Here is a 68077-nt window from a genome sequence, read left to right as displayed (position 1 = left end):
TGTTTCCTGTCTGCAGGCAGGTAACTCTAGTGACAGGAGTCAAAGTTCCCAGGAGCTCGGTGTCCTCCTCCCAGGTATCAAGCACACAGTCTCTCTCCACGTCTCACGCTCATTTCTTCAGTACGGAACCGAAACTCACTTCAAAATCTATTTTAACCGTCTTTGTTGTTTTTCTGTATTTCTCATTGCTATTCTTTTGTGTTATATATCTGTTTATTTGTTGCATCTTTTGTTGTCGTTGCGTTTTCACCCCCCACCGCCCTGCTGCAGACATTAAACCTGGTCCTTGTCCAAACGGCGGCGTCCCTGCGGAGGACGCCGTTCGCTTCACGTGGCGTGACAGATTAAACCACCGGCTTTATTTGTGCCATAAATCTCAGCGGCGGGGGTGTGCGACTGCAGATAGCTGAGACGGCTCACGTTTTACCCTTCACACACGTCAGAGAAAACCCGACAAAGGTTTTCTTATCGCTCAGGAGTAAACAGACCCGCCACACAACAACGCCTGCCCGCAGTGTTTTTACCGGTCAGAAAAGCGTTGCCTTTACACGGCAACGGTTTGAAAACCGTTTCTGTTTTGTGATGTTGTCAACATTAATAATGGGAGGACACGGAGAAGTGATGTTCAAGAAGATGAAACAACGAGCCATCCACACCAGAGGTTAACGAGGGTTTATATAACCCCCGAAGAGCTCCGTCATGTGCCAGGTCACGTTCCTGGAAGAGCCGAACCGTCACAGCGACTCGCCTCACCAGACGACCAGCCAGGGAGTTCTACACCTCAGAGAACCGCATGAGAACCTGGAGAACAGAGACGGGACGTTCACACTATCACCGCTTCCTTTCTTGCTCTTAATAGAACTGTTCCTCTGGTCAGCCTTTCAGAACAGTTGTTTTCCTGGTTTCCATGGAGATGGAGTCAAAGTGTTTTCAAAAAGTTCCACCTTGGGAGCAGTTTTCAGACTCTGAGCACAGTGTTGTGTGTTCTGTTGATTGTGAATTGTGTGTGTTCAGTTTTCCCCGGGAGGTGCAGTCTGGACTGCTGGAGGTCGTCTCCCCCTCAGCGCATTACTACCCCGACTTCTCCACGCTCAGGGAAACCTTCGGCGACTCCAAGGACAGAGTCAAGTAGGAACCCCTCCCGCCTTCACGCCGCCGCGGCGGGGCGAGCTCTGGGTGACGGCGGTGCGTTTGATTCGTTCACAGGTGGCGCACAAAACAGAACCTGGACTTCAGCTTCCTCATGCTGTACGCTCAGGACAAAGGGACCTATTATGTTCAGGCAGGTGTCTGACGATTCTACCGCGTGTTTACCAACATTCTACTAATCACTTCCTCCAGCCATGATGCCCTAGACGCCCCTTGACCTTTAACCCTTCAACCTTTACAGCCTGTGTATTGTGTTTGTGCATGTGGGCAATCGTGTAGAATGGCTTTTGAGGATTTCGTTGGCATCGTCCTTGCAGACCTTGAAGCGTGAATTTGGATTTCTGTCTTGCAGCTGGAGGACGACGTGGTGGCGAAGGCCGACTACTACAGCAGCATGAAGACGTACGCGAGCCAGGAGGAGTCCAAGCAGTGGCTCTTCCTGGAGTTCTCCCTGCTGGGGTTTATAGGTGAGGAACCCAACGCCCTCATTCCGTCCGCCGCCGCCGCCACCACCACCTGACAGCCTCTCTCTGGGTGTGTGCGTGTGGTTCTTCCAGGGAAGATGTTCCGCACGCGTGACCTTCCCATGATCGCGGAGTTCTTCCTCATGTTCCACAGGGACAAGCCCATCGACTGGCTGCTGGATCACATCCTGTGGGTCAAAGTGTGCAACCCGGAGAGAGATGTGGTGAGTCAGGCGTAGCAACATCCCCATTCTTCCTGAGAACTCACAGATCTGAAGTCTTTCTAACTCTCAGACCCGAACCGTGGTCTAATCTTTAGAAAGTGGACCAGGAGGGCTGCAACAAACTGGAACGGGAACAAAAAATGTAGGACATTGTGGAGGAAAACCTTGTTCTGATCGCCTTATTGACAGTGTCTTAAATCCAGAATCAGTGAATTGTTTTTCAAATCAGACTTCTCTTCGAGCTTTCCTTTTCAGATTGCTGTCTCTCGGCAGTGCCTGCTATGATTTGTTCACATGTGGCGATGAATCAGATCTAACGAGTCCTGATCAACTCTCCCCGTCTCCAGAAAGACTGTGCCCGGCAGAAGGCGTCCATGAAGCGGACGTACAAACCTTCCCTCTTCCAGCATGTGGGCCTTCACTCCTCCCTGCCCGGGAAGGTGCAGCAACTCAAGGTGAGAGAGACCGAAGGTACAGCCTGGACTGCTCCGGGTCAGCTGAACAATAACGGACGTTTCACCACTCTTTCATAAAACAGGAACCAAGTTCAGCTAAAGACGGTTCAGTCTTAATTCTTACTGGTTCCTGGTCTGGATCTAATCAGATTACAGGGTTTACATGCTGCAGGTTTAATCAGTTTTCTCTTGGTCCATTAAACCACGGCTTCAAACAGCTGCAGGAAGTCTTCATAACACACACCTGAACTTACGGCTGTGTGTGTGTGTGTGTGTGTGTGTGTGTGTGTGTGTGTGTGTGCAGGATAAAGACTTTGGGAAGCAGACCCTGCACGTGCCTCACTCCAACCCTCCGGCCGCCGTCAGCAGCAGTCTGAAGCACTACCAGCAGCACAGCCTGCAGAGGCTCTACGCCGGGGACGACTTCTTCTGGGCGCTGACGCCCATTCAGGGAGACCACGTGCTCATCAGCTTCAGCCAGGACACACACGTCACCGGGTCCGACACACACACACACACACATACACACACACACACACTGTGGATCATTGTCAGGTGTGAAGACGGTTGTTTGAGGTGTGTGGTGTGGAGGTATTTGCTCATACATATTAATACACACACACACACACCCACACCCACACACACACACACACACACACACACACACACACACACACACACACACACACACACACAGAGTTATATTAAATACACACAAACACCCAAATCTTTCACGCTGAAGACAGACACACTTCTGAATATCAGCTCCTCCTTAGACATACTGCAGTGTTTAGTTTAGTGTGTGTGTGTGTGTGTGTGTGTGTGTGTGTGTGTGTGTGTGTGTGTGTGTGTGTGTGTGTGTGTGTGTGTGTGTGTGTGTGTTAGGAGTGCTTCATATTTCAGATAACATCAGAAACATTGCATGGCTCTGACCTGTTAATTTCATATGAAGTTAGTTTCTTTCCCCATCCATTGTTGAAGTTTTTCTTGTTTTTTGTTTTGTATTTCCATTTTAATTAGACGAAGTGCCGTAATTGGCTGCCTGGGCGTCTTTAAACCCCAATAATTTCGGGTATGGGCGACTGTACTTGACAATAAAGAGTATTCTGATTCTGATTAAAACGTTCACTCTCAGTCGGTGCAGAGAAGCGTTATGGATTTCAAGTTTTCCTGTGTTTTTAGAATCAACCTTTTCAGTTTAAAATTATTTGAAAGTTGCTTTCAGTCCATGTTTGCAGTGTCCAAATTTGCTTTGTTAAAGGCCCCTAAATGTACTTCTGGCTCTGGACCAGTGGTGGTAAACATAAGACCTGTGGGCCAAAACCAGCCCACAAGAGGCTTCAATCTGGCCCGCAAAACCACCAAGCAAAGAGTAAAAATGCCCGACAAAACACTGATCTTTAAAGAAATTGAGAATCAATGATGCTTCTATAAAAGCTAGATAACTAGCATTAGCCTCGAAGCCATGCTGTCAGGGGGAGTTTGAAATAAAAATAAAGACAAAAAACAGACTGTTTCAAATGTTTGACACAGGCTCAGCGATCATGTTTGGTTGCACTCTGACTGTCGTCCTTCTCACCGCAGGTTTCTGTTCCGCAGTGGAAACATCGAGACCAGCGGAGATAAATTCTACAACACGACTGTGGAAGTCCTGCCGAGCAACGTGAGTCAGCAGTGTGGGTTTCAGGCAGTAAACGTCAAGTCCTGATGGTTTCAGAAAGCGCTTGGCATGCGGTGGACTTTTGAGCTTCCTGCTGATGGGAGATGACACGTTTTTCTTTACCAGAACTTTTATCTGGGTGTTGACGGGCACAAGGCCAGGGAGCGGCCGGGAAGGACAGCTGCTGATTAAAGTCTGCTCCCAAGAACTCACAGGAGGAGGTCCTGCTCTCTGAGAGGGAATTTAATGTTAGCCGGTAGCTACTGGTTTAGCGTTAGCCGGTAGCTACCTGTTTAGCATTAGCCAGTGGCTACATGTTTAGAGTTAGCTGGTGCCCACTAGGGATGGGAATTGTTAAGAATCCCATTATTGATGCTGCTTATCGATACGATTCCTTATCGATTCTCACTGAGTGAGAAATAAAATACTGAACTATAAATGGGTGTTTGCTTTAACTCTTTAATATCTTCATCCTGAACAGAGGTGCATGTTCGGACCTGGCTCCGGTACGGAATTACTGTCACACTGTCTCCAGTGTGTCTGCGGTCCACCGGAGGAGGTTGCCAGATCTGTCGCTCTTTCAGAGTCTGGGCCCCAGGCATAATCTTAAAACCGTCCAACAATAGAAAGCAGCCCAAATCTCCACCTCTGTAGAAAAATGCATTTTAAAAACATAAAAACCAGATTTGCATAATAGAAAACACGTCACAAGCACAGAACCATTTCATCAACCTGCCTGACGTGTTCAAAAGAAGCCCGATTGTGCAGAAACCCGTCCAATCTGGCAACACAGAGCCTGTTACGCTCTGCACACGTTACGTCATCACGCACACAGCCGATAAGCGGAATCATCAAGGAGACAGACCATTCCTTGGAATCGAGTCACTGGGAACCGGTTCTACAAAAGAATCGGTTCTCGAGTCTCATAGTGGCGACACGTTGTCACTGAGCTGATGCAGATACACTGGTGTTTGCTGGTGATGTGCCAGAACAAAGCTAGGCGGTCGAGCCACTACGTACCGTCATGTTCTACACTTGGCTCTCACTATAAACCCATTTAGACCGCCTGCTGGATCATCATCAAGAACATTTAACATCTGACTGAAACATTTGCAGCATGATCAGTATGTAGAGGAACTTAAAGGGACTTTCTCCGGGGAACATGCTGGAGTGAAAAACTAAAGGGCAGATAAATGAATGATCTTACTTCCCTGGAAGCACTCGAGTCCCAGCACTGGTTCTGATGGTGCCAAAGCTAATTCCTCTCCCATGCTCCACCTCACATCCACTGTTGCTCACATCCGTTTTTCCTGTCCTTTCACAGTAAGACATCAGTGGAGGTTGGCGTTTGTTTACAGGCGCCAGTCAAAAGTGAAAGGAGCGTCTGCTTGAACTGTTACCGGTTACACCGATTCCTTATTTCAGTTACTCCGTCGTGTGTTGTTGGAGGATTTACAAGGCTCTGAATTAAAATGGCTTTGTTGGTTCAGGTCTTCAGAATCCAGATGTTTCAGCTGTTTGATCTGTTCTTTCACTGTCACTCAGTGTCAGTCTGAAAACACAAACCTGCTTCTCAACGCGTCATTTAAAAACCTGTCTGTCTGCTTCTGACACCATCAGAGGGTGATGAGTGGAGGGAGGGGGGAGACACACACACACTCACACACACACACACACACACACACACACACACACACACACACACACACACACACACACACTTCTCCCCTTCCTGTGGTCCTTTGAACAGACCTAACATGTTTCAGTTTTTTACAGACGGCTGGTTAGTCGGATTAGAAATGTGTCTGATTGACCTGCTGGAGCCCAGATCGGTTTTTAACTGGTGAGACGACAAAGAGCCTGATCTGATCTGATCTGATCTGATCTGATCTGATCTGATCTGACACCCGTCGTCTTCTCACGCTGAGGTTTCCAGTCAAGCGGCTGAAAGATCAGATGATGACAGTTAACTGTCTGGTTTCTAGAAGCCGTGAAGGTCGAGGAGGGTCGTCCAGACCGAGCGGTAGGTCAGAGCCTGTTCCTGCGACATGACGCTAATCCTCTATCTGCTTCCTTTTCTCAGGCGGTGGCAAAAGAACAGATCCCTTCGCGGTACAAACAGTCAGACGACGGCTTCATCGTTATCGGTGAGTGTGTGAGATTAACAGAGGAGCGCGCATGTCGGGTAATAGAGCTTCAGCGTCCACACCCGGCTGTTCTCAGTGCGCTGGCTGGACTAGATGAGGGTCTTTTGAAACAGGTGGGAAGTGAAGCAGGGACTGTCCACCTGTGCAGAGTGTTGGACAAAGAATCTGGATCCCCTCCTCGTGGAACTTAAGATGCATGTTCAATTTTTATAATAAAACTGAATTTATGATTAATGAACTAAATAAAGACTTGACAGAATAAATTACAAACAGGAATCACTACATTAATTCAAATTGTTCAAATGTTACTTTGTGATAATATGAGACGTCAATCAAATTTCATCTATAACTGCAGACAACATTTCTTCATTTGTGAAAGATTCATAAAACAGTATAGATATAGATGCTCGCCAGTAGAATCTGGACTTCCATTTAAAGCTGCCTTTGAATGATCAGAGCTCTCTATGGCTGTATCTCTATTGTTACATATGGGAGCTTCTCTGCCTGCCGATGGGTTGACGGGTTACCAGGTGTGTGTGTGTGTCAGCCGGAAACGGATCGAGCAGAATGAGTCACTCGTTCCAGGAACACACCGAGAGGCTCATCGGAAGAGGAGCTGGAATGTTACACATGGGAAAATCCCATTTCCCCGTTTTCATGACAACACACAACTTTGAGTTCAGCTTCCTGCTGACCTTCTCCACATGCTAAGCTAATGTTAAGCTAATGGAGCTTTCCCAGGATGCCCGAGTTGTGACCTGCCGCTCTCCGCTGTTTTTCAGGGGCGTTTGAGAACGGCGTGGCTGAAGGCCCGGTGGACGAGGCCCTGCTCCCCCTCTCCGCCCTGCGCCTGGTGGTTCACTCCGACTCCGACGTCTGGGCGCTGCTGAGCGAGGTCTGGACGCTCCCAAACGTGTCATCCAAACGTTTAGAAGAGCATAAACTGATAGAAGCAGCCTCAAATGGAACGATGGACGAGCTCAACAACCCTCCGCTGATTTAGCCTGAGTTTCTACCCAGGCTGAGATTGGCTCTGCTTTTACTGAGGCGGTTTGTCGCTGTGTTCAGACTTGAAACAGTGAGTCAGATAGACTGCGGTTCATTACCTCGCTCTAATGCTCACAGTGGATTTATGGCTCTGGCTCGAGGGAACGCTGTCCTTATAGTTTGTTCGTTCGTAGGTGTTAAACTGCTGTTGTAGCTCCGGCTGACTGTAGAGCTGAGGGTTTCTCATTGTCCTGAGTTCATCTCCAGGGGGAGGGGCTATCGAACCGGTCCGACGTGACGGTTTCTGCACCACATCGACATCAGTGACAGGTTTTCATCCCTGCTCGGGAAGGCAGGGTTTCAGGTGCATGATGGGAGGAGGTGGGGAAGCTGTGGCACGCTGCAGAGAGAAAGTAACTCAAGCCCATCTTTTGTTGTGTTTTTACTGGATAGAAAGTCTTTATTGTCATTGTAGACGGGGTATACAGTGAAATCGGGAGCGCTGCTCCATTTGGTGCTTAGAAACATATATAAATAAAAACAATGCCATAAGGAAGTGAATACAGCTTGAAAAGAATTACTATAATAAAAAGAATGTCAGTTTAGAAAGAGAGGAGCTTTAAATTGCTCATACTAGTAAAGTGACTTGAATATTGCACAAGATTCCAGGTGTAGAGCGAGATCCCAGTGATGGTATTGTTATTGTGTCCATGTTGTCTTCTTATTCAGAGCACTGGCGGCTCTGGGGAAGAAACTGTCCCCGAGTCTGTTAGTTCTTGTTTTGTGTGCTCTGTAGCGCCGACTGGAGGCCAGAAGGATAAACAGATTGTGACTGGGATGGGATAGGCGGCGAGAGCGATATAGATATAGGAACGGTGTCGAACAAGCTCAGAGAAGCTGGACGTTGACTTGAACCACTGCATCCTCCTCTCAGACGACGAGCAGCCAGGATCCGTCCTCTGAACGTCTCTGAGGTGGTCCAGAACCAGAACCGGAGCCAGAACCAGAACCAGAACCAGAACCCAGGCTCCTGCTGCTTTCTGTCTCCACTCTGAACTCTGTTTCCTGTCCTGCAGGTGCACATCAAGCTGTGAGGACTGGTGCCAGACATCAGAGCCCCCCCTGCTGCACACAGGCTGCCACTGCAATCACCTCCTCCTCCACACTGAGGCGCTAGACACTTTTTGTTTTTCTGTTTTGTTGTTTTTGATAAAGTAAAATTGTGTTCGGTAAAACCACTGTTTCCTTTTATTGATTGGGAATTTATTTTGATATCAGACCTCTCTCAATGAAAAACACAGGAAACAATCGTCTTTAATATGGTTCTGTCAGACTGGCCACAAACAGCCTGCTCTCTTCTTGAAATTACAGCCTTAGTAACCTTTAAGTTCAAACTTTAAAGGTTTTCTTTAATGTAGTTCAGATTATTCTATAAAACTGATTACTACAAAAAAGGGTTGGTCCAGTCTGCTCATACAGCTGACTTTAATGAAACCTTCAGGTGTAAAATACAGTGAAAACTCAGTAAGTTCTCCAGCTGTTGTACTGTGCATGATTTGAGCCTAATGCTAGTGAGCTAGCTTTCACAGCAGCATCGCCGAGACCTCAGCTCAGCTCAGTCACATGGTTTCTTTGAAACTGTCACCATTGCTTTAGTGGTTTTGCCACATTTAAAGCTAGGGTTGGCGATCTTGGAAAACTAGCATGTAGCACGAATGTAGCATCTCCCCAAGGCTCCACCTAACTCCGCCCAGCTCCCACCCCATTGGAGGAGCTCCCGTTGGGAGCGGAGACGCGGAGACGTTCACGGCGCTTCCACGTCCAGTGCGTTCCTGGCGTAACCTGTCCTCAGCGCTTCGTTTCTTCGTTTTTCTTTATTTGCACTACGCCAAGTTATGGCGCACTCACCGGTAAGTAAAGCCCCAAACATTCTTCTCCACCATTCTGCAACGACGCTCCGTCCTTCTACACGTGCACTGAACCAGGGTCCGTGCACGCCATTGACATGTACGTGCAGGGGGCAGGTCGAACGGCGAAGGGATTTGATTGGTTTAAAAAAAGGTGTCCCGGCAAGACTGTTGGTTGCTGTTTTTCCCGTTTTCCTCCTGCTGTAGATAGCGGATATTTTCCAAACTACTTTAAAAACACACTATGAATTGCTTCCCATCGGGTCATAAAGATTATTTTAACCAGTATTTAAAAAAATGTATCTCATTCAGATCGCCAACCTGAGCTTTAAGCGTTCTGGTTCTCGTTCCGGTTTTGGTCCACAGACCTGATGTTGGACACCACTGGTTTAAGCATCACCTGAGGTGACAGATGGGAGCACTGATCTTTTTTTAAAGGTTGATGAGTTTATAAAATGTGTCACATTAACAGATAACGACACAACGGAGGGGGCGGGGCTTAGGAACGAAACACTTCTATTGGCTGCAGAGTGACAGGAAGGGAAACTAATAAATGAAGCATGTTTTATGTACTTTGGATGTTTCTCACATGAACAGATGTTTTCATTTCAGATCCACAGACCGTGAAAAGCACGACCATTTTCGTGCCTTTATTTTGAAAACAGACACTCCTCTGGCTTTGTTCTCCATAATTATCCATCTTTAGAATGAATCCAGTGATATTTAGAGTCTCTAGGAGGAACATTAGAGGCCATTAAATGTCCTGCAGGTGTGATGCAGCTCTGTGGTTTTACAAAAGTTGTACAGAGGAAAGAAAAGAAGCTGAATGCTGCTTTTCTTCCCTCCAGACTCAAACACAGGAGGAGGAACGTCGGTTTGAGGCGACCGCAGGAGGTCTGCAGTCGCCTCAATCCGTCTGCTCTACGTCACGACATGAACTACACACAGAGTTTTATCTGCAGGCCGGACAGCTTCACTTCTCCCTGCGAGACGCCTTACTCCCCCTGCGAGCGTGGAAACAACGAGACACAGCGTCAAACTACAGACTTTATTCAGCCCAGAGTTCAAACATGTAAACAAGAAATAACACTCCTCCTTCCTCTCACCGGGATCTACTTCAGGTTCAGAAAACCTCCAGCGGCTCCGTCAGGCCTCCGTTAAATCATTTACAAAGACAGGCTTTTATTTTTTTATTTCATTAGCATTTCACATTGATTTTCAGATATGGTCTCATGTCCACGATGAAGGAAAACAGAAGCAATGGAATGACTCAGAAACAAGGATAACAATCAAAAAATAAATTAAATATTGTTTCTTTTGTTTGCTAAGGAAAAGAAAAAAAGTGGGAAAAAGACATTTTCTTTCTGCTCAGTATGTAGCATCGCTGAATGGCTCTAAAGCAGGAAAATCCATCAAAAAATAGAAAACAAAAGACTAGAAATGTAATAAAGCAGATCCAAAATGCAGTGATGGCACTTTATAAACTCCCTCATGTGGTCTTGACCCTTGACCTTCTGAAGTGAGTCCTGTCACTGACAGCTGCAGTACCAGAGAGGACCACAGGGGGCGCCTGCTGGCCAGGCAGCAACCAGCTTCACTTCACTTTGCCACATTGGATTCTTTTGACAAATTGTTGCTGTTGAACCATTTTAGTGTCTTCTGACGAAAAAAGACCCGAGCTGAAGGCTGAAACACTGAAGGAGGCCGATCCAGAGCAGCAGGGATCCCAGGAGCTCCTCCTGCACCGGTGTCATGAACATCCTGGTACCCGAGCCATTTAGTGTGGCTCTACTGCAGTTTACTCCATGTGACCTTCGATCGATCGTTTCCAGTCCGAGTCCAGGTTCATGGAGGGATTCTGGTCTTTGAGGGCCAGGTCCTGGTCCGGATGGGGTCAGGCTGAGCGTACAGGTGTGTGTGTGTGTGCGTGCGTGCATGTGTGTGCGCTCCCTCCTTACTTTCTCTTGCTCTTGGTGTCGGTGGTCTGAAACACGCTGGAGGCCGACATCAGGTTCTCGATGTACTGACCCAGGACCTGGTTCTCCGACTTCAGCTTCAGGTTCTCCTCCTTGACGGCGTCCACCCGGGCCGACAGGTCTGCAGGGGGGAGGAAGAGCAGCGTCATCCACCCGGATGGAGGATGGAGGAGGGGGAGGGGGAGGGGCACTACACAGCTCATTCCTCTACAGCTGACTGGAAAAGAACAACTTTGAACAATCTAACGAATTTCAAAGGAAATCTCTTCAACAAACAACCAAAAGCTGATGTGTGTGTGTGTGTGTGTGTGTGTGTGTGTGTGTGTGTGTTACCTTCTAAGGTGTGCTGAAGCTCCAGCACCTGGTTGATGAGCCTGGTCTTCTCCTCCAGCTCAGCCCGGTTCTCCATGTCACCTGCAAACCACCGTCGGTCAAGGAAACCCCAAGTCTGTGTGTGTGTGTGTGTGTGTGTGTGTGTGTGTGTGTGTGTGTGTGTGTGTGTGTGTGTGAGGTTCTCACCATCGTCTGAGTTCATGGTGAAGTACTCGTCTTCCTTTTTGGAATGCAGGGCTGCGACTCTTCAGGACCCTGAATCACAACATTGAACATCAGTACAAAACGAGACATAATCCCAGACTGAGCGGCTCGTGTTGTTGAAAGTGGTGAGTTTAGTAGTCTGCAGATCATCAGAACTGTACCACCCAGGAGAAATGTTAGTAAAGCTAGACATCTTCACACAGACCTCAGCAAACACTGTGAGGTTGAAATGGACTGTAAATCAGGACTGATTTAATAAACTGTAACAATATATAAGCCGAATTTGTCTGAAGCATACTTTTCTTTAAAATAAATGTCCAAAATACTTCTGTGTTTGAAAAGTTTCCAACAAAAACATAAATCATATATTTTCCTAACGGAGTTCTGACAATGATGCGAACCTGCAGGTGATGCGTCGTAGATAAACACTGGAATTCCGCACAAAAACTCAAGGAACTGTTTATAATTTGAATATAGCGAGTAAATACGAATCAAAGGCCTGAAATAGTAACAACGGCGCGGTTTTCTGGTCTTCAAGGTTTCCTGCTAAGCAAAGAAAAACAGAGAAGCAAGCTAGCGGAGGGCTATGTTCAGAGCTAACTAGCATGCCGACATGCTAACCCAACATTCAAAATGAGCCAGCTGCTATATAGCATGCTAACTAGCATGCTAACATGGTATGGGATGTTGTTTAGCTTCAGCACAGAGCTAATTTATAATCGCAGTAACAATTCAGCTGGGAACAAAATAAAGGGACACTTACCTTACGAGGTGAGAAAGAATGATTTTCCCCCTGGAATTGAATGGAACTCTGGATAAAGTTTAAAGGTTAGCGGTATTTAACTGTGATTGAACCGAGCTGTGGTCATAGTGATCTCCACTGCGGCTACTGGTCATTACAGCGAGCAGCCACCAGGCGGCGCAAGAGTACAACAATAAGACTCAGTGAGGACGGGTAAAAGAAATAAAAACTAACTGCCTTTATTTTCGTATTCACATTGAAACTGAGAAATTTTGAACCATTATAGTAATTATTTTTTGTACATGTGTAATGCAAACATTATTAGAATGTGTTATGATTACCTCGCTATTTCAGAAAAATCAAAGAGCTGAAACATTTTAAACAGTTAAAGAAACAACATGATGCAATCAGTCCACATTTAGATAGAATTAGAACAAATGAAAAAGACCTGAGAGGTTTATTTTTATTATTATTATTCAAAAAATCTAATAGTCAGCACTTGCATCAAATTATATTGAGATCACCTGGAGCGTCAGGTGAGGAAGATCAGCTTCAAAACAGGAGCAGATTTAAAAAGCAAAGAGGTTTGTGGGAACATGGAGGAACCTTGTAAATGGAATAAAGGACAGAGGCGGGTCTGTCTTCTCAGACGTTTTTGCAGATTATTTGACGTCTTCTGTTTTTTCTGTTTCTATTAAAACTTGAAGAGACGAATGTGGAAGTACTCGTGCAGGATTCCACGCGTTACTCCCAGAACAGCCAGAGAAGCCAGAGAGAAGAGGACGGCCAGAGTCAGATAGAAGCCAGGCAACCTGCAGAGCAGAGAGCAGACCATCACACACACTCACACACTCATGTCATGGACCACAGGAACCCGATGCACACCTGTTCTTGGCGGCCTTGACGTAGCCGTTGAAGTAAAGGTGCCGCGCGAACATATATAGCAGTCCTCCTGCGACCGCAGTTGGCTCGTGAAAGAAGAGGCCAGAGGTCCACAAGTTCACCAGGAAGAGTGGGTAAAACTCCACACAGTTCTGACTGCACACACACACACACACACACACAGTTTGTTGGTCAGTGGAGCCTGGAGGTTCAGTCGGACTTAAGTCTTCGTTGACGCCACAACATTTCAAGAAAAAATGCATTGTTTTGAAAAAGATGTCTGTTAACACGGAAATGACAGGAAAGCTGAAAACGGTGTAGTTCTCCTGTAGGTCCACTGGGTGGTGGTATGCCACGCCGTGGAGTTTCTTCCAGGAGGCGTCCTCCTATAAACAGGACAGGTTTTGTGTTTTGTCTTGAAGACGCTGTGCGGACGAGGCCTTACTGCGCTCGGAAAGCCCGTTCGAACTCCGGCGGTCCGGTGACGGCGGGAGGCAGAATCTTGTGGGCCATCCGGGACCACCCCACCCGCCGGGCCAGGTACCCTGAGAGGACCAGACCACACGGCGGAGGCAGCGTCACACGTCAGTGAAGACACAGTTCAAGAGTTTCAAATTCAAATCACCGCGCCAAACTTACAAAATCATTTCTGGGTAAGAGGAAGAGAAGTGGGACGAGAATAGATCCCTGAGGGACACCAGCCAAAGCCTCAAACTTCCACCTCTCATGCAGTAATGTCACTTTCTGTTCATTTTAAATAGAGCTCCTGACCGAACATATTGCTCGGTGTGAGTTTAGAGTTCATCCAGTCTGCTTTTAACAGCTTGGATTTCCTTCTTTTTAAAATATTGCTGATATTTTTGGTTCAGTTTGCTCATAAAGTTGCCAAAAATACGAATGTAAACAATATGAAAGCACTCTCGTCTCATACAGCCTGACTGAGCATGAGCATAGAGTCCGGAAATGGAATAGGAAGAGTTTAACTCTTTAATAGCCAACAACTTCCGGAGTTCCGTCAGTCCCAAACAATAAACCCAGTCCTAATGTAGACGCTTTGGTTTTGGAATGAGCACATCATGCTGTTTGGTAGTCGAACTTAACAGTGTTCAATAAATCTTTCAAAGAAATCCAGGACCTCTTTTCTCAAATTCACAGATTATTTCCCTGAATAAAGAGTTTTGGATCAGTTTCAGACTTTAAAACAGTCTTCCACTGAGATCAGTAACATCTGAGGACCTCCACTGAATCCTCGCTTTAAGAGATGATATGAGTGTCTGATGGAGGACTACCTGTGTCTCTGAATGAACCGTCCTGTGTGGAGTTTGCACCTTCTCCCTGTGGGTCAGATCTGCACAAACTAAAAACATGCACACAGGGTGGAATACTGAGCTGGAGAAGTGAAATCTGAAGCTTCAGCTGTCATTCTGCCCGGTGTGGCGTGTCCCTCGAGCGGGAGTGGAGACATTCCCACAGTCAGTGAACGCAGCACGGCCAGAAAAAGACGTTTAAACCGGCGAGCAGCTATGAAGGCCTGGCCGCTCCGAAGGCCTGGCCGCTCCGAAGGCCTCGCCGCTCCGTCTACTCACCCATCTGAAGAGCAGACAGAAGAGACACGGCAGCCAGCAGCAGGCCCGTCTCGTCTGCCATCTTTCATCTGCTTTAGCCTTGCATAACCAGCCGGGGGAGTTTCCTGGAGTCCAACCCACAACCTGCAGAGTCCTGAAGGAGTCCAACCCACATCCTGAAGAGTCCTGGAGTCCAACCCACATCCTGAAGAGTCCTGGAGTCCAACCCACAACCTGCAGAATCCTGTCTGACCTGAGAGCTCCACGCTTCCTCCTCACATTCAACGGAATCTAAATCAATCCATCAGTGTATTTCTGTCTTTAGTCTGTTAAAATTCTTTAAAACTATAAGTCATTCTGACTTTTTTAAAAGGTCAATAAAAACTCCAGGTTCAATGATGCACTCACTCTAGTTTGCACAAAGGTCATGTCGGTATTGATCTGCAGGCCAGCCCCAGTTTAAAGTTCCAGAGTTGAACTCAGAGATCATTAATTCAACATTTCTGTCATTCCAAACACTCACTGACACTTTATCTCTGTGAAAACTCGCGTCAGGTATAAGCTCTCAGCTAGTTTTTGTTTTTAGAGAAGGAAATTTATTTATTTCAATTTTGCAGTTTTTCAGAATTGTATATCATTATAAATCAATTAAAATAAAAGTTCCAAGTTTTTTCTTCAAAGAATTGTAACTTTAAACTCAAACTTCTGACTCTTCCCCCAGGATTTGAAGATTAAAGTCATTCTTTCAACTTTTCAAGAGAATTTTGATCATCATAACTTTCATTTTCAGAATTAGAACTTGTTTCCCAGAGTCACATGAAATCAAGATTCAGACTGTTTTTCTCTAAATGTTTACTTCTTTACAAACATGATTGAGTTCAGATTTATTCCTCTTTATCAGAAAAAATATGACTTTTTCGTAATTAAGATTTTTTTCTTTTTTCAAAATAATCAGTCAGAGCTGAGTTCTTCCTCAGAATGCTGAGAGCCTGTTGACACCACCAAGTTCTAGGAAAAACACAAATCTTTTGTTTCACTGTGACATGACAGCTTTACTGGAAACTCCTGGTCCTGGGCCCGGTCCAGATTCTCCTGGTCCTGGTCCCGGTCCAGATTCTCCTGGTCCTGGTTGTTCTAGAGCTGACAGTCACCATAGTAAGAATCCAGCCTGGTGTTCTGTCCATACGAATGTTTGTGTTCTCTTTTGTTAATTTTTAGTGTATTGTTGTGTGGTTTCAGTTTATACACAGCGCCCACTAGTGGACATACATGGAAACTACATGCTTCGTTTTTGTTTTAGAACAGTTTTTTAATACATTTTTTTTATTTAATTGTACACTTTTTAAAAACAAAAGACATATTAGTCAGAATGATGTTTTTCTCAGAAATGTTGGTTTTTGGTGAATATGTTGAGGCACATTAATTTGTGACTTTTTTCACATCATTGCCTTACATCATTACATCATTTTGTATGAATCTGATTAAAATTTGAAGTGTGACGTTATCCTCATATTTTTTTTAAACTTTTCCTAACAAAAAGACAATGGCAGTTTTATAATACAGTTTTTCTATTTATGTTTTCATAATAATGGCCGTTCTCTAAAACAGATAAACAGATGTGAACTTTTTTGTGGGTGTCTTGGTTCAGCCTCCGGGTCGGGGCTCGGCTCAGCGGGGTCAGCTGCTCCGCTCAGCCGGCTACCTGCGCCCCTCTCCGGCTGCTGACGCCCAGGCGGCTGCTCGGTGGTGCTGCGGCGGCCTCCCCGCACAGACCGCAGGATGGACAGCGACGATGAAAACATGGAGGAGGCGGTGGAAGGTATGGACGCCTCGGAGGTACCGGGTGCTGGACGTTTCTGTCCCGGTTCTCAATCACCGCGAACCAGTCCCGGCAGGCCTGAAAGACCGGGGCCTTGATTTGAGAGCGAAGCCGCCTGGGAGGCGGCTGAGGACGGCCTCGTGCGCTCCGCACCCCCCTGAAAGCCACACTGTAGTTAGCATTAGCTTCATGCTAACACATGACAGCTGTTACTCATGAAAACATGTGGTGTGTTTTAGACCCCGCAGCTCCTTAAACACTCTCACTGCACATCTTTACACAGCTGTAAACTAATGTTTTCTCCTTTTGTGTATTCTTTGCACTTATTTTCAGCCCTGAATGTATTTATTTTGATTGTCTTTAAAATGTTGAAGAGATTTTACATTATGTCCATTGATTCTGACGTTTACTGCGTAAATTCACTCAAAATAGTCAAATCACCAGGTTAAACCAATAACAACTTTGTTTTAGATTACATCAACATTTAGAAAAGACACGTAAAATACACACACAATATGTTTTTAGTTACAACACTTTAAAAAGAAATCAAACTGAGCTTGTTGTGAAACTTTTCCATACTGTGACCTCCTGTGGTGGGGCTACCTGCCTCATCTTGACTGGTCCAGATGTTCATTGTAAAAATGCTAAGAGGCCTTGATTGGCCATAGGCGAACGGGGCCGATACGTTGTGACCCGGTACTGTGTGTGTGTGTGTGTGTGTGTGTGTGTGTGTGTGTGTGTGTGTGTGTGTGTGTGTGTGTGTGTGTGTGTGTGTGTTCAGGCCCGCTGGATGACGACGGCCAGCCTCACGGTTTCTGCACCGTCACGTACTCGTCCAGCGATCGCTTCGAAGGACACTTTGTACACGGAGAGAAGAACGGAAAGGGCAAGTTCTTCTTCTTTGATGGAAGGTACCACGACCCCACCCCCCCCCCCCCCCTCCCCCCCCCCCGATGTCAGTGAGCATTAAAGATCCGTATGGATTAATCCAGAAAACCAGTCATCTGTCTCGCAGCTAACTTCCTGTCCATTAGCGAGCTCTGCGTCTCAGACGAAGCGGGTTTTGACTGTCGCTCTGGGTCCCGGCAGCACTCTGGAGGGCTTCTACGTGGACGACGCCCTCCAGGGACAGGGCGTGTACACGTACGAGGACGGCGCCGTCCTCACCGGGACGTACGTGGAGGGCGAGCTGAACGGCCCGGCGCAGGAGTTCGACAGCGAGGGCCGTTTGACGTTCAAGGGCCAGTACCGGGACAACAGCCGCTGTGGGGAGTGCTGGATCTACTACCCGGTGAGCGCCGCTGCGCCGCGCTGCGCCGCGCCGTAGTGTGTGTGTGTGTGTGTGTGTGGACTGACGGCGTGCGCCCTGCAGGACGGGGGCTGCCTGTTCGGGAAGGTGAACGAGGACGGGGAGATGAGCGGGGATTCTGTGGCGTACGTCTACCCGGACGGACGCACGGCGCTCTACGGGACGTTCGTGGATGGCGAGCTGATCGAGGCTCGACTGGCAGATCTGATCTCCAACCAGAGCGGGAGGCCGCACTTCCAAACCGCCGCCAACAGTAAGAGGAGATGTCTTTCCACTCCGCTTCGGCAGGGCAGAGACCGTCCTGCAGGGGTCACAGTCGGCGGCCATGACGCCCCTCTCTCCCTCTGTCATGTCAAGGTCCCGTGTACTCGTACGATAAGTCCACGTCGAGCTGCATCGCCACCCACGCGCTGCTCCCGGACCCGTACGAGAGCCAGAGGTGAGTGCCCGCCCCCCCCTCCCTCCGTCCCGACATGGCGGCCGTGCTCCTGAACCCCGTGGTGACCGCCTCCGACCTGACGCCGTTCCAGGGTGTTGGTGGCGGACTCCGTCATCAGAGGAGCGGGACAGGGCCTGTTCGCCAAAACGCAGGCCGACGCCGGCACCGTCATGGCGTTCTACAACGGAGTGCGCATCACACACTCAGAGGTACGGCGTATCGGGACAGCGTGACCTTTGACCTGAAATCCAAAGTACTGATGAGCTCTCCTCCCCAGAGAGGCTGGAGGCACCATAAGCTCTTCTGCAGGAGGTGACAGTGTGAGGACTAACAGTGAATAGTGAGCAACGCTTTCAATTCAAACACACTTTGATCAACAAATTAAGAAATTTGCATGTTTTCCCAAAATCACATTTATTCTGTTCATTTTTGTGCAGGTTGTTTTATTTCTACCGTAGGAATCACTTCAGCATTAGCTGGTGGCTACATTTTTGGAGCTAACCGGTGTGGTGATGTGTAAATTCTTGTCCACACTTCCATCTCACTTAGTGAACTGAAACTTTCCCCTGCATCATCCTCACATCCGTTAGCTACTAGTGTTAGCTTAGCAATACTGATACTCAGCTACATGGGTGTTGTAGCTGATAGAAGGAGCAGAAATTGTCTTTGAACGGCGAACACTTCATGAACTGAAAGAAATGCAGCACTTTAAATCCTTTGTGGAGGTTTAGATATTCATGTTCTGTTGTGTAATCAGTGAAAAGTCCCGTGAGCTTGGCTGTCTCTCCTCAGGTGGACGCCAGAGACTGGGCTCTGAACGGGAACACCATCTCTCTGGACGAGGACACGGTGATCGACGTCCCCCCGCCGTTCGACCAGACGGACAGATACTGCGCCTCTCTGGGCCACAAGGCCAACCACTCCTTCACCCCCAACTGCAAATACGACCCGTGAGTGCAAGCTAGCTGCTAACGGCGTATCAGCTGACGTTCTGAATCTGCATCCCGTCTCATTTCCTGTGTGCCGCAGCTTCCTCCACCCTCGGTTTGGACCCATCAAGTGCATCCGGACCCTCCACGCCGTGCAGAAAGGCGAGGAGCTCACGGTCGCCTATGGTTACGACGCATCGGGAACCGACGGCCCGGAGGCTCCGGACTGGTACAAGCGAGAGCTGGAAGCGTTCCAGCACAAAGGATGAGAACGCAGACTAACCCCGACGCTGCTGGAAACTCCAGGAAACTCAAGAACTATGCAAAGCCGACTATGAGACGTGCTGCTCCGTCTGACTCTTCATCACGTTCACTGAAATCAGGATTCTCATCGTCACTACTGGTGCTTTTGGAAGGTCAACGTGGAGGAAAACTCATTTCTCACCGTTTGATACAGATCCTCTAACAGGGCTCTCACTGGACTGATCCTGAACCTCCTGGAACCCACATATCACATGATCAGCTAGTCCTCCAGGAGGAGTGTAACGCCAGATCACTGACTGATAGAAAATAGATTAGTTACAAACTACTTCCTATTATAAACCACTTCCTGTTACAAACCATTTCCTGTTATAACTCACTTCCTGTTACAAACCATTTCCTATTATAATCCACTTCCTCTTACAAACTACTTCCTGTTACAAACCATTTCCTGTTATATCCCTGTTCCTGTTACAAGCTACATTCTGTCATACTCTTCCTGTTACAATCCACTGTCTGTTACAGACTATACTCTTTCGGTTTTATACAGAACTCTGACAGAATCAGGACGATCTACCTTTGAAGAAAGAGCCTCAGAGCCTTTTCCACGTTTCTGAATCAATCATCGGCGACCATGCTCTCTCAGAAATAAACTTTAGATCAAGAGCTGGTTTACATTCATCTTTTCTTGTGGTGGGAATAAATGAATAATTCTTGTATCTCAAACTTAACAGTCTACTTGCACTTCAATAAGGATCAACAACCACATGACCACCTGAAGGGACTCGGAGCTTCAGGATTTCACCTAATGAAAGAAAACTGTGATGTCTGTGTCGTGCTGAGGCTGAGTTAGCTGTAACCTCACAGGTCCTGGAACTCATGATAGCTAAATAACTTTTAGAACCTCAAACAGTGACTTGGAGACTTCAGTATACACTATTCAGACTTCAATGGGAAAGTTTATTTAAATGAGGGGGCGGAGCTTATGCTTGTATTACACCACTCCCTCCACTTGCCATGGTGGGTGGAGCTTGCATGCAGACTAGGCCCCGCCCCCTCCACCTGCTGGTCAGCTCTAATACTATAGAAAGAATTCACTGTGGGCGGGGCTTCCATGCAGCGTAGGCCCCGCCCCCTCCAGGAGCCCACATGCAGGTTAGGCCTCCACCTAATATGGTGAGTCAAGCTCCTGTGCAGCCCCCACCCATCCTGTTAACATTGGCCCCACCTCCCACAGGACATGACGGAGGGATGACGTGGGAATGAGAGTGTTTGGGTTAGGGTTGACTGGCTGTGTGTATGTGTGTGTGTGTGTGTGTGTGTGTGTATGTGTGTGTGTGTGTGTGTGTTGTGGGGGGGATGGATGGGGGGGTAGGGGGCTTAGGCTGGTGGGGTTGGGGGGGAGTGAGGAGGAGGTTGGTGGGTTTCGGGGGGGTGGGGGTAGGTGGATGGGTGGTGGGGGGCAGGTAGTTGGTTGGGGGGGTGGTGATACCCTGGATCTCGGGGTACGTGGTTCAGGCGCTGGGGGGTACTGGCCTGGGACGGGTAGCCGCCCGTGTGGGCCGGTTCTCCTGGGTATGGTCATGGCCCTCCGCCTCAGTGGGGGGGTTGGCGCTTGGGCTCTTGGGCCCTGGGCTCTTGGCTCTGCCCGCCCCGGGCCTCTGGTGCCCGGAGGGGGCCGGCTCCTGCCAGTCTCGGCTCTCTGGGGCCCAGGCCCCGGGGCAGCCGGGGCTTTCCTCTACCTTCTTCGGGACCGGGAGTGGGCGTCTGCCTGGGGGAGCGGCTCGGATCTGGACTCTGGGATGGCCGCCGGTTATCTGGGCCCTGTGGGCCTCTCTGGCCTGCTTCTGGTCTTCTCAGGGGTCCCTGAATCCTCAGCTGCACGCCCCAGTTTTCTACCTGCTATATTCTCCAACAAAAAGTCTGTAAGATGCCCTCTGTCATATCTTTATGTAGGTGCAGTAGCAGATCGTCTGAAGCATATATATATATATATATATATATATATATATATATATATATATGTATATTTATATATATATATGTATATATATATATTTGTATCCTTGCACTCCCCTTTTCCTTCTTTTCACCCCCTTTTGTTGGTGTTGGCTTGTGTGTTTATTTGTTGTTTCTTTCACTTTGTGTCCCCCTGCCAGGTGGAGCCATATCATGTATCAGTGCTCAAAGTAAATAAAATAAAGAGCATGTTAACAAGAGGAGCTTCACGCTCTTAAGCTCTGCTTGAAAAAGCAAATCTGTAAGGCATATAACAGACTCCCATTCTGCTGCTTCCATGCTGGACAGGACAAAGTAAAAAGAAGGAAAAACAAAACATTGGTCCCGCCCACTCCACCTGCCTGGTTGTCATAAGCCCCGCCCCCTCCACCTGCCCCGGCCCCGCCCCCTCCACCTGCCCCCAGCCTCAGGTTAATGATGAACGACCTGCCGACAGCAGACAGCAGCAGCCGCCGGAGAGTCCGCCTTTCAGCCGCACTTCCTGCTGTCTCTACAGGGTAACCGCTTCAGACACTACTCTTCCACGCGGGACTCATGTTTTAGTGGCGGGAAATCTACTGACCCGCGCGGAGCTTCTCCCCCCCCCCCCCCCCCCCACTCCCGCTGAAGTGTCGCCTGAGGCGGGTCGGACGCAGCGGGACCCGGGGGCCGGCGGGGCTCGGCGGGGCTGGGCTCCGGGACATGGACCGCCACCGGTACTTCATCTTCAACCAGAAGGGCGTGCTGAGCCTGGGCATCGTGCAGCTGGCCTGCGCCTCCATCTGCGTCATCTGCGGCTTCATGGACGCCGCTTTCCGGAAGAACACCCCGCTGAGCAGCACCAGGACGCCGGTGTGGGGGGGCCTGGTGAGCCGGACGCTTTCCTTCCTCATGTTAGAACAAAAACAACAACAACAACAGCAACAACAAAAACTGTCTGGTGTCAAACATAGGGCCCGCGGGTCGACACTGGCCGCCGGACACTCCAGTCTGGTCCTCCATACAGGAAGAGTTTTCATTGTTTGACCAACTTTCCACAGACAAGTAACGTTTGACATGGTGAAACTGATGTAATTCATAACGTTCAGCATCCACCCCCTCAAGAAAATCTGTTTAATGTTGAGTCTTCAGCTGATATTAAGTTTATCGTCATGTAAGTTTCAAGATCTTTGTAAAAAATACTGTATTATTAGTATAGTAATACATTTAATTTTATTGGTGTGTTTATTATTTCTACAGTAGTGACTGAGTTATATGGTTTTTCAAAAAATAGATAACATAATAAATCATTTCTTTAAAGATAGATCAGCAAAACTACCTAAAACTTCACCTCATAACAAACCTGTGTAATCTTGATTAGAAAAAAAAAGTATATATAAAACCGTCTCAGTTGGCTGTTTTTGAAAGAAAGAGAACACCCTGTTGTTTGTGAGTTTGAGGATCATTTCCTCCAGAATATACTGGAGAACATCTGAACTGTTTATCAGCAGTATGGATGTTTTTAAGCCTCAATAAAAGGAGAAAGTCACTGAGCATTTTTCACTGCAGCCCAGCAGAGAGACAGACTGGAGATGGTCTTCATATCTGTTTCATGGGGCTTGTGAATTTCACCTGCTCTGACCTCTCAGGGAGGGGATGCGATTCCGTGTCACGTCTCGGTCTGACTCAGTCTGACTGAGAGCTGGTGGACTGTTTGCCTGCGGTGCACCGTTATCAGGCTGAAACTGAACTTTGACCCCGCTGCTCTCTTCGTGGTCTCATACTGTTTAACAAGTCGAGTAAAGAGCAGCCGCTCCCCGGGCCCCTGCCTCTGCTAGAAACCTGAAAACTAAAGCCGCTTCGCTCCAGTTCAAGACGTGAAGCCCCGCAGTGACCGCAGCATGGCCGAGAGCCCCACCTGGGTTTATTTAAAGGGGCTGAATCATGCAAAATTCACTTTTTGTATGTTTTAACCTTGTTATATAGTTATGTACTCACCTAAAACACCCCCAAAGCGTTTTTTTCCTTCGTGCCTGTGTGTTTGAGCTTCCCTCATGTTTGTGCTGCTCAGAGAGGCAGCCCCTCCCACACCGTGAAAACGCTCTGTTTTCCCACGTTCACGTCACACTGTGAAGATGGCTCCCCTGAGCCCCCCTCCCGCAGGCCCTCGGAAATCAGCGTTGCTGCTTTTTGTATCTCTGATTACGGAGATAAACTTTAACCATCGTCTGAAAGCAACAGTCAAGCAAGAGCAAGAGTCTGAAGGGTCTGGAGGGTCTGAAGGGTCTGCTCTTGGTGAGTTTCTAACAGGAAAAGATGTTTTCGCGTGTCTTTGCACGTGGAGAAGCTAGAGCTAAAGAGCTAAAGCTAGCCAGCGTATTTGTTTTGAAGCTCCGATTGGTTGAAGTAGCTGTCAGTCAAAGTCCACAGGGGGAGAGGCGGGATTTTCAGTGAAACGGAGCGTTTTCTCTTCCGGGTTTCAGAATTAGCCCCAGAAAATCTTTTATTTCACACAAAATGACTTTTCCTTAGCGCCAAAAATAAATTATTACCATGTTAATGCCATTTCTAGGGTTTGGACTAGCTAAAAAAGCAGGATACAGCCCCTTTAAACGTAGAGCTTCCTGCTGCCTCAGGTTGATGGTGGATTCGTCCTGTCTTTCAGCTCATGGCCTCTCCGGCGGTTTTGAGCTTATTCGCCTCTCAGAAGAAACACTCGGTCCTGGTACGTCCTCAGTTTCTTCACTCGTTCTTTAAAAATCCTCAAACCTCTGAACTGAAGCTGAAGTCGGAGCGTTTGCCGTACTTCCTGTGCTGCCTCTGACCGATCGCTGTGTCCAGGTGAGCGCCATGGTGGCGGCGGCAGGCCTTTCCTGTGTGGCGGCCGTCTTCACCGCCTCCTACGCCTGTCTCACCCTCACCTACGGAGAGGAGGACGAGGAGGTTTTCTTCCACGACCACCACCCTGACGTGGTAAGGCGCACGCTCCGCCCGGCAGAGATCCACTGACCCTCCAGCCGACCCCCGTCTCTCCGCAGAGGTTTGTGCTCCACCGCATGGTGAAGGGGGCCAACGCCACCGTGCTGCTGTGCTGCGGCGTGGGCCTGCTGCTGTCCGGCCTCATCGCCTACACCGGCTGCCGCAGCCTGCCGCTCTGCGCCTGCTACGACTCCAGGACCGGACTGGTAGGAGCGGCGCCGTCGCCGGAACGCCGGGGGTGGAGGAACGCCATCTCAGGATGGCTGTGTGGCGGTGCTGTGGTTGACTGGGCGGAGGCGGAGTGATCCTGGAGTGACAGGGCGGAGCTGAGTGCTGGTTGTTGTAGTGATCGGGTGTCGACCATATCCTGATCTCATGGTGAAGTGATCCTGTGGGGATCGGGTGGAGTTGGAGTGAGCCTGTGAAGAGCAGGTGGAGGGTGGAGGATTTGTGATCCTGGGGGATCGGGTGGAGGTTCTTCAGTGATTGTTTGAGCTTTTATGTCTTCTGCAGGAGACTCTGGTTCCTCAGAGTGACCCCGGGGACACGGAGATGGTGTGCACATATCGAGGTAAGTCTGACCTTTGACCTCTAAACTGGATCCAGTGAATACAGAAGACGACGACCCCGTATCGTTCTGAAACCCCGTAGAGTTGATTTGCGCAGGACGTCTCCGTATTGAATACGGTAACCCAGATGCGAATGTGATTGGTCCAGCCTGTCATGTGACCGCACCACGAGGACAGAGGAGGACCTGTGATAGGGCGATTTCAAAAACTTTAACTCCTATAGTCAAATCATCAGATGATCAATGTGAAAATCAGAGTCTGGTCCAGACGACTTGGTTGTAGAAACTAGAGATAAAGACCAGAAGATGTTCTGAAACCAGGAGCTTTGTTTTTATTTGTACTCTGAAAATCAGCATTTTTTGAATGGGTTCCAATGAAACCTGGGCTCTTTTTCAAACCAAAATTACCGCCCCCTGCTGGAATTTCCCCAGAATTACAGCTTTTCTGCACTTCACATTTTACCTGCGGTGGTTGGTGCTTGGTTCTGGCCCACAAACCATATGTTTGATACCCTACATGAAAGGATGCAAATAAAAGCTGAAGATGACTGATCAGTAACCTGGGCGGGGTTTGATGGTCCAGCAGGAGGAGACGAGCGGCTCTTCAACTCCCCACCCTCCACCCACAGACGGAGCTCCCAGGAGGAGGACGGCGCTCCGTCCAGACCGCCTCCCTACGCCCGCATGAGCTGACCCCCCCACCACACACACACACACACACACACACACACCCTGACACACCTCCTCACATCTGCCTTTTTATACTCAATTGTTCAAGTTCTGTGATTTTTATTTAATAAAGGTGAATTAAACTGTGGCGGGGAGAAGACTTTTTTATTGTGAAGGGCAGAAGATTCGGAGCATTTTATTTTGAAGCAGAGAAGACTCGGAGCGTTCTGGTGTTCAGGATGTTTTATTGCAGGCTCGTGTTTGTCACTCGGTCACATTTCCCTGGAAAGTTGTTCTCAGGAGCGCCGACCTCCTCAGTGGACTGAAGTAAGGCAAAGAAACAGAACCAAGGACACTTGAAGACAAAGCAACCCCCACCCACCCCCACCCACCCCCACGGTGTCCCTCTTCTGCACCTGGATGCTCGGTAACATGCAAACAGCAGAGTCCGATTCCTGCTGTCTCGGTTCAGCCACACACAAAAGATTTCACATTTAAAAAAAAGTGTATTTTAACTCATTTTAAGGCTGCAGGACTGTTTTTGGCCACTAGGTGGGTTTTTGATTTTACACAGTAGGCGTTTGTTGGCGATTAGCTCGTGTTCCTTTAAGATTACACCCAAGTGAGTAGTTAAGAACATTTCCCTTTATGATGGACTGTGACCAGCTGCATCACAGCCTCTGTTCTGTAGTGTCGACATGATCAAAACATTCCACATCTTGATTTTTGCTTCAGACATCCATTAATTTTTAAATTCTGGAATGAGAGTGTAGAACCGTTTAATATATACATATACAGGTATTTTTTGTTCATTGTAGCTGAAGCTCACATCACTATTGTTGCTAACAAGCGAGCCTACAATCTGTCTTTTCTCTTATTCACAATCACGTTGGTTCATTGTAATTCACTAAATGAAATGGACAGTTAGCGGTTATGCTGCCACTGACTTTAGTGGGACTGCTGCAGTTTGACCTTTAGCATCGTGAACTTTCTATGAACTAAAAGTTTTGGCATTTCAAGACTCCTGAGTAAAATGCTTTCAATGTTCCAACTTTATTTTCTTCCTGAAAACACTGAACGGTGAATCGAGCAGGTAAACTTCAAACCCCCACCCCCCACATTTTTCCACACTTTAAGTTCAGCTTTTATGTGTTTGATTTGTGCAAAATGATTTAGATTTTTCTTTGTTCCCACAACATTTAAAAAAAAAAGAATCTAAAAGTTCTCGTTTTCCTTTCTTCTAAAATTGACATTATGTGATTTTACCTTCTGAATATGAGAATGTTCTGGATGTGAAGCGTTGCGACTCCTCAGGAGGTCTCTGGTGTGAAACCCCCCGGATCAGAGCAGGGGGCAGACAAAAAATCACCAAACACCTTCAGATGATCTGAAGAAAAAAAACTAAAAAATGCCTTCCAGCGTCTCCCTCTCTCGCTTTAATAAATAAAGTGTTTTATTCACAGTGGCTCCGCCGTTTTAGGAGGATTAGTGGACTCAACACGACGGAGACGAGACATGGCAGATCCGTTGAAGTTAGCGTAAATTTATAAAGCGTAATTTATAAAAACAAAATTTGTATTTTATCTGGCCCAAGCAATTTTAAATTATTCTGGCTGTGGAAAAATTAACTAAGTTTGACATTAGTGTTTCAGACAGTGCATTAGCATTAGCATAAATGTTAGCTGTCACAAAATATAGTTACAGCAGCAGTATTATTGACTAAGTTATATTAACATAACTGAACTCCGTCTCAGCTGCTCCTGAAGCGAGTTACGCTCAGAAAATGACTTCTGAAAAGAGTCTGTTACATGCAGAAGGCGTCCAGGGAGGTTAGCGCGCTATATAACAGCTAGCCTGCAATAACAGCTAGTGTGCTAAATTCCAGCCAGTGTGCTTTAACAGCTAGCGTGCTATATAAAAACCAGCATGCTATATGATGGCTAAGTTGCTATATAACAGCTAGCGTCTTGCTGAATCAGTGAATGATTGCTGATGACTCCCAGCTTCACATTCAGACACAGAACTATTAAATGTTGTTTCCTGAAACAGTGAAGATTGTTCTTGTTGGAGTCACAGACTGCAGTGATGGAGGTTTTCTGTGACACCTAGTGGTCACAGGTGGTATCACAGCTCTATCTCCATATTCAACTTCATGAGCTAACAGTAAGGCTGAATCCCATTTCACCCCTTAGCCCTTCCCCTTGGCCCTACCCTCGTTTTGCGCGTTCACATGTAGGGGTAGGAGTGTCCCAATTGTCATTATGACGGAGGGGTAGGGCCAAGAAAGAGGGCCAGTCACCCCTCCAAAAGGAGATTCTCGAGAGGCACACTCCAAACGGAGGGGTATCGGCCGATGGCGAGGGGCGCTTGTTCTTTCAGCCTAGATCATGCCTGGCGGGCGGGGTTAATTCACTTCCGCATTGACTGGAGTGATCGTTTCCACACCCGCGCATTCCAGGCGCATTCCAAACACAACAGATAGACGATTATTTTCAATAAACTGGTTTCTTCAACACGGCCCGCCTGGAATGCGCGGGTGGGAAACGAGCGCCCCCGCCAATGCGGAAGTGAACTAACCCCACGGTCCAGGCGAACAAAACAAGCGCCCCTCGCCACCATCGCCACTGGATGACAGATTTCTCAGAAAGCCTTCCAAGATCGGCAAGATGGCGGCGTCCGCAACGAAAGACGTTCATAAATGTCAGTATTTTGTCAATTAATAAAGTTTTAAAATGTAAGAAAAACATTCTTCTTCGGCAGATAATTGTCGCATCTGCCTACGTCATCGGCAGCGGCGACTACTGATGACGTACGCGATTGTCGGAGGGGTGTCCCAATTCGGAGGGGTTGACTTTCTCCCCTACCCCTTAGCACTCCGTTTCATAGGCGGAGGGCTAAGGGGAAGGGCCAAGGGGAAGGGCTAAGGGGTGAAATGGGATTCAGCCTAAGTGTGTGTGTGTTGTGGTGTTTGCCTGCCCCCTGCAGGTGTGTGTTGTTCAGGATCATCGGCGGTTGGTGGAAATGATTCTGCGTCAGTTCTAATCCTCCCATCGGATTAGAAGTAGTCTCATATAAAGTCGAGCACAAGCGTGAGTAACAGGCTCCGCCCCCTCCTCAGCAGCTGCTGCAGCCCCAGCCCCTGGCCCCGCCTCCTCCATCCTCCCGCCCCCTGCTCAGGTTGACGGCGCCCGCCGCCGCCGTCTCGGCCGGCTGGCTGAGCACCAGGGGCTTCTGGGACTTCAGCTTGTGGGCCACCGTCATGAAGATGGCCTCCACGTGGTCGCTGCTGCCGCGGCCGTCCTCCCCCCCGCCGCCGGGGCTCTTGGCCGACGTCTCAAACAGCGGCATGGAGTGCGAGTCGGCGAACTGCTGCGCCACGTCCGTGCCCACCTGCACCGAGTCCCGGAGGTCGCACTTGTTGCCCACCAGGATGCGCGGCACCTCGGAGCCGAGGGCGTGCTGCCGGCACTCCTCGATCCAGGCGGGGAGGCCGCGGAAGCTGGACGCGTTGGTCACGTCGTACACGAACACCACGGCGTGCACGTTCCGGTAGTAGTGCTGCACCATGGACTTCCTGAAGCGCTCCTGGCCCGCCGTGTCCCACAGCTGGATCTGAGGGGCAGAAAGGAGGGGGGGGAGGGGTCACATCTGGAGGAAAAACCAGGATCAGCTATTCGGGTGAAAATGATGCCCGTTTCCAGGGAAACAACAAAAACATGGAAAAAGAACAGGTAAAAAAATGTCTGATGACACTGTTTACATCCTGCTGGTTGGAAAATCTTCTTCTTGAGAGCAATAAGAACAAACAGTGTCCTTCTGTACTCATGATTTTAATTGATTATTAAACAACAAACACCTGATCTGCTGCCTGTCAAAGGAGTGTGTTTCCTGCAGGTGTGTGTGTGTCTCCTGCTGGTGTGTGTGTGTCCCCTGCTGGACCCACCTTGATGGTCTCTCCGTCGATGTCCACCAGCCTCTCCCTGAAGTCCACTCCGATCGTGGCCTCGGTCTTGTCGGGGAACTTTCCTGCGCAGAAGCGGAACGTCAGGCAGGTCTTTCCCACCCCGGAGTCGCCGATCACGATGATCTTGAAGATGCGGGTCCTCGGCGGGGGCAGGGTGGAGCTGGGGAGGGGGGCGGAGGGCTCGCCGGGGGGGCCGCTCTCCGACATCTCTGCCCCGGGGAGTCAGTGACAGCAGGGATCGATCTCAGGTGCTTTTATTCCCTCCTCTGTCCGCCATCAGGATCCTCCGCCAACACTTCCGGTCCAACAAGTCTCGTACAATCACGTACACAAAACCAACTCTGTTCTCGCGAGATGTGACATTCACGGTCCGCCGGAGAAACTACGTAAATTCAAGAACTCCTCGAAACAATCCCGTTTTTCAAAGTTTGTGCGTTTTCAATTTTCATTTCACATAAAGTGATAAAAACATTCGCTTGAACTGATTTTTTTCTGGTATATTTTACATGTAGTGCAGAAGGGGTCAAGCACACGTTCATAGATTATTAGGAGATAATCAGGGTGGTGTTTGGGTTGTTGTTTTGTTGTTATTGTTGTCATCAAACTGTTTCTTTAAAATTGCATCCATCCACTTTATTCAATGTATTAAAATCAGACCTATTCAAACTTTGAAAACCTAAATGAAACCTAATTTATTACAAAATATTAAATTGGTCCGATTCCATTTAGTTGTCATAAATTACTGTTTAGATTGTGTTTCATAGGGACTGAATTTCTTGAATTTTAAACGATGACTCTGAGTTTCAAGACACAAACTATGTTGAAGAAGACTATTTGTTCCTCTGTTATAGTGTTAGAATGAATACATGAATTGGTCTCCCATTAAAATTCTTCATGCAGAGAATTAAAGTTGGATGGTGGATGAACTTGTTTGATAGATGAGTATAGTTAGACATTTTAAACGGCCGTACTTTAGTTTTGAAGTGAGATGGATATTGCATCCCTATTTTTCACACCTACACATTTAAACAGACAGAATACATTTTTCTTTTCATAAAATTACATATGGGTAATGCAACCATGAAAATGTAAACATGGTCTGCTATATGAGGAAATCTGGGATAAGATTACATCAGTTTGTTTAAATTAAAATGGAGCATTCATTTACAGCTGACTGAACTTTTCCTTCATTTCTCTGGGTTCAATGTGAACATCCAGCACTGTGGCGCTAATGTGATCAGGTACATAAAGCCTACAACACTCCGGTAAGTTCACATAAACAGCTGCCAGAGTGCGTAATAACGCACAGGTAAGTTCATTCAGTAACATCACTGATGTAACGCACGTGAAACCTCGTTCGCCCCGTTACATCATGACCTTCACATGCCCACTGCGTGCGTCTGCCCGATCACCGCCAACATCTAAAATACGCAGAAAAGGAACACATTTTACATACATACAAAATAAACTATTTTGTTTCTGTGTTCTTGGACTATAAATAGCGTAATAATAATATTTGTTCCATAAATTGCAATATTTCTCATTTTAATCAGAGCGGAACTTTCAGGCAGTGACTGGACAGCTCATTTCAGGGGTCCTCGAGCTGCGCATGGAGCTACATGTGTTGGAGAATTCCAGAAGAAGCTCCGCAGTTCTCCGCTCTTCTCGGACTTTCAGCCGGTCAGCTGCTGCAGACTAAATCCCGTCACCCCCCCGGAGACTGTCCAGAGACCCCCGCCGCTCCGCTCCGCTCCAGGCCCCGCTCTCCTGCTCTCACCGCGGCTTTTCTCGTCACGAAGCTTCCCTTCGCTTGTTCGTGATTTTTCGTCTGTACTCGGGTTAGCTTGTTAGCTCGTTAGCTCACCGGTCAACATGTTGAGTGTCGCAAGAAACGTTTCAAGGACTCTCCAGACCAGGACCTGCGCCAGAAGCGTGTCCTCCCTGGTGAAGAAGGTAAGTTCAAACGAATCGTGCTTTGATTGTTTTTAATCATTGTTTCAACGCGCTGCGTGTCACGTTTTTTAACAGACGTGACAGCTAGCCGGCTAGCACATTAGCATGTTAGCATGAGGCCGAGTGATTTAAACTTCACATGTCCGGAGACTTCATGTCATGGAGAGAAACACTGGTGATGTTCATTTTCCGCTCATTCCTGTCGTTTGCTTCTTTATAAACAGTGTCTTGAGTTTGCTTCTTGCATAATGTCATGTGTTCGCTGGCTCAGCTAACGTGACGCAGGTTTCCCTCTCACGCGCGTGTCCTCTTCTCCCTGAGAAATTCCCTTTAAACATGGTGCTTTCTTCATATTTCCACTCGTTCCTGAGAGTTCCGTGAGGTTTGAGGACAGTGTGTAGAGATCGGCTCTGTGACCTTCATTGAGGTGTCCCCACCCCCAACATGCTGCTCACCTCACACACTGTTCCCAAGTTCAGATCACACACACACACACACACACACACACACACACACACACACACTCCGCTGTGGGTTCTCTTCTGCAAGAGACTTTATTTACGTTCACACGTGTCTGATGAGGCAGACCCTCATCCACTCCTTAAACCAGACATGTTTGTATCAGATTCCTCACATGTTCAGAGATCATTCTTACTGAGTGATCTGCGGTCTGTTCAAAGAATTCATGAAGAATATGAACACATTCTGCTCAAACCAGGTATTATCGTTTGTTTTAAATAAAGTAATGGAGAGAGCTTGCACGAGTATTTCTTGAATATGTCTTTGTAACAGTCATCTTCAGCTGATAATGTTTACATTTGACTGAGAGTTTCTCTCTTGATCTCGGCTTTAAATGAATGTGTGTGTGCGGTCAAACAGTTCAGTACAGTCCCATTTGATGTGCTGTATTGAAATAATAAAGAAATTAACTTCCTGAACAAAGTGTCATCCACCTAAAAGTAAAGCAAGTTTTCAAACTCATGCTCCAATCTTTCACTGAGATAATCCAGTAAACAATGAGCCACTGATGCTGCTACAGCCCAGTTTAAATCTCCTGTCAGGATATCTGGGCTGAGCAGTTTCTGAGGGAAGTGGTGAAGAGTGTGTGTTCTGATCAGTGTCATGAGGAGGCTGTGTGTTGAATTGATGCTCTGTAAAGCGTTGGTCCTCAGTCTTGGAGCTGCTGCTCTCTTGTTTTCCTGCTTGTTCGTCACACTGAGCCCCTCTCTGCAGTTCGGTGTGAAGATACAGGACTGGAGCTGAAGCCTTTGAGATGAACACATCTGCATCTCTGATCTGTTGCTGTGACTTTAGATTAAGATATCTTCACATAGCTGCAGATTGAACTGAACAATGTAGACATTTCTTTCCAATCAGTAGCTCTAAAATCAGACATGAAGCAATACCTTTGTCTTTTATAGTTTCATGATGGTGTTTTTGACTCATCTTTAAAATCAGTGCCAGTCTTGACTCCTTTCTGTGCTCCTCTTATCGACTCCTCTGTCTGACCAACTGTTACCTTATGAAACGACACGGTGAGTTTGGACAGACGCGGTTCGTCTGGCTGAAGCTGGACGGGTTGACTGGCTCGGTGACGGGAAGCACCCTGAAGTCGCTCCCTTGCTGCGTCACTGACGTGTGTGTCTGTGTGTGTGTGTGTGTGTGTGTGTGTTTCCAGGCCTGCTGGGGCGGCGTCCAGCCGGAAGCTCTGCGCGCTCTGTCCAGGAGGGACTATGCGTGAGTATTGAGGGTGAGGTGTGTTTCCTGTGAGGTGAGTCGCCGTGGTGACGAGGCCTGGCGTGTGTTTCAGCTCTGAAGCCATCAAAGGAGCCGTGATCGGCATCGACCTGGGAACCACCAACTCCTGCGTGGCCGTGATGGAGGGCAAGCAGGCCAAGGTGAGCGCCGCCATTATGACTCTGTTTTCCTGCTTTGACCCTGTGAGGGTGAAATGAGCTGGATGGGCTCCTGAGAGACGATGAGTTTGACTCCCTGCTGCTGTTGGTTTGCTCAGTAACACTTTCTGTACAGCCTGGTTTGACCCCGTGACCTCTCCTCACTTCTGTTTTGACCTGATGAAACAGCTGGACTCCTCTGAGTGAGACGTCCTTGCTGCTCCTCCATGTCTGTCCCAGCTTATCCTTACTGTGTTTTTAGCTGATCAGTATCACATGTTGGGAGGTTTGAAGCTCCAGCCTTGTTACTGACGACGCCTTTCTTCTCTGGAGACATTTGATCCCGAGCTCAATCAGTTCATCTTCAATGTTGAAATTCTGATCGAGTTTCCTCTGGTGTTCTGGTGATGGAGCTTCCTCTGGCGGTGTTCTGGTGATGGAGGTTCCTCTGGCGGTGTTCTGGTGATGGAGGTTCCTCTGGTGGTGTCTGGTTTTGGGGGTTCACCTGGTTCCTCGCTGGGACCACTGCTCTTTCAGTCAATTCATTCTGGAATCCTTAAAGGTTTTGTTGTGCCTATAATTTATTTCAGCTTTCAGACTGTTTTTTATTTGACCTTTTTTTGGAGGACAGGTTCTCCTGAACAGACCTAGCCAAGACGCCAGTATCTCCAGTTATCAGAACAACATGCGTGATATTTGTCTGAGTTGACAGATAAGACCTCACAGGATATAAATCCAGAACAAAGATATTTTTATTGTCACCTAATTAATGTTTTCATGTTAAACAGTGGAAGAGCCTATGATATCAGTGAAACTATTGATAAAGATGCTGCTGACTACACCTTTACCAAGTGACATGAGAACGACACCGAGAACGTAGAGTTTCAAAACTCTTCCAGTAGCAGGAGAACTCTTCAGACAGGAGGAAACCCAACATGTGCTGAATGGGTTTCTCCTCTTTGAGGTCAATCTGGTGATAAAATACTTTAAACTTCCACTTACAGGAGTCTGTTTGACCAACATGACCTTTGACCCTGGTATTTAGTCACTATATTATCACTTCCATTGTGCACAGTGAAGTACACTGAACTGGAGCATTTAGTTTGCAATTGAAATATCTTTATTTCGTTCAGGTGGAACGTATCATTTGAAATCGTGAGCTGTAGAATGTTAAAAACTTTATTTAAATTTCTAAGATTGACAAAGTGAACTAGATGGCCACGAGAGGCAGCAGATGAAATGGCGTCTTTTTGATATTCCAGAGGATTCTGCCATGGAGTTTGTCCAGAGTAGCGTTGGTGGACAGGAAATGTCCAAACGGTGAGGACAGAGGTTCTGCTGCTGCTGGTGAGAACCGGTCTGGGATCGGGTGAAGTGGTGACATGTGGAGGTTGAGGAGGTCGGATCAGAATATTCAGCTTGGCTTCATGTGGAGGCGGAGCGGTTGTAGCTTCGTGGTTCCTGCTGTGTGGAGGTGGAGAACATGGATCTGGTTCCAGATGTTCCAGGTGTCAGTGTTTTAAACGCTCACGGCGAGGGCTGGGCGGTATGGCAAAAATTTCATATCACGGTTTTTTTTTTTTAAAATTCATACCGGTTTCATGGTATTTTTTTTTCATGCAAGAGTGTTGTTACACACATTTTTATTCTAAGAAAATCATTACAGCAGTTGATTGGCTTTAAATAGCCCATTTTGGCTATTTAAGTCATAAGGACTGTATCATGTTTCTTTTTCATATCCAGATTGCGTGATTGCGATCGTTATCTCGACCCGCTGCTTGTTTTTTTTTCCCTCATAGTCGGTCCCTTTAGCGAACGCATCTTGAATGGACGTCTGACTGCTACTGCAGGCTGAGCTGTGGATGTGGAGGGTGTGGATCTTAGTTTATGACATTCCTGTGTTTTCGGCTAAGGTGGTGACGCTAATTGCTAGTGTTAGCACCGCCGGCTAACACTTCTGCTCGACAGCATTTGTAAAAGACAGTTGTTTGATCCACGTCAGACCTTTTAAAGCCGAAAAACTTCCAAACCACAGACGTGGCTCCTCTTTTTGGTATTAGTTCCTCTGGGTAAACAGGTGGGCTTCACTGTGAGCTCTCGCTGGCAGCCAACAACACGCTGTGTTGTTGGTGTGCAGCAGTGAAATGGGTCCCTACTGAAACACTTTACCACTGCGCATGTTCCGGACGTTGTTTGGGCTGTTCACTGGTATTACGGTATATAAAAAATTCATATCTTAAGAAAAATAAAAACCAAAAAAATCGCGGCTCAGAGCGGCTCTCACCCGGGGCTCCGTGTCGTCCAGGTCCTGGAGAACGCCGAGGGGGCCCGCACCACCCCCTCCGTGGTGGCCTTCACGGCGGAGGGCGAGCGCCTGGTGGGCATGCCGGCCAAGCGCCAGTCCGTCACCAACCCCCAGAACACGCTGTACGCCACCAAGAGGCTGATCGGCCGCCGCTTCGACGACGCCGAGGTCCAGAAAGACCTGTGAGTGTTCGAGACCGGGGTGGAGACGCTCTCCCCGTGACCTCTGACCCCTGACCAATCCGACCCGTCTGTCCCCCGCAGGAAGAACGTCCCCTACAAGATCGTGCGAGCATCCAACGGCGACGCCTGGGTGGAGGCCCACGGGAAGATGTACTCCCCCAGCCAGGCGGGGGCCTTCGTCCTGATGAAGATGAAGGAGACGGCAGGTGGGGGTCTTCGGCCTCGCGTCGGCCTTCTCACTTTGTGGAGGGAAGCGGTTCGATTTCCGGTGTTGTGTTGCAGAGAGCTACCTGGGAACCAGCGTGAAGAACGCCGTCATCACCGTACCCGCCTACTTCAACGACTCCCAGAGACAGGTGAGCCGGCGCCGCCGTCCGTCCCCCCACCGCCTCGCCGCCGAACGCTCTCCCAACGCCTGACGCCCGCTCTCTGCCCTCCAGGCCACCAAGGACGCCGGGCAGATCGCCGGACTCAACGTCCTGCGTGTGATCAACGAGCCGACGGCCGCCGCCCTGGCCTACGGTCTGGACAAGACCCAGGACAAGATGTGAGTGGACGGGGGACTCGGACGCCAGAGGGGGGGTCAGGACGGAGCTACAGGCTTCTCTTCCTGTGCGCAGCATCGCCGTGTACGACCTGGGGGGCGGGACCTTCGACATCTCCGTCCTGGAGATCCAGAAGGGCGTCTTCGAGGTCAAGTCCACCAACGGGGACACCTTCCTGGGAGGAGAGGACTTCGACCAGCACCTGCTGCAGTACATCGTCAAGGAGTTCAAGAGAGAGGTGTGTGTGTGTGAGAGGGTGGAGCTGTGTGTGAGTGTGTGTGTGTGTGTGTGTGTGTGTTTGACATGGTGTGTTTGTGTGTGTGTCCAGTCCGGTGTGGATCTGATGAAGGACAACATGGCGGTCCAGAGGGTTCGAGAAGCTGCAGAGAAAGCCAAGTGTGAGCTGTCGTCGTCCCTGCAGGTAGAGAGCTCAGTTCACCGTCCACACACACACACACACACACACTCACTCACTCACTCACTCACTCACTCACTGTGAACTTGCCGTTCCCCTCCCCCGCAGACCGACATCAACCTGCCGTACCTCACCATGGACGCCTCGGGGCCCAAGCACCTGAACATGAAGCTGACCCGCTCCCAGTTCGAGGGCATCGTGGCCGACCTGATCCGCCGCACCGTGGCGCCGTGCCAGAAGGCCATGCAGGACGCCGAGGTGTCCAAGGGGGACATCGGGGAGGTGCTGCTGGTGGGGGGCATGAGCCGCATGCCCAAGGTGAGCAGGGGCGCTGGGGAGGGAGGGGGGGGGGGGGGGCGTCCAGAGACCCCCCAGCAGGACTGAACCTGAGCTCGCCATCAGGAAGTGTTTATAGTCAGCGGCGCCCTCTGGTGGCAGTAGATGGGATAAAGTGGTGTTGGGTTCAGGTCCAGCAGGATTCAGAACCTTTTGGCTCCTCCCGCCGTGCGCAGGTCCAGCAGACGGTCCAGGACCTGTTCGGCCGCGCCCCCAGCAAGTCGGTGAACCCCGACGAGGCGGTGGCCATCGGCGCCGCCATCCAGGGCGGCGTGCTGGCCGGAGACGTGACGGACGTGCTGCTGCTGGACGTCACGCCGCTGTCGCTGGGCATCGAGACGCTGGGCGGCGTCTTCACCAAGCTCATCAACCGCAACACCACCATCCCCACCAAGAAGAGTCAGGTAGGAGCCCCGCCCCCGCCCCCTCCCCCGCCGGGACGGCGCCGGGCAGCGCTCAAGCCGGCCGTCCGCCCCGCAGGTGTTCTCCACGGCGGCCGACGGACAGACCCAGGTGGAGATCAAGGTGTGCCAGGGCGAGAGGGAGATGGCCGCTGACAACAAGGTGCTGGGCCAGTTCACGCTGGTGGGAATCCCGCCGGCGCCGCGCGGCGTCCCCCAGATCGAGGTCACCTTCGACATCGACGCCAACGGCATCGTCCACGTGTCCGCCAAGGACAAGGGCACGGGCCGCGAGCAGCAGAGTGAGTGGAGGCGGGCACGCCGGGGACGGTCTGGAAGGAGCCGGTCTGATCCTCTTCCTCTTCCTCCTCTTCCTCAGTCGTCATCCAGTCCTCCGGAGGCCTCAGCAAAGACGACATCGAGAACATGATCAAGAACGCCGAGCGGTACGCCGAGGAGGACCGCAGGAGGAAGGTGAGACACACCCTGCCCTGCCCCCCTCCTCCTCCTCCTCCTCTTCCTCCCCTCCCCCCTCACCGCTGTCCTCCTCTTCCTCCTGCAGGACCGGGTGGAGGCAGTCAACACGGCCGAGGGCATCGTCCACGACACCGAGTCCAAGATGGAGGAGTTCAAGGACCAGCTTCCTGCTGAAGAGGTTCCTGCTGAGACACGATGGGGACGGGGGACCGCCCTCCTGTCCTGCTGTCCTCACCCGCTCCTGTCTGTCCCCCTCCCCCGCAGTGCGACAAGCTGAAGGAGGAGATCGCCAAGGTCCGCAGCCTTCTGGCCAACAAGGACTCGGAGACGGGAGAGAACATCAAGCAGGCGGCGTCCAACCTGCAGCAGGCCTCGCTCAAGCTGTTCGAGATGGCCTACAAGAAGGTAGGAGGGGCGGCGGGGGCGGAGCCACGCTGGGAGGGGGGCCGTTACAGTGCTGACAGGAGCCCTAACTCCTCCTCCTCCTCCTCAGATGGCGTCGGAGCGCGATGGCGGCAGCAGCAGCAGCAGCAGTTCCTCGTCCAGCTCGGAGGGAGAGAAGAAGGAGGGACAGCAGTAGACTCTTTGAAATGGGTTGTCTTGTGGTTGCCACGACAACGGAGGACTGTTGGGCTGGGACGGGGAGGAGGGGGGGCACGTCGAGTCATTCTTACTCTAATGTATTATTCTACTGTGTTTTGGCAGTAATAGAAGAAATGGAGTCCGTTTCCACGGCGACGCTGTCTGTAATTTATCTGTTCCTCAGTCTGACCCCTGACCTTCCACCTCGGATTCTTCTTCTTCTTTCTGTGTTCTGAGCCTCTCCTCCTCCCGTGTACAGTTCTTCTTCAGTTAGCTTCATCTTCTTTCTTCACGTCCCGGAAGTCCGCCCCGAGGAGCAGTGCATGCTGGGAGAACGCCGAGCCCGGCCGGCTCCTCGTTCCACGCCGCTGCCAAAAACTGCTCCATTGGATGCGACTGTGGCCGCGCGTCTGCCCGATAGTGAGGCCGACGGGGGGGATGGGGGGGTTTTTCTTTTGGGGGTTTAAAACAAAGTGATTCTATGACTGTAGTGAAGAGTGAGGGCCACGCCCGTTTTTCTAATAAAACTCAAATGCAACTCGTGTGGTGATTGATGAGGATCCGAGCGGGACTGGAGGGAGGAGGAGGTCTGCTGTACAGACTCTCTGTTCCACTGAAAACAGGACAGACCTCAGTGATCTGCACTACAAGATGTTAAAACATGAGCAGAATGTCTCCGCCTCTGGTTCCGAGCTTCAGGATGTTTAGAGAAAGACGATGTTGCTCTGTTTTCTGAGCATTCCACTGGATTCAACAGTCTGGTGTTTCAGTTTGTCACTGTGGGTGCGGAGCAGGAGTATCAAACATACGGCTCGTGGACCAAAACAGGCCCGAAGAGGCTCCAGTCTGGAGACCAGACCAAGCAAGGTGAACATTTCTGACAAAACACTGATTTTAAGAAAGCAGTGTTAAGTTGCATGTTGAATTTCGTACTTGTTTATGAAGAAATGATTTTCCTTTAACGCACTAAAACAACCAAAATGATGAAATCAAAGCAAAAACCATGAATCTGCTGGATGTTCTGAGGTGAAAAGGATCCAGTAACATTTCCAGTGAACTGAGGTACAGCAGCGTAAGACAGACCTGCAGACTGAACACTGACTCCTGATGAAGACGTTTTTACCACGCTTCTCCTAAGAACTTGATCATTTGTGACTGTTTCTCTGGTGGGTGAGGCTGGATGTACGGCGCTCCCCTCGACTGAGCTGGTTGAGAAGAGCAGCTCTCGTGCTCACACTGCAGAAGAACGCCATGGCTCTTTTCAGATCTTCACACAGCAGTAATTATGGAGTGTGTGTGTGTGTTTCATAGCAAACAGGAACTGTCATTAACTGTACTGATCATCATTCACCCTCAGAGGTGAATCCAGACGGTCACACAGCGACACCTGCTGGTCTCTGCTGGTATAGAACAGTTCTGCATCCTTTATGACCAGAGGAGACATTTTTTAGACTTTCCACCAAGTGAAGCTGGTCTGGAGCAGAAAACAACATTTAACCTTAAAAATGAGGCGAATGCAGCTGCGTGAGGTTTATATCATGTTGATGCTAAAAAAAAACCCAAAAAACTATGAAGAATTTATGAAGTTTTAACTGAAGTTTTTATAATTCATTTTAAAGGGGCTGTATCATGCTTCTTTAGCTAGTCCAAACCCTAGCTTTGGCATTAACATGGTAATAGTTTATTTCTGGCGCTAAGGAAAAGTAATTTTGTGTTAAATAAAAGATTTTCTGGGGCTAATTCTGAAACCCGGAAGAGAAAACGCTCCGTTTCACTGAAAATCCCGCCTCTCCCCCTGTGGACTTTGACTGACAGCGGACTTCAACTAATTGGAGCTTCAAAACAAATACGCTAGCTAGCTTTAGCTCTTTAGCTCTAGCTTCTCTACACAAAAAGACACGCGAAAACGTCTTTTCCTGTTAGAAACTCACCAAGAGCAGACGCTTCAGACTCTTGCTCTTGCTTGATTGTTGCTTTCAGACGATGGTTAAAGTTTATCTCCGTAATGCAGTGGCGGGCCGTGCATTTCACACTAAGGCCTTCAGAACAGATCCGCCTGAACCAATCCACCTCTCAATAACTATTTTATGTCTATAAAAAAAATCTCGATATGCATAAGTCATGCACAAGTCTCCTACTACATCTGTCCACATACAATGAGCATCAACAACTTAATAAAACAGCAATATTATTTAGGAAAAGAGGAACATTTTACTCACCAAAATCCTGATTATTTGTAAACAAAATCCATCCTCCTTTCCTTCCTTCCTTCCTTCCTCAAAAAGAGTTAAATTGCTCTGTCATATAGATTATCCGTGCGTTTCAATTCCATAAAGCCAGGCTGAAAGAAAGTCCAGCTTGCCCTGTGGTATTTGTGGCATAAATGTTTTCTTCTGGTGTTTATATATATATATGTATATATATTTATATATATATATATATATATATATATATATATATATATATATATATATATATATATATATATATATATATATATATATATATATATATATATATATATATATATATATATATATGTATGTATGTATGTATGTATGTTGTGTGTGTGTATATATATATATATATATATATATATATATATATATATATATATATATATATATATATATATATATTAGGGGTGGGACTCGATTAAATAAATTAATCTCATTAATTAGGGCCTTTGTAATTAATTAATCTCAATTAATCGCATATCGATATTTGACCCAAGATCAGTGAGAACCTTTCTTTTTCTAATGGATTTTGGTATAGTGAATCAATATAGTGATACATAAGATTAAGCAACAAAACACTGTTCATTTTTTCAGCAAGGAAGGAGGAATTTAACCAAGACAAATAAACCAATACACATTGATTAGTGCAACTTTTGTTGGTCTGGGCGAGGGTCCTTGAAGTAGTCGGAGTGACGTCCTCTTCAACTCCAGCTGTATGCAAGGCTTGCGTGTTGGCCGCTGCTGCGACATGCTTAGCATTCAGATGATATAGCAGGCTCGATGTGCTGCGATGGGATGCAAATTCTTTGCTGCAAAATTTGCATACAGCTTTGGTTTTATCCACGCTGCCATCCGCTGGCTTTTTAAATCTAAATTTTCTGTGCACGAGACCAAGTAGTGCGCTGTTGTCGGGAGCTGTGTTGCCAACTCCCCAGTAAGGAAAGTCACTATTGGCTGTCCTAAAAGTCGCCAGAAGTCTCTGGATGAGGTCGTTACCTAATTTGCAATTTGCATGTAATTGTAATGGACGCTGTAGGAGAGAGGAATGACGTCATGGGAGAAGCAAAATGTGAGTTAAAAAAACACCCTAAATATGTTTAGAACTACAAATGAATTTTCTTCTGTTGATTCTTGGTTTGTCAGCAAGTGAGCAGTGGCGTATTTGCGCACACGCGATTCATTTGAAGTGTGGAGGAGTGGTGTGGGTCTCCTCTCTGCTCTGCCTGCAGCAGGGGGCGCTGCTGAGACTGACCGCCTGTGAGTGCTTTGGGACGGGGGAGGGGCTCACGCAGCACCGCAGCTCATTGAGGACAGCAGCTGCAGAACGAGACGTCCTGTCACGTCTCCAGAGCACCAGAAAAAGTCGCTAAATTTGTTGCTAGTCGCTTTTGACAAAAAAAGTCGCCAGGAGGCTTTGGAAAGTCGCCAGATTTAACGAGAAAGTCACCAAGTCGGGAGCTGTTTCGTTGTTGTGTCACAGCGAAATATGTCCGGTGACAAACGTTCCGCGACAATTTGCGATAAATTTTTTTATCGCGTTAAAATTTCTGTAATTAATTAATCGTAACTAACGCGTTAAAGTCACAGCCTTAATATATATATATATATATATATATATATATATATATATATATATATATATATATATATATATATGTATGTATGTATGTATGCATGTATGTATGTATGTGTATATACATATATATATGTATATGTATGTATATATATATATATATATATATATATATATATATATATATATATATATATATATATATAAATGAAAATTCATATTTTTTGGTCCAGATTTTTTAAGGCCTTCTCTGAAGGCCTAGAAGGCCCTGAGGGTTCCCTTCTGCCGTAATGGGAGTTAGAAAAAGCAGCAACGCTGATTGCCGAGGGCCTGCGGGAGGGGGGTCAGGGGAGCCATCTTCTCCGTGTGACGTCAACATGGGAAGCAGAGAGTTTTCACGGGTGCGGGAGGGGCTGCCTCTCTGAACAGCAGAAACACGAGGAAAGCTCAAACACACAGGCACGAAGGAAATAAAATGCTTTGGGGATGTTTTTGGTGAGAACATAACTATATAACAAGGTTAAAACATAAAAAAGTGAATTTTGCATGATATAGCTCCTTTAACACTTCAGCTCCTCTTTTCAGCTATTTTTTGGAACTTTTTTTTTTAAATTTTAGCTGTTTTAACCATTTTACCCCTTTTTAAGCAGTTCTACAGGCTTTTTCCAACCATGCTTAATGCTCTTCGTTTAGAAATTCTAGATATTTCAGGTTTTCTGTCTATTTTTTCCCCATTTCCTGTGATTTTAGATATTTTCCTGATTTCACTGGTACCTTTATGTATTAATCCCTTGTGAACGAATCATTTTGAACAATGCTGTGGCACATCACTATAATAGAAAGAAGTTTATTCACAGTTTACGATGTCAAATCTGCATGGAGCCACTGCAGAGGCACTGAAGAGCCACCTGTGGCTCCAGAGCCGCAGGTTGAACACCCCTGCTGTATATGTATACTTTCCTTCATTGTGTTTTTTCTGAATCATTTCATGTCCTTCAAACTGACGGAGGAGCTGAAGAACTTTAGATCATCAGATGAAAACCTGTGTTGTTAAATCAGACCAGCTCAACATGTAGAGGAGGACTGAACGTGAGTCAGTAAGTGAAGAAAAGTGGGGCCTGATGGACTCCAAGGGCCAAAATTAATCTATAAAATATGTGGTGGAAATTTCTATTGAGTGCATGCTTTACTGTTTTGCAGTGCTTAGATTTATTTGTTATAAATACCCGTAGCTCTCACACACTCAGATGTGTGGGGAACCGCGAATGCTTTGTCTAGAATTTACTTTTCCTGATAATCTTAGCGTAGCAGCTGCGGGACTCGTGGGAGTCTTCCTGTGTCCAGCCTATGGCTGGGTGCAGTCAAGGCCTCTGGGAGTGAACGTAGCAGATCGTTATTAGAGGCTTGCACGCCCCTGCGAGGGCAGAACTCACTCTGTTACTCTGTTGACTGCGTGACTTCTCCTGCTGTACAGCATAATAAAAGATACCAAAACGAACTCACCGGCGGAAGCCCTTTATTAAATAAAATTGCCATAACATATATTATTTAATTCAGTTCAGCTTTAAAATGGCCCGCAGCGGGGCGTGCAAACAGGCAAACCAGACATTTTCCTGGGGCCCCGGCTTTAAGGGGGCCCCCCTAGGTGCAAATTGTGTGCAAAAAAAAGATTTTTTTTTCAGTGTGCACGGATGGAGTGGGGGCTGATGAATTGCTTGCTTGGAGCCCCCAAGGACCCTTGCCCCACCACTGAAAGTGGTAAATACAACACAGTCATTTCTAGGCTGCTTTTCGAGAGAAAACCCAACAGATCCACATGAGCAAGCATAAGCACTGTGGAAAGGAAAAACTCCTTTTAGCAGGAAGAACCCTGCAGCACCAGGCTCAGAGGAGGAGACTTTCTGCTCTTCCAGTTGGGGTGAGGGGACAGAAAGAGAGACAAGGAGAGGACAGACAGACGGATTGTCTGAATCAGCTCGGTGCAGGTGGATCAGCACAGGAGGCCTCAGATGGAGATCCTTGGGGATCCTGTAGGGGGAGACAGAGAGACGGTGGTGAATGACATGTAGCAGTGAACATGTGGGGTGAGAAAGGAGAGAAGACGCCTGAAACTGGTTCCACATGGCAGGAGCCTGAGGATAAGGTTAGGATAGAGGATAATGTTAGGCTTAGAATAAGGTTTAAGACTGATGTTAAGCTTAAAATAGTGGCTGGTAGATGTGTTTTGCGAGAGAGTCGGAGCCAAGGAGAGACAGCCTGAATGTCCGTGAACCTCTCCTCTCCCCCTTGTTTAAAATTGATGAGTCCAAAAATAAGGATGAAGGTAAAAGAGAGGGTTGTGTGAGCAGCATTATCTGTGTCATCTCCCTGTCACCTGTAGCTGCTGCCTCACACACCTGGTGCTCCTCTGCACTACCGCCATTAATAAACAGAAACAAACCAACAAATGGCTCCTACAACATCTGTTTTCCTCACATTCTTCCAGTGTTCAACAGTGTTCAGCTTGAATTGTTCTAATGTTTCACCTCATTCACATTTCTTTCAGCCCACCCCTCTGGCTTTGTTTGAAAAAAACAGACATACAGCGGTCCACATCTGGCTTAGTGCTGATGTCTGTATGACAGCTGTGTCTCTGTGTCACAATAAAGGCTGTCAACTCGACGTTCACCTCCTCTTTTAATGACTCCCACGACTTCCACATCTCTAAAATCATCTGGCAGGTGAGACATTATTGTTCATATTGTCCACAGACTGCCGGTTGTTTCTGATAATTCGGCCGAGTTTAATATGGCAAATAATGAGGAATGGACCGTGTTTCACCACTAAAAGTGCGAGTGTTTTTTTTTTTGACGGTCAGCAGGAGCGCGCTCTCGCAGCGCAGGACAGGTTCGGCTTGTCCCCCCCCCTCCACAGCGTTATTCAGCCAGGCTGGGCCAGGCACACATCCACACTGAAATATATCAAAGTGAATTGCATAGCTTGCATGTGTAGACCCAGCTCCCAGACCCAACTTTGAAAAGCAGAGATAACGGCGACATTTTTTTCTCGTGCGAAAAGAGTCTCGCGGTAACGCACCACGTTACCTCCGTTAACGGCTCAGCTATAATATATATACTGAAAAACTTAGAGAACCCCTAATCTCTTCTATTAGATCCAGGGACCAACAGAAATCCTTGAAAGCCCTGGCTTATCAATAATTATATGAGACAATAAACCTTGAGGCTCACCCGATTGACGCAGACAGCGCTGAAGGCTGACAGGGCCGTGCGGGGCCCCCCAAGGGGGTTTGCTACGTCTTCGTTTCATAATGCCGATTGTTGTCGTTTCTGTGCAGTACATGTATTAGCACTTGGGGTACCCGGTGTCTCAGGGGCCTCCTTGCGGGGCCCCCCTATAAGCCGGGGCCCCAGGCAATTGCCTGGTTTGCCTGTTGGCACGCCCCGCCTCTGGTTGTCAGGCATCAATCTGTGGCATGGTGGGCAAGTGGTATGGCCTTGGTCTTGTAAACCAAAGATCATGGGTTCAACCCCCATCCATGCCTCTGACTTTATCAATATCAGGAGTCATTTTGGGTTGAAGAGACAAACTGGCTAATGTTGAGTTGACAATCAGCCTCTCTCCTCAAGAGCAAAATCACAAGTTGAACAGAGAGAAGTTTACAAATACACGATGGCCCTCATTTAACAAACGGTATGTGGGCGTACGACCATATGAAAGATGGGATCGGCATTTATCAATATGATCGTGATCGTACAGAAAGATGAAATCTCACGACAGGTCTGACATCATGTACGCAAGTGCGGACTTGTGGTGCATTACAGAAAAACCTGGGGGAGCGTGAAAATAATTATAAAGCACATCTCAAACATAAAGCACACAAAGCACAAGCAACACACATTCAGTGGAGATTAAAAAGTAAAAGAATAAAAAAATTAAAAAATGCCCTTACAGAATATCCTATAATATCCCCCCTTGTGGGCTTAATAAGGGATTTTTAACTTTTTAACAACTCCACTGGTTCCATCCTGCCACGGAGAGGAGGCAGTTTTAACAGTGCGAAAAGAGGAACACGCTGCTGCAGAGCAGCTTCAGACCCAGCAGGGGAAATGCTGCTGATCAGCCCCGAAAAGGAGTGTGACTATTCTGGCCTGTGCAGATTTACACAATATTGCATTGGCCGATAGAGTGATCAACGCCACGAGAGGAGCTGATGTGGGAACCAGCAGAGGCAGGACCTGAAGAACCGCTACTGGAAAGTAAATAAACTCTACAGTTTAGCAAATGATTTATTTAATCAGTGATGTGATGCCAGTAACCTAGAAAATAACATATGAACTAAAGGGAGATTAAATACAGACAGAGGACGTTTAGTCAAACATTTTATTAAGACTTCTATAAATTGTCTTTCATTTAAGCAGATCCGGCAGCGGGTGGCACACGCCGCCCTTGGTGGCCTGAGTCCCGGGTCCCGCTCGGTTGGGGTCCTGCTCGGTCCGGGGTTCTGCTCGGCACCGGGTCTGGTGCTGGGTGTGTCTCGGTGTGACCGTCACTGCTGTGGGGAGCAGACCGGGCCGCGGTGTCGCTGCTGTCTGACTTTGAGACATAATTAAACAAAACAATAAAACTCTGAGCTGCACAACATGAGTCAGCCTCATTATTTGTAATATCAGGGTTAAATTGACGGACCTATAATCTGTTCAGACCTCAGCCGGTGTCCGTTCGTCCAGGTGACACTATTCACCGCTGCCATGATCGTCCTCCAGACAGCGTTTTTCTATTCCCTTTTAATTCCAGTTTTTATTCTTCTGAAGAGCTCCACCTCAGACCTGACAGGATCGATTTCCAGCACCGAAAAAGTTATTTTTTTCACCAAAATCAGACCTCAGTGGGCGCCACTTCAGAACTATGCATATTTCAGGGCGTAACATTGTTAATGACGATCAAATTCAGCATTTACCAACACCCGATCACTCAAACGCTGAGATCGTCGAGGTACGGAAGTTTCAGTAATGCCACTCGAGGCCCGTCGTACGATGAGCTCACTGCTCAGATTTACATCCGTTTGAAAGATCATTTGATAAACGAAAGCTGTGATGTGTTTTCACCTGGGGTCTGTTGTATGGTATGATTAAGTATGATTCACTGATCCAGGCTCAACCAATCCAGAATGTTCAGGGTTTATTGGATGCACAAAAGACCAGTCCAGGATGAAAACACACAGATTCAAGCTGGTGAAACCAATCCTGGATCAATGTACACATGTGATTCATTAAACAGACTTCCAAGATCAATTACAGAATTACAAGACAAAGAGAATGGTGTCTTTCACTTCTCCGGTACAAGAAGTTGCCCGGGAGTTGCTCTTGTAACCTGGAGGTTCTGGGTTCAACCCCCATTAAGTCAATCTGCTGAATGTATCAATTAAACATGGTGCTTCAGAACATCTCCCTCCTTCAATGTTCTTCCAGAAATAATGTTGGAAGTCAGCAAAGAGAGAACTTACTGCCACAGAAGATCGCTCTTTCTTAAACCTATCATTTGATTCTCTATAATGTTTACAACAACACACAGAGACCAGACTATCGTCCACTTCATTCAGCCCTCAAATGTACAGAACTGAGAAACTGTTGTTTCTCCTCAAAGCTCAGAAGCAACTCTTCAGTGAAGTTGTCAACAAGTAACAAGTCATCCAGATCCAGTCATCCAGTGGTTTAAGATCCACAGTTATAAACAACGTTGGTTTGAAGGAGCTCCTTCAGATATTTCTTCACAGAGTCCCGAAACTGTTGCTCCAACAAACCCTGTTGTTGCATCACCTCAGCAAGAGGCTCCATGATCAGCATCCACCCTTTGATGGTCACACACCTCCAAATAAAACTGACGCCAAACACTTGAACCCAACCACTGAAAGTGAAAGATACCCAAAACAAACTCATTCAAGACCAAGTGGGAAGAACTGAACACAACAGAAATCATTGAAGCGAGCTCTCTGGATGGACCAAATCATTATGGTCAGTCTTAAAGCTGTAGTGTGTAACTTTTAAATGTCTATGAATGTCCGTTTTAGCCAAGCCACTACTAGTGGAGATGACAAAATGCAGATTAAGCCGATCGGCTCCTCTAACATGTTGCAGGATTTTTCAATATATATAATTCTTGCTTTGTGTGTCGATCGGCGACATTCCCGCACTGGCGCGCAGGAAATTACACATTTTACATCACAACAAGAAGGGAGGGGGAGGACGGGAGGGTCTAAGAGCAACAGGCTCAGCTCACAGTCTCAGGCAGACCAAGGAAGCAACATGCTATCAGGGTTTCCGGCAGACCTTTTCAGTCCGGGCGCAGCCCTCGCTAAATTGTGCAGCGCCCGGACAACGGAGAGGAGGAAAAAAAACCCTCTCCGACGGTTGAACACCTGCAGTGTTAGCAGCGACACCACACGACACCCCCCCCCGGCCAAACTCCTTTCCTGCAGGAAACACTGTACTTTGTGTGTAACACTTCGTTTTTCATCAAGAAGCCGCTACTGGACACCAACGGACAACAAGGATTTCCGCTGACGACCACTGGGTCTTTTCATCCTCTAACCTGTCAGTTACAAATTAGCAGGCACCTTGTCTCCCGTTTTAATAAGCTGTTTGCGTTTCTGTGGCAAAAAAAAAAGAAAACAATAATTACCTCTTCGGAAGAGTCCGTCTTTTTTTCACCAGCTGTCCTTCTTCACACAGAATAAAAACCGTTTCCAAAGGTGATTCGCGCTGTGGAAATGCGAATCACCCTGCAGCGGCTGTGGAGGGGGGGGGGGGGGGGCACCGGGGACACCTGGGCGTACGTCATGTGGAAGCGCCGGCTTTATTGTTGTAAGAACGCAGAATTCTGCTGGAGGGCGACCGAAGTTACGCACTATAGCTTTAAATCCCAAACCAGTTTCTTCGTCTGCAGAACAACTCAGAGCAGGTCCAGAGTGACGTCTTCAAGAAGAACTGCTCCAATTTGGGAACATCTCCCTGTAGTGATGTTCTACTGATGTGGCATGGTGGCCAAGTGGTAAGGCGTTGGTCTCGTAAACCAAAGATCATGGGTTCAACCCCCATCCATGCCTCAGAAGGTGAAATGTTGTGTGCTCACATGGGAAATGAGTTGCTTCAACTGATGGCACCAGGAGCTTCAAGCATAGGCATGTGTATGGCTGGCATTTGCCACCATCATAGTAAATGGCCAAATTCCCACTGGCTGCATTTTACTTGTGACTTGATGCATCCTGCAGCTGCAGCAGAGTCCCAAGTGATCCGACAGCGACTTGGAGTTAAACCCGAACCCTAACAATATCCCGCAATCATTTTCCCTCGTTCCCCGCAAGCTGCCACTGATGGACATTTCCTCTCAGAACTGAACTGTTCCTCACTGACATCCTCCCGTTCTGTCTGAGACGCTCAGAGTTTAAATCTCCTTTCCATCGTCTCAGATGGCGTCCCTCCTTGCAGTGATGGGCAGATAAAGCCTCCTGAACCCGTCTGTATGTGGCAGGGTGGTGTATTTTTAGTTTCAATGTGTGGACAACGCTACCTGGCCAATTTCTCCCCAGGAGAGAGTTAGGTGATGTTCTTAAACCAACTTGTTTCCTGAACCTTCCTCCATCCATCCATTTTCAACCGCTTATCCGGGACCGGGTCACGGGGGCAGCAGTCTCAGCAGAGATGCCCAGACTTCCTGTCCCCAGACACTTCCTCCAGCTCTTCCGGGAGGAAGTGGAGTTAGTGGAGGGATGCTACCATTGTTACCACCAATTCTTTATGTTCATGATGCTTTCAGGTGTGTACCTGATAAACTGCAGGTTAGAGTAATATTCAAGCTTGAGCGAGTTCCACTGCACAGCTTACAGTCCTGCAGTATCACTGACCTGCAGGACGAGCGGAGACTTTCATAAAGTCCCTCAGTACGTAGCTTTAAGACCCAACAGGAGGACGTGTCGGGGCAACAGAAGACATGTGGTCCCCCGAGGTGTGGTCATGCTTCTTGCTAGCTTAGCTTTAACGGGCTGTTAGCGCTGCACCTGCTGCTGAGGCAGTAGCCTCATTCATCTGGCTCTGATTAATGTGGAGACAGTTTCAAGGAGTCAGTGTGTTTGGGTGTGTGTGCGTGTGTGTGTGTGTGTGTGTGTGTGTGTGTGTGTGTGTGTGTGTGTGTGTGTGTGAGCTGATGAATCACCAGGAAACTGTGGGAAACATTTTCGCAACAGTTACACCACTCTGAAGACCTCTGCTTGTTTTCTGGCCTTGAAAACAGTTTGAACTGGACTCTGTCTTGGTCTCCTTCAGCCCTGTGGTGGACGGTGACCTGTGACCTCCCCGGGGTCCAGCCTGTCCTGCAGGGCTGGATTAGTAATTCCAGAGGCCCCTGGGCACTGAAGCTCACAGGGCCCCCTCCGACTGTAACCAAACTCTCACAGCAATTACACCAGTGGTGGGCCGTCAGGGCCTGCAAAGCCTTCTCTGCTGGCCTAAAAAAGTTTCCGAATTACAGACTGATGTAAATTATATTTTGTCCATAAATAATTAATAAATGATTCCAAACGGTATGTTCCAGTTCCTTTCATAGTTTTCCCGTGGTTGCGCTGCTTCCAGACATGTTTTTTTCATATTAAATCATTTAACCAATCAGATTTCAGGCATCATCTGTTGCTAGGGTCAAAGAAATCTGCCTGAGGCCTTCACTGTCCATTCTGATAGCCCAGTAAAGTAAAGTGAAGTGTCAATCAGACAGTTGCTTCAACCAATCAGATTTCGAGTTGGCGACTCAGAGCCTTCCGGCTAGCTACACTAACAACAGCAGATCCAGGCCTTCTGATTTACATTCACCAAGAGATACAGTAGGGGGCGGTATGCACCTAAGTTGGTCGCCTACAGCAATTATTCCAAAGAAGAAGAAGAAGGAGAAGAAGACCTGAAGAGAAATAAAACTGAGGCCAGAAATACCACAGGGCAGCTGGACTTTCAGCCCTGGCTTTATGGAACTGAAACGCACGGATAATCTATATGACAGAGCAGTTGAACTCTTTTTGAGGAAGGAAAGGAGGATGTATTTTGTTTTCAAATAATCAGGATTTTGGTGAGTAAAATGTTCCTCTTTTCCTAAATAATATTGCTGTTTTATTAAGTTGTTGATGCACATTGTATGTGCACAGATGTAGTAGGAGACTTGTGCACTTCAGCAAAGGCATTTATTCTGGCTGCACAAGTATCTATCTGCTGTGCAACAACTCTTTATGTGCATATCTGCACAGTAAGAGTTTTTTTTTACAGACATAAAATAGTGTTGAGAGAGAGGTGGATTGGTTCAGGTGGATCTGTTCTGAAGGCCTTAGTGTGAAATGCACGGTCTGCCACTGAATTACACACACACACGCGCGCGCACACACACACACACACACACACACACACACACACACACACACACACACACACACACACACACACACACACACACATATATATACTGTATGTATATACATATACATATATATGTATATATATATACACATACACACACATATATATGTATACATGTATTATATACATATATATGTATATATATATATATATATATATATATATATATATATATATATATATATATATATATATATATATATATACATATATATATGCTCATAGTGGCCTCCTCACTCCACAGAAAGCTCAGTGGCTCTGGCCTTTTGAAGTTCTTCTTCCTGATCTTTTTCTTTGCAAAGTCAATCACATCCTCAGGGTCCTGCTCCCTCACCAGCTCGGACTCCGTGGCCGTTAACGACAGGGCAGAACGTCTCTTATGACCCAGAGTTTTCCTCAGTTCATTTTTTAATTGTTTTCAATTGTGAGACGGGCCTCTCTCCCTCACAGCTGGATCCAGGCAGTGCCACGTACAGTCCAATGAAAGAGCAGAAAAACAGCTCGGCCAGGTAAAGTCACCTGTGAGGCGGGTCACTCCCTCCGGTGCTTCTACGGTCTGCTGCACGATGTTGCCAGATTTGCCACTGTGTTTCCAGCACAGACACGGTGTAAAACCAGCACAACTCAATAGAAAGCAGCCCAAATCTCCATCTCTGCAGAAAATGCTTGTTAAAACCGTAAAACTCTTATTTGTATCATAAAAAAACACATCACAAACACATAACCTCAACATTAACCCGCCGACATGTTCAAAAGAAGCCAGTCTGGCAACCTAGCACAAACCACACGGAGCTGCTCTCTTCACAGGGCTGTTTATAGCTCCACACTTCCATCGCTCTTCAGCATTTTTTTTTTGTGTAATTGTAGTTTCACTTTACCGCAACGACTAAGTACTAAAGAGTTTGTTCTTCTAATGGGTATAATATTGCTGCAAAAAAAGAAAAAATTCTGGCAGCAGAGGGCCCCTCTGAGCCCGAGGGCCCTTGGGCACGTGCCCAGATTGCCCATTCAGTAGATCCGGGCCTGCTGTCCTGGTATCCTTGGGCATGATCGTCAGTAAGTTGTTCCATATTCAATATTCGTGATGACATAGGATAAGCTTGTCGTTACTGAAGTTAGCCCAAAATGCTCAGTCAACCACGGGGGGCGGGACATGACACCTGTCACCAGAATGAATGAATGTATCTGCTGGGCTGTAAAAAATCAGCCCATTTAGAGATATTCTATGTTTTCCTTTTTATTGATTGGTGTTGCTGCTACCTTTGGTTTTATCTAAAGTTAAAACAATCTGTTGTAAGTTATTTAAAAAATAATTTTCTCATCTTTTTTGTATTAGCTGTGTTTTTGTGCTCGGATGGCTTAGCCCTGCTCGCCCATTTATACCAGCCGTCCCTGGGGAGGAGGGATGCCATCTCAACTTCTGAGATGGTGGAAAGAAGATTTAAAAGCTGAGTGTCTCAGACAGAACGGGAGGGTGTCAGTGAGGAACAGTTCAGTTCTGAGAGGAAATGTCCACAAATGGTGCAGCGACGACAGCTTGGGGGGAACGAGGGAAAATGATTGTGGGATATTGTTATAGGGTTCGGGTTCGACTCACTGTCGAATCACTTGGGACTCTATTGCAGCAGCAGGGTGCATCAAGAAAAAAGTAAGATGCATCCAGTGGAAATTCAGCCATTTATTATAATAGGGCTTATTAGCTATGTATCTATATTTGAGGGTTAAACTGCAATGTTCCTCTGTTATTAACTGAATGTATTTGCTGCCTTTGTAGGAACACTACAGTGTAACTCATAACATTCTTTCTTGTGAGGCATGGATGGGGGTTGAACCCATGATCTTCGGTTTACGAGACCGACGCCTTACCACTTGGCCACCACGCCTTACCACTAGCAAATCAATAATGTTTGTAGAACCCTCTTGACTCCTTAATAGCACAGTAAATAACTGTTTCAGGAGTGGAGCGGTTCTTTTTGAAAACATCACTCCAGACCTGCTCTGAATTGTTCACCAGAAGGAGAAACTGACTTTGGGAATTGAACCTGAGATCTTGCTGTCCTGGGATTGAATCCAGAACTTTTGGGTTCCAAGAGTGACGAAACTGGGATTGGGGAAAGTGGGACATATTTTGAGATAACTTGCCATGGAGATTAAGTTCCAGGATTAATTCAGTCTCATCCTTTATCTCAGTCAGAGTTTGACACAAAAACCAATCAACACAGAAGAAGAGGGAGAACCGAGCTCCTCGTCTGCCTGCAGGAGAACTTCCTGTTCTGGAGAGTGAAGCACGCCACTCTGGTTGTCATGGTGACTGTGATTCTGTAATTGATCTTGAACGTCTGTTTCACGAATCACAGGTGTGCACTGATCCAGGATTGGTTTCACCAGCTTGATGAATCTGTGTGTTCTCACCCTGGATTGGTCTTTTTTCCATCCAATAAATGCTGAACCCTCTAGTTCAGAACAGGATGAGTCTGGATCAGTCAGTGCGACTTCAACACAACAGACCCCAGGTGGATACACTGATAATGTTACTGTAGACATGAAAGTGACAGTCCACCTTCTAAGGCATGGACGGGGCTTGAACCACAGGATTTTTGATTTACGCGACCAACGCCTTACCACTTGGCCACCACGCCACATAGCAGTGGTTGACAATCGGCAGCCTGTGGACCAAAACTGACTCATTAACAAAAATGTCCCACTTGCCAGATGATTTTTGGAAAGGAGAGAAAGATGGTGTTATAAGATATGAAGCCACATTACTGCATGTAGTTCGGATATAGAGACTGGCATGTTCAGTCAGTTGCAGTTTTTCTTATATTGGACATTTTGGACTCTGGATATTTCGTGTTTGCTGCAGTGGATTTTTTGCTGGATTGGACTCAAACTCCCCATCGCTGGATGAAAACACCGTCAGTAAGTTGTTCCATATTCAATAATTGTGATGACGTAAGATAAGCTTGTCGTAGATGCTAACTGTCTGACGTTACTTGTCTTCAATAGCATTGCTGTCATTGCTGTCATTGCTGTATTGTGGCCATGTCGGCTTGGTTATTGCATGAACGATAAGCCACACATGTTGTTTGTACACTTGTTGGTGGTCCATCCATCATCGCTGAATGTCATTGATCTTCTATCCTTCGTTTTCCACCCCAGTCTGCTTGACTTATTCACCTTTATCTGACTCAGGTTTGAGAAATTATTGGTAAAGTCCACGGCGCTGTCCATGGTGCTGAAGTAGCTAATCTGTGTCTAGAATATCCAGCAGGTGGCTGATGAATTCATGGCGCTGTCCATGGTGCTGAAACAGCACAACCTGTGCTCCTCAGCTAATTGTAATTCACCCTCTCTCCATTTTGCCCTTCTCTCTCCGTTTCCCATTGTTAACGCTACTAATTGATCTGCTGTGCCATACAGGATGTTACTGTGCAGTGTCTATTGTTGGATTTACTTTGTTTTACATAATAAATGGACATTTGCGAAGCAAATTCGGTCTTTTTATGAGTTCATTTCATATTTTAATGGTTTAAATGTGAGATTTCCTTTTTATTTTAGACCATTCAGTCTCTTTTGAGCAGCGGCCAAATTCAGCACAGATCCAGATCAGATCCATACTGTGAATTGTTAACAATTGAAATAGCAAATAAGTCCCGCCCCTTCTTCAATGTGACACTGGCTCTGCGCCTGATCTTAGGGACCAAGTCATTATAGTTTATTCAGGTTAGTTAAGTATCGTCTTTATTGGTTAGATAGTTTCACTGTTTATGAAATTTCCCCTTGTGGGATCAATAAAGTATCTATCTATCTATCTATCTATCTATCTATCTATCTATCTATCTATCTATCTATCTATCTGTCTATCTATCTATCCATCTATATTCATTTATAGAAGTGCACTATTACTTTTTTTTACTCAGAAACAGCTAAATCTCATCAGATCAAAAATGTCTGAATGAAATCGATTGATTAGGTCAGTGTGGACCATGAACCCTCTGCACCTGCAGATATCATTTAGACTGAGTCAAATTAGGAGGAGAAGTGATCCTGCTTATTGACATTAACACCATATGGAGTTTAAAGTGACTGACAGAAACAATTCCCCTCATTCATCAAACCTTTCAAATGGCGTAAACGTGAGCAGTGAGCTCATCGTGTGACAGGCCTCGCGTGGCATTGATGAAACTCTCGAACCTCGCTGATCTCAGCGTTTGAATGATTGGATGTTGATAAATGTGGTGGCTGAATTTAATCGTCATTAGTAAGTTACGTCTTGAAATATTCATGGTTCTGTGGTCAAATATTCAATATTCAGTAATTCATGACCGACTGAGGTCAAACACCGACAAGGAGCAATTTTGGGAAAAAAAACCAAACTTTTCCGAGCTGGAAATTGGTCCTGTCAGGTCTGAGGTGGAGGTAAATCAGGATGAGCTCTGTGGAGGAATAAAAACTGGAATTAAAGGAGAATAGAACAATGCTGTCTGGATGAAGGTCACGACGGCGGTGAACAGGGTCACTGTGGACGAACGGACACCGGCTGACGTCTGAACAGATTATAGGTCTGTTAATTTAACCCTGATATTACAAGTAGTGAGGCTGACTCATGTTATACTGCTCTGATTTTTATAGTTTCGTTTAAATGATGTCTCAGAGCCAGACACCAGCAGCACTGCGGCCGGGTCTCCTCCCTCGCTGACCAAACAGGACTGAACCGGATCCGGGACTCAGGCCATTATGAATGAATTTCAACATGTTTTCTGACTTGTGAGAATGTGAAGCTCTTCATCTCACCACTGAGCAGCACACAGCAGATCAGACATCAGAAAATATTGATCCTGAGATCAATTATATTCTCACTGTGGCTCCCTGATCAAACCCCTCACCAACCACTACTGATTCTGATCATATTTGGTGACTCCCTCGTGGTTTTGGCCCAGCATTCATTTAATTTCTAATCTTCACACGTAATGAAACATCCTCATCTCTCAGGTGGTCTGGATCCAGCCTTTATCTGTTCAGTTTATGTTTGACAACCAGCAGCGAGGTGTAGTGACCGACTCAGACAGATTGTCTCTGTTTAACTTTCTGTTGAGTTTGCATGTTCCCTCAGATTGCAGTGAATGAAGCATTCTTATTCATGCAAACTATTTTGAGCACTATTTTCTTTCAATGCAGTATGTAGTAGTCAGATCCTGAACTCACACTTGAATTCAGCTCAACTGTGAAGACATTCATTTCACCACTAAGTAAATATATAACAACTATTTTTTGATATAACTTCTTCTAGACGTCATCTACAGGTAAAAAGGGATATCTGAACAGATAGTCTGGGATATGAATGTTTCGAATGTGTAAGAAGTTGATTTTTATGTCTTTGTAACCACCTGAACTTCAACCAACCATGAGGCAATGGCGATAGCTGTGCATTTTTTTTTTTCAGAATGAACATCAACCATCCTGTTAAATGAGTCTTTTTTTATTCTGTTTTAATGGTGTAACATATAACTTCGACCCTTCTGAGGTATGGATGGGGGTTGAACCCATGATCTTTGGTTTACGAGACCAACGCCTTACCACTTGGCCACCACACCTTATCAATAGTCCAGTAATTCCTTTTGAAGACGTCACTCCAGACCTGCTCTGAGTTGTTCGCCAGAAGAAGACACTGGCTTTGGGAATTGAACCTGAGATCTTGCTGTCCTGGGACTGAATCAAGAACTTTTGGGTTACAAGAGTAACAAAAGTGGGATTGGGGAAAGTGGGATGTGTTTTGAGATAACTTACCATGGAGATTAAGTTCCAGGATTTATTAAATCTCATCTACTATCTTTGTCAGAATTAAACACAAAAACCAATCAACACAGAAGAAGAGGGAGCACCCAGCTCCTCATCTGCCTGCAGGAGAACTTCCTGTCCTGGTGGAGTAAAGGACGCCACTCTGGTTGTCACGGTGACTGTGATTCTGTAATTGATCGTAGACGTCTGTTTAATGAATCACAGGTGTGCACTGATCCAGGATTGGTTTCACCAGCTTGATGAATCTGTGTGTTCTCATCCTGGATTGGTCTTTTGTGCTTCCACTAAATGCCGAACCCTCTAGTTTTGAATTGGATGACATGAGTCTGGATTAGGGGTGTCTACGTTTACATTTTTTTCTACACGTGTAACCAGGGGGGTATTGCACAAAACCAGGATAAGGGATTAAGCCGGCAAACTGTGGTTATCCTGTGGCGATCTTGTGGTTATCCTGGACGAAGTTAGCCTCAAGTCGATTGCACAAAAGCTGGCCAAGTTTATCCCTGACAAGTCACCATGGTGGTTTATTCTCTGCAGCTAACCTGCTCCACAGCAGGCTAACTACCAGGATAAGATTAAACTGCTGTCAACAATGCGAGAAATGGGCGTGGTTTACAGCATTTCCTGGATTTTTCTACACATTACATCATTTAATCCTCCTGCAGCCAAATCTTATTACTGTAGTCATTGCATCTGCAGGGTCTGGTTGACTTTAGTATTATTTTGTTGCTCAGATTATATGAAGACCAACATAACTTTCAACACAGATATTTCAGAATCCTTTCTTTATTAATACAAGTCCTCCAATAAAAGGTTCACAATAATTGTAAAGACAATGGAAAAAAAAGACCTTAATGAAATTGGTACTAAACCACACTGATGTAAAAAATAAAGAATAAAAAATAAAATAAAACAACCCTGAAGCTACACAATGAGTAAAATGAGAAAAACAGGAAAAATGAATGTATCACACCACTGAAATGGACTACAATATAACAGACAGCATCATTTTGTCTTAACTGTCTCCTGAAAATAGGAAAATCCTCCTGTTCCAGGACTCCACCTTTAGGAGTGAAAGGGTCCCACATCATTCTGACTCCACTCTTTTAACAGCTAAAGTCATACAGAAATTCTTTCTCAGCAGACAACAAATTTATCACTTCATGTGATAATTGCTCTTTGGGCTGCACTTAAGTAACTTACCAGACTGCAGAATATTTTTATGTTAGGTTTCACCTGCTACAGGTTCTTTTCTAGCCGGACAGGTTTGTTCTTCATGACAGATGAGGGATGAAACAGAACACAGCATGAGGACAATTGATTCAATTAGATAACACGGACACAGAGTTGAAATATTCTTGAATAAATATCCTAAATATTGGCAAAATTCACTGAGTTTGGAACTCACTCCACAAACAATGTTGCATCAAGAGCTTATACGAGAGAGGCTCTGCTCGTGCTACGGACAGAAGGAAAAACTCCATCAGCAAACCTTCCTGCAGCTGGCAATTTGGCCGGGGAACGAGACGGAGGAAAAGAGGGCCAGAGGCCGATGGATGGAAACCATCCTCTGCTGCAGCCGACTCGCTTGGCTCTTCCGTGTTGGATGGCCATTGACTTTTGGGTCAGACAGGTAGTGTGGCCGAGTGGTCCAAGATGCTGGATTAAGGTTCCAGTCTCTTTGGAGGTGTAGGTTCAAATCCCACTACTGCCAGTTGGGCAGCCTGTTGAGGCTTCTGTGATACTGATTGAAGCAGTCAGCCAAGCCTCTCTGGTGAGTCAGAGAAATGGCAAACCTGGATCATTTTCAGAGATCACCTGGGACTTGTCTGCTTCAACAATGGCACCAGACAACTCCATCAGTGATTCACCTGGAATCACATTTCCAAGAAAAAGCACATCCACGTTCTTTGGGACATCTGGGCCAGATCCACTGTTTTGTTCCTGCACAAAATTGCTCAAATCCCATTCACTAATAACAGCTAAGTTGCACCTCTTTCTCTTCATTAGGGGTGGCAATGACAATCTCAGAGACTTTGCATTACAAAGAAAACAGATCTCGACCGCACGCCCATGAAGGTCAGATTCCACTGGAGAGAGAATATATTCGCATCCCAGACTCATCACTTCGAAGTATTGTAGCCCTGCAACTCAGGGATGAAACATGTACGTAAAAACTTCAATGCAACCTGGAGTTTTAGGCTGCGTTCACATCAGGAAAGCCCAAGACTGGAGTCTCTCTGGTGGGGGGAAGCTGAGAATCTTCACACATTCATTTGGTTTGGCTCGCTTTCCAACTGCACTTTAGACAGAGGACCAAACGCATGGACGTGGTCACCCAGTTGCAACAGCGGCTCATTTTGGGGCACTGTCACCTGAGACAAGCACTGACCAGACAGGCAGAAGAAGAAGTTCCGCTCATTTGATTGGTGTGGGCCAAAACCAGAAGCCCCGTCCCAGCAGCCGGCTTGCAGCTAACTAGAAACAACCATGATAAATAGTCTTCTGATCACCGTGGAATGTGTGCTTGCACATCCGAACCACTCCACATCTGCCCAGGAGACATCTTCTGGCGCATTCTTTGTACGTCTGCTTCCTCTGACTGCCTTTGCTCGTTGTTCTACTCAAATGCATTGTGCTCCACGTCACGTCCTCTCACGACAGCGGTTGGATAGTCTGCTTCGAGACTGGCAAGTTCAGTGTGAGGCCATCGTTTACGAGGGGGTCCAGAGTTCGCCCAAAAACACCCGCATTTTTGATCAGGGGAGCTTTCACACATGCACAGATGATGAGCCTTCTCCCAGAAAGTCCTGATTTGGTCCAAGGTGAGGATCTCACAGGGCCGGTGTGAAAGTGCCCCTGAATGCCTGCTGTCGCACATTGACAACAGTCCTCCAGGTCGGGTGCATTATGGCTGACTTGACTGTCAGAGTTGGGGTCCGTTACTCAAAAAAGGAAAGAGTTACCGTTACTCGTTTCTTTTGAAAAAAGTAGTGCCTTACACTACTTGATTACTCCATGGAAATAGTAAAGAAGTTACACTACTCGTTACTGCATAGTGCTCCACGGAGCTGTGCTCCGGTATATCCTTCCGCGGAGCACTGCGCATGCGCAGGTCTGTGTGTATCAAAACTTTATTTTAACTTATTGAAAAGAAAACACATGTTTTGAAATGTTTTATAACCATTCGGATTCACTTCACGTGCTAATACACCGTCCCCTGGACCACTGGAAGGAGGATTTTGTCCACTTTCGTAGTCCGGCTCTGATTGACTTCCAGCTAAGCTTCAAGCTAAGCTACTACGATGCTAACAGCTGGGAACCAGCCGGATCAGAGACACAAGGTATGAGCTCGTCTAACTTTGTCAATTGGTTAGGGAAAGGGCGTGGGTCCCTAATCTTCGGAGTATTCATTTAAAAGGGGCATTTACAGTCGGAGGGAGTGCAGTGTTGTCAGTGGGGCACAAATTTATATCAGGCAACCAATTTTACTGTGACGGTTCCATCAGCCCTGACCCGGAAGAGATAGCGAGTAGCTGCTCGTGTGGTCACCGTTCCATCTACTGGTGGTAATAAAAAAAACTCCGCTTAAAGCTCGGGTTGGCGATTTGAATGAGATACATTTTTTTAAATACTGGTTAAAATGATCTTTATGACCCGATGGGAAGCAATTCATAGCGTGTTTTTAAAGTAGTTTGGAAAATATCCGCTATCTGTAGCAGGAGTAAAACGGGGAAAAACAGCAACCAATCGTCTTGAGGGGCCACCTTTTTTTAAACCAATCAAATCCCTTCACCGTTCGACCTGCCCCCTGCACGTACATGTACGCGTGCACTGACCCTGGTTCAGTGCGTGCGTAGAAGGACGGAGCGTCGTTGCAGAATGGTGGAGAAGAATGTTTGGGGGTTCACTCACCGTTCAGTGCGCCATACCCTGGCGTTGTGCAAATAAAGAAAAACGAAGAAACGAAGTGCTGAGGACAGGTTACGCCAGGAACACACTCCTCCAATGGGGTGGGAGCTGGGCGGAGCTAGCTAGGCAGAGCCTTGGGGAGATGCTAACGCTAGTTTTCCAAGATCGCCAACCCTAGCTTTAAATAATAATATTTTGGTTGCTCTATTTGCAGTCATTGTGAAAGTAACGATAGTAGCGTTTCATTTGTAACGCTAGTTTAACTACCAATCCAGAAGGAGTAGTGCCGTTACACTAGTCGTTCCCATCAAAAGTAATTTAACTACTTGTAAAGTTCATTACTTGTCGTTACATACCCAACTCTGCTGACTGTACACCTTCATTTCATTGACAACAATGGCACGTGCTGCTGCCAGGTTTCACTCCTCCAACGTCTCAGGAAAAACACGATTCCCTGGTTTCTCCATCATATCAAGCATGTCATTCCACTGTGAAATTCACACTGCACTCAATGTCTGTAAAAGGCTGGCTACTAGGAAGCAAGAGTTTCTCATCTGACCTCCTTTAAAAGCCAATAGATCGGAGGCAAATGCCATCAACCAAAACACAAGTGGCACTGGCGCACACCTGGATGTGCATGTTTCCGCCCTGGGTCGAACAGGGGACCTTTCGTGTGTGAGACGAACGTGATGACCGCTACACCACGGAAACTCTTCCGCAAGCGACACATGACAGCGTGGACAAGTTTGACTTGTCTTACAACCATGACTGTGTTTTCAGCTTTGGAGATCACATTGATTTGAGGACATTGAGGACATCGAGATCGCACAACATCCATGGGTTGACCATGTTGAGGAAGTTGGATGGCTGTGATGCTTCCAACTGAAAGCAGGTAGAACAATTCCTGTTTGAGTGAAATCTCCACCAGTGAGGAAGTTGGGGAGCCCAGGCAATCCACTCTGCTCTTCCCTCAGCAAAATTCAATCACCCATCCATTGACAACAGCTGAGCTTGGCCACTTTGGTTGAACTGGGGGTGTGGTTAAATCTCTGTGATACTTTACATGACAAGAGCAACAGGTGTCATTCAACCACACACCCATGGAGTGACCATTTCACAGCTGAGAAGCATAGTGGCCTCCCAGACTCATCAGCTGGAAGCAACACAGCCATCCGACAACTGCTTACTGCACGTTTTACTGTTGCTCTCAAATGTCCTTGTCGTTGAGCAGAGTGGCGCAGCGGGAGCGTGCTGGGCCCATAACCCAGAGGCCGATGGATCGAAACCATCCTCTGCTACAGCCGACTCTCTTGGCTCACACACTTCTCGGTCCCTGAGGACCAAGAAGTGTCCTGTGGAAATCCTGCTTTCTGAAGTCTCGCTATACAGCACAGATGAGTCATATGCTGTGAATTTCTCCCTCCTTAGAGTGATCACCCACTTCTTCCTCACATTTCTGTCTTGCTCCTGCTCTGTCTCTGTGTTATTGTGGCTGCAGCTGAATAGAATCTCATATTTAAACTAGTCTAGTGTGTTTCATGATTCCAAAAACACAGATGAGCAGGTGTTCTTTCCTGATTGTTTCACTGATAGTTGATATAGTTACTATTTTAATTTCTCAGTTAACTTTGAATCAACATGTTCCTGGTTTTAGAAATATTAACAGGTGACCTGCAGACTGCAGGTGGCTGCAGACCTGTTTAGGACTTATCCTTTAACTCCCACATTAAAGCTGAACCTTTAATAATGTATGCTAGTCTCTGTGGTAGGACGTCATGATCAGCAGTATCAAATGCAGACAGAGACTAGAACAGAGACCAGGACAGGGGCCAGGACTTTATTGCGATCATTTATTAGTGTTTATCACTACTTATAATGTGTTATACCGGGTGCTTCAGGTAAAGTGTTACCAAAAAAATTATTTGTGTTGTGGTCAGAATTAGAAAAAAAAGTGGGTGTTGTTTTGCGATAACAATTTCAGACATTTTAATAGATAAATTGTGAAATGTACCAAAGGTTATTGTGACAGACTGTTCACTGGAAAAGAGAAGTTGAAAAAGCAGAAATTTTTTCAACAAGCAGACTGGAGAGACAAGTGCAATACTATGTAAGCCTGTCCAAAGTCACGGAGGACACTTTGTGACTTTGCATTGGTTTTAAAGAGTACTGTTTTTAAAGTAACTTTATCTGATGTGAGAGTCACATGAATCAAGAGTATATAAATGGTGTGAACTGATATTATTTGATATTTCAGCGGAGTCGTCATAATAACTAAAAGGAGTTTCTGGTGTTTGTTTCTGCCCCTGAACAGAAAGCAGGTTGGATCCAGACGACCTGAGAGATGAGGATGTTTCATAACATGTGAAGATCAGCAGTGAAATGCATGCTGGGTCTAAACCATGATATGATCAGAATCACGAGTTGTTGGTGAGGGGCTTGATCAGGGAGCCACAGTGAGAATATTATTGATCTCAGTATCAACATTTTCTGGTGTTTGATCTGCTGTGTGCTGCTCAGTGGTGAGATAGAGACTCATGTTGTCAGAAGTCACAGGTTGGTTCCTGCAGCAGCAGCAAACCTGGGAACCACACACTCAGACACAGACACACACTCACACACTAGGAGGAGGGGAAAATGGAGAGACAGCACGGCGACGGCTGTAACAGAAAACATGTTGAATGTATATGTTACATGCCAGGATGTGAAGTAATATATTAGCTGTCTCATAGTTTAGGAGCATCTTGAAGACTGTGAGGAGTTTGCAACCTCAACGGGAAATCAAAGGAAACCCATCAAAGCAATCAGAGGATGTGCAGTCTCTGTAAAGAAAGACTATCGAGCCCAGGCTGGAGAGACATTCCTGATCTGAGGTGAAAGTGCAAACCATTCCCATGCTGTGAAGTCCCAATTTCAATTCCAAGATAACCTTTAACCTTCAAAATTAAATCCAATGTCATGAAATCAGACTGGACACAGGGAGTCCCCACATTGTTTTTGGACTGTGGGGGAGAAGTCGTGGAGAAAAGCCAGAGCCTCCATGACCTCCTCATGACTGCTGAACAGCATCTCCTGCCAGACTGTCAGGATGTTGAACTCTGTCCACGATACCAGCTGCTCCTGGACTGACACACTAACTGCTCCCTTCAGTGAACTCAAAGTCTGAAGGACTCTTACATCTGCAGGTGTGCTCCTCCTCCAAGCCCTGCTTCCATTATCCCTGCAGGTGGATCAAGGACAGGATGGTTCAGATCACGAGCCTCGGTGATCCTGGAGAGGGAGAGAGACGACTGGAGGGAGATAGTTCATCCACTAGAAGAGAGACAAAGGTCAGTGACTCCTAAAAATGATCATGTTCCGTGAGAAGGTCCTCCAGCAGTTTCAGCCTACAGCAGCTTCACTAAGAAGACGGTCCAGGAAGTCCTGAACCAGCCCAAACAGCAAGCTTTATAAACAGAAAGGTCTTAAAGCAGAGACTGTGTCAGCCTCCCTGGCAGACTCTGGGAGCTGGTTCCACATGACAGGAGCCTGATAGCTAAAGGCTCTACCTCCTGTTCTACTGTTAGAGAACCAGGAACCTCCAGCAGACCAGCACTCTGAGAACCAAGCGTTCTCCTGGGACAGTCTGGGACGAACAGCTGTTTAAGATATGATGGGGCCTGGCTGTTCAGAGAAGCTGATAGTGTTCTGATGTGTTCTCTCCTGCTGGTTCTCCTCAGAACTCTTGCTAAATCTTTTTGAACCAGTTGAAGACTTTTTATTCATTTGTTGGTTCCTGATAACAGGGAACTACAGGAGTCTACTCTGGAGGGAACAAATCCATGGATTAATTTTCCAGCATCGCTCTGAGTCAGCATGTTCCTGATTTTAGAAATATTAACAGGTGAAAGAAGGAGGTCCTGCAGACCTGTTTAGGACTTATCCTTTAACTCCCACTTTAAAGCTGAACCTTGAATAATGTATGCTAGTCTCTGTGGTAGGATGTCATGATCAGCAGTATCAAATGCAGACAGAGACCAGGACAGGGACCAGGACAGGGACCAGGACAGGGACCAGGACAGGGACCAGGACAGGGACCAGGACAGGGACCAGTCCTCTATCTGAGGCTGTGAGAAGATCATTAGTGACTTTTACCAGAGCTGTCTCTGTGCTGTGATGAGCTCTGAAACCTGACTGAAAAGACTCAAACAGGTCATTGTTATATAAATGGTCACAGCTTTCTCTAGGATTTCAGAAATAGAGGGAAGGTTGGATATTGGTCTGTAACTTGTTCGAACTCCTGGATCAAGGGTGGGCTTTTGAAGACAAGGTTTAATAACAGCAACCTTAAAGGCCTGTGGAACATAGCCTGTCACTAAAGATGAGATGATCTGATCTAATATTGATGGTAAATGGCCATAATATTATCTTTTGTGTGTTTAAATTTGTATTAAATGAAAACATAAGGAGCAAAGAGACAAAGGGCTGGACAAATGTGGATTTGAATCTCATGAGAATATTGTTAAATAATGTTGTGATTTATTTTGTATGTTTCATATTTTTTACATTGTAAACATTTGAATGACCCTGAAGTACCTGCCCGCGATCATTGAAATGTGTCCGCCTGGCTCTCACCGTAGCTTCGACACAGCCGTCAGGCAGCCTCTGCTGCTGCTGGCGGCATCGCTCCGACTAGTTTGGCATTCCTTGGAGAGCGCAGCGAGGTACGTCGGTGAAATATGATTGAAAAGTCTAATATTATAAAGATGAAATTGCACTGTGAAATGTTTGTTTAAATGTTTATCTTTTTGTTTGTATGCATGCTTTTCAAACAGTTTCACGATGTCGTAAGGAGTGTATCTTGAAGGAATAAAGAAACCTAAACTGGACTGTCTTTAAACAGTCTCGTTGGGATTGGATCCAAAAGACATGTTGTTAGTTTAGATGAGGCCACAACCGAGGAGAACTCAGAGAGGTCTATGGGATGAAGCTGGAGAGCTGTTAGTCAGGATCAGCTGACAGATCTGAAGGTGGGATTGATCAGTCTGTGACCACTTTGGGGAGCGTGTTTTTATTTTTTTTTCTCTAATAGTTATAATTTTTCAGTCAAGAAGTTTGCAACCTGCTAAGGGGACACGAGTTTTGACAGAGGTGTGATTTTTGTCAGCCTGGCTATAGTGCTAAAGAGAAACCTGGGATTGTTCTTCTTTTCATCCATTAAGGAGGCAGATCGTGTTCTCATCAAAGATGGTCTGGGATCATGCCAGTGACCTGGAAACAGTTTGAATGAAGCTGGAGAAAGAGGCTCCAGGTGAGGAAGAAAGTGGGGAGAACTATAAGAGCTTGTAACTTAAAGCAGCAGATATTTTGATGATCTGTGTGGGATTATGGGTCATTAAACAATTGTCATGTTTACTTAAAAAATGATAACACTTTAGCTGAAGCCCCCCTGTATCACACATTATAAGTACATTTCTAAAGCATTATAATGTCATTATAACACGTGTAGCTATAGTTATAAACATTTATAGATGATCACAATGCCAGGACCGAACCCTAACCCTATGCTGTACAGTGAGTTATAAAGCATTGTGATCATTTATTAGTGTTTATAACTACTTATAATGTGTTATACCGGGTGCTTCAGGTAAAGTGTTACCAAAAAAAATATTTGTGTTGTGGTCAGAATTAGAAAAAAAAGTGAGTGTTGTTTTGCGATAACAATTTCAGACATTTTAATAGATAAATTGTGAAATGTACCAAAGGTTATTGTGACAGACTGTTCACTGAAAAAGAGAAGTTGAAAAAGCAGAAATTTTTCAACAAGCAGACTGGAGAGACAAGTGCAATACTATGTAAGCCTGTCCAAAGTCACGGAGGACAGTTTGTGACTTTGCATTGGTTTTAAAGAGTACTGTTTTGAAAGTAACTTTGGTAACACTTTACTTGAAGCCCCCCTACATAACACATTATAAGTACATTCATAAAGCATTATAATGCCATTATAACATGTGTAGCTATAGTTATAAACATTCATAGATGATCACAATGCCAGGACCTAACCCTAACCCTAACCCTAACCCTAACCTTAATCCTATGCTGTATACTGCTGTATAGTGAGTTATAAAGCATTGTGATCATGTATTAGTGTTTATAACTACTTATAATGTGTTATAAAGAGGGGCTTCAAGTAAAGTGTTACCGTAACTTTATCTGATGTGAGAGTCACATGAATCAAGAGAATATAAATGGTGTGAACTGATATTATTTGATATTTCAGCGGAGTCGTCATAATAATTAAAAGGAGTTTCTGGTGTTTGTTTCTGCCTCTGAACAGAAAGCAGGTTGGATCCAGACGACCTGAGAGATGAGGATGTTTCATAACATGTGAAGATCAGCAGTGAAATGCATGCTGGGTCTAAACCATGAGG

The 68077-nt window shown here is 46.7% G+C and overlaps 7 protein-coding genes and 5 non-coding genes across 13 annotated transcripts in view; 6 read left to right on the top strand and 6 right to left on the bottom strand.

Moving 5' to 3' along the window:
• The window catches only part of LOC115403637 (alpha-1,3-mannosyl-glycoprotein 4-beta-N-acetylglucosaminyltransferase B-like), a 14245-nt gene extending 5911 nt beyond the window's left edge, over positions 1-8334 (top strand). The window contains exons 6-15 of the mRNA XM_030112610.1: positions 1015-1128; positions 1207-1282; positions 1502-1616; positions 1707-1837; positions 2185-2292; positions 2597-2790; positions 3877-3955; positions 6036-6099; positions 6882-6994; positions 8163-8334. Of these exons, the coding sequence (XP_029968470.1) occupies positions 1015-1128; positions 1207-1282; positions 1502-1616; positions 1707-1837; positions 2185-2292; positions 2597-2790; positions 3877-3955; positions 6036-6099; positions 6882-6994; positions 8163-8180 (1012 nt within the window). The 3' untranslated portion in view covers positions 8181-8334. The remainder of the gene's footprint in view (positions 1-1014; positions 1129-1206; positions 1283-1501; positions 1617-1706; positions 1838-2184; positions 2293-2596; positions 2791-3876; positions 3956-6035; positions 6100-6881; positions 6995-8162) is intronic.
• A 1692-nt stretch (positions 8335-10026) lies between these two features.
• Positions 10027-12410, bottom strand: LOC115402433 (short coiled-coil protein B-like). Its single transcript, XM_030110984.1, has 4 exons — positions 12270-12410; positions 11489-11557; positions 11303-11383; positions 10027-11090 (listed from the first exon to the last, which is right to left on the bottom strand). Exons 2-4 carry the CDS (start codon positions 11502-11504, stop codon positions 10948-10950), a joined length of 240 nt encoding a protein of 79 aa, XP_029966844.1. The 5' UTR covers positions 11505-11557; positions 12270-12410; the 3' UTR covers positions 10027-10947.
• A 54-nt stretch (positions 12411-12464) lies between these two features.
• Positions 12465-14858, bottom strand: mgst2 (microsomal glutathione S-transferase 2). Its single transcript, XM_030110971.1, has 4 exons — positions 14717-14858; positions 13576-13675; positions 13134-13286; positions 12465-13060 (listed from the first exon to the last, which is right to left on the bottom strand). Exons 1-4 carry the CDS (start codon positions 14775-14777, stop codon positions 12943-12945), a joined length of 432 nt encoding a protein of 143 aa, XP_029966831.1. The 5' UTR covers positions 14778-14858; the 3' UTR covers positions 12465-12942.
• Positions 14859-16357: 1499 nt separating this feature from the next.
• Positions 16358-20118, top strand: setd7 (SET domain containing 7, histone lysine methyltransferase). Its single transcript, XM_030110957.1, has 8 exons — positions 16358-16514; positions 17296-17425; positions 17604-17805; positions 17887-18076; positions 18181-18262; positions 18354-18471; positions 19055-19212; positions 19292-20118. Exons 1-8 carry the CDS (start codon positions 16475-16477, stop codon positions 19458-19460), a joined length of 1089 nt encoding a protein of 362 aa, XP_029966817.1. The 5' UTR covers positions 16358-16474; the 3' UTR covers positions 19461-20118.
• A 1746-nt stretch (positions 20119-21864) lies between these two features.
• LOC115401997 (uncharacterized) lies at positions 21865-25793 on the top strand. Of its 2 annotated transcripts, none has more exons than XM_030110416.1 (6): positions 21865-22317; positions 24095-24154; positions 24271-24402; positions 24468-24614; positions 24922-24979; positions 25563-25793. In XM_030110416.1, exons 1-6 carry the CDS (start codon positions 22153-22155, stop codon positions 25667-25669), a joined length of 669 nt encoding a protein of 222 aa, XP_029966276.1. In that variant the 5' UTR covers positions 21865-22152; the 3' UTR covers positions 25670-25793. The 2 variants fall into 2 exon arrangements, with proteins under 2 accessions (XP_029966276.1, XP_029966269.1); XM_030110409.1 differs by having other exon boundaries at positions 25560-25793.
• Positions 25794-28524: 2731 nt separating this feature from the next.
• Positions 28525-29905, bottom strand: rab33ba (RAB33B, member RAS oncogene family a). The gene is made up of 2 exons (XM_030101864.1): positions 29589-29905; positions 28525-29257 (listed from the first exon to the last, which is right to left on the bottom strand). Exons 1-2 carry the CDS (start codon positions 29814-29816, stop codon positions 28760-28762), a joined length of 726 nt encoding a protein of 241 aa, XP_029957724.1. The 5' UTR covers positions 29817-29905; the 3' UTR covers positions 28525-28759.
• A 1576-nt stretch (positions 29906-31481) lies between these two features.
• Positions 31482-39238, top strand: hspa9 (heat shock protein 9). The gene is made up of 16 exons (XM_030101863.1): positions 31482-31562; positions 33241-33299; positions 33373-33460; positions 35763-35944; positions 36026-36150; positions 36227-36300; positions 36385-36491; positions 36565-36727; positions 36818-36910; positions 37013-37222; positions 37417-37644; positions 37721-37943; positions 38021-38115; positions 38204-38296; positions 38383-38523; positions 38612-39238. The coding sequence occupies exons 1-16, from the start codon at positions 31482-31484 to the stop codon at positions 38696-38698; spliced, it is 2049 nt and encodes a 682-aa protein (XP_029957723.1). The 3' UTR covers positions 38699-39238.
• A 6741-nt stretch (positions 39239-45979) lies between these two features.
• Positions 45980-46051, top strand: trnat-ugu (transfer RNA threonine (anticodon UGU)). The gene has a single exon. It is a non-coding gene; the product is annotated as a tRNA-Thr (tRNA).
• Positions 46052-49540: 3489 nt separating this feature from the next.
• On the top strand, positions 49541-49612 carry trnat-cgu (transfer RNA threonine (anticodon CGU)). Its single transcript has one exon. It is a non-coding gene; the product is annotated as a tRNA-Thr (tRNA).
• Positions 49613-53770: 4158 nt separating this feature from the next.
• Positions 53771-53842, bottom strand: trnat-cgu (transfer RNA threonine (anticodon CGU)). Its single transcript has one exon. It is a non-coding gene; the product is annotated as a tRNA-Thr (tRNA).
• A 3639-nt stretch (positions 53843-57481) lies between these two features.
• trnat-cgu (transfer RNA threonine (anticodon CGU)) lies at positions 57482-57553 on the bottom strand. Its single transcript has one exon. It is a non-coding gene; the product is annotated as a tRNA-Thr (tRNA).
• Positions 57554-62308: 4755 nt separating this feature from the next.
• Positions 62309-62381, bottom strand: trnav-cac (transfer RNA valine (anticodon CAC)). The gene has a single exon. It is a non-coding gene; the product is annotated as a tRNA-Val (tRNA).
• Between the last annotated feature and the right edge of the window lie 5696 nt (positions 62382-68077).

This window comes from Salarias fasciatus, chromosome 2, assembly GCF_902148845.1.
Source record: "Salarias fasciatus chromosome 2, fSalaFa1.1, whole genome shotgun sequence".
Taxonomy (NCBI): Eukaryota; Metazoa; Chordata; class Actinopteri; order Blenniiformes; family Blenniidae; genus Salarias; species Salarias fasciatus.
Note: the sequence above shows the minus strand (reverse complement) of the source record. Positions and strands in the feature narration are given on the sequence as shown.

Bases quoted from the DNA above. Each gene is read 5' to 3' on its own strand.
- setd7 (XM_030110957.1), top strand. From the start codon at position 16,475: ATGGACAGCGACGATGAAAACATGGAGGAGGCGGTGGAAG. The intron at 16,515-17,295 runs GTATGGACGCCT...GTGTGTGTTCAG, and splicing joins CATGGAGGAGGCGGTGGAAG to GCCCGCTGGATGACGACGGC. The intron at 17,806-17,886 runs GTGAGCGCCGCT...TGCGCCCTGCAG, and splicing joins AGTGCTGGATCTACTACCCG to GACGGGGGCTGCCTGTTCGG.
- hspa9 (XM_030101863.1), top strand. From the start codon at position 31,482: ATGTTGAGTGTCGCAAGAAACGTTTCAAGGACTCTCCAGACCAGGACC. The intron at 36,728-36,817 runs GTGTGTGTGTGT...GTGTGTGTCCAG, and splicing joins TCAAGGAGTTCAAGAGAGAG to TCCGGTGTGGATCTGATGAA. The intron at 38,116-38,203 runs GTGAGACACACC...TTCCTCCTGCAG, and splicing joins AGGAGGACCGCAGGAGGAAG to GACCGGGTGGAGGCAGTCAA.
- LOC115402433 (XM_030110984.1), bottom strand. The intron at 11,091-11,302 runs GTAACACACACA...TCCCCCCTGCAG, and splicing joins GCTTCAGCACACCTTAGAAG to ACCTGTCGGCCCGGGTGGAC.
- LOC115401997 (XM_030110409.1), top strand. From the start codon at position 22,153: ATGGACCGCCACCGGTACTTCATCTTCAACCAGAAGGGCGTGCTGAGC. The intron at 24,403-24,467 runs GTAAGGCGCACG...GTCTCTCCGCAG, and splicing joins ACGACCACCACCCTGACGTG to AGGTTTGTGCTCCACCGCAT. The intron at 24,615-24,921 runs GTAGGAGCGGCG...TGTCTTCTGCAG, and splicing joins ACGACTCCAGGACCGGACTG to GAGACTCTGGTTCCTCAGAG.
- mgst2 (XM_030110971.1), bottom strand. From the start codon at position 14,777: ATGGCAGACGAGACGGGCCTGCTGCTGGCTGCCGTGTCTCTTCTGTCT. The intron at 13,287-13,575 runs GTAAGGCCTCGT...GTGTGTGTGCAG, and splicing joins GAACGGGCTTTCCGAGCGCA to TCAGAACTGTGTGGAGTTTT. The intron at 13,061-13,133 runs GTGTGCATCGGG...TCTGCTCTGCAG, and splicing joins GTCAAGGCCGCCAAGAACAG to GTTGCCTGGCTTCTATCTGA.
- rab33ba (XM_030101864.1), bottom strand. From the start codon at position 29,816: ATGTCGGAGAGCGGCCCCCCCGGCGAGCCCTCCGCCCCCCTCCCCAGC. The intron at 29,258-29,588 runs GTGGGTCCAGCA...TCTGCCCCTCAG, and splicing joins TCGACGGAGAGACCATCAAG to ATCCAGCTGTGGGACACGGC.